General features: G+C 40.5%; 3 protein-coding genes across 4 annotated transcripts; 1 reads left to right on the top strand and 2 right to left on the bottom strand.

Annotated features, from left to right (window-relative positions):
- The first annotated feature begins 321 nt into the window (after window positions 1–321).
- On the top strand, window positions 322–28,628 carry kdm5c (lysine demethylase 5C). 2 transcript variants are annotated; one of them, XM_039671832.2, is made up of 28 exons: window positions 322–975; window positions 2,742–2,892; window positions 3,229–3,306; window positions 3,422–3,544; window positions 3,720–3,890; window positions 6,882–7,016; window positions 9,733–9,789; window positions 11,149–11,269; window positions 11,416–11,651; window positions 12,429–12,587; window positions 12,737–12,856; window positions 14,594–14,752; window positions 14,838–15,019; window positions 15,497–15,659; window positions 18,094–18,213; window positions 18,353–18,547; window positions 19,161–19,342; window positions 19,436–19,560; window positions 20,154–20,386; window positions 20,493–20,878; window positions 20,964–21,102; window positions 21,226–21,405; window positions 22,157–22,279; window positions 22,756–23,520; window positions 23,612–23,663; window positions 23,749–23,948; window positions 27,494–27,649; window positions 27,734–28,628. In XM_039671832.2, the coding sequence occupies exons 2-28, from the start codon at window positions 2,746–2,748 to the stop codon at window positions 27,740–27,742; spliced, it is 4,716 nt and encodes a 1,571-aa protein (XP_039527766.2). In that variant the 5' UTR covers window positions 322–975; window positions 2,742–2,745; the 3' UTR covers window positions 27,743–28,628. The 2 variants fall into 2 exon arrangements, with proteins under 2 accessions (XP_039527766.2, XP_039527767.2); XM_039671833.2 differs by lacking the exon at window positions 9,733–9,789 and having other exon boundaries at window positions 324–975.
- Window positions 28,629–29,787: 1,159 nt separating this feature from the next.
- renbp (renin binding protein) lies at window positions 29,788–37,666 on the bottom strand. Its single transcript, XM_039672719.2, has 11 exons — window positions 37,494–37,666; window positions 36,241–36,349; window positions 35,945–36,020; window positions 35,178–35,253; window positions 33,870–34,048; window positions 33,142–33,366; window positions 32,941–33,022; window positions 32,590–32,765; window positions 30,876–31,007; window positions 30,703–30,790; window positions 29,788–30,326 (listed from the first exon to the last, which is right to left on the bottom strand). The coding sequence occupies exons 2-11, from the start codon at window positions 36,339–36,341 to the stop codon at window positions 30,250–30,252; spliced, it is 1,212 nt and encodes a 403-aa protein (XP_039528653.2). The 5' UTR covers window positions 36,342–36,349; window positions 37,494–37,666; the 3' UTR covers window positions 29,788–30,249.
- Window positions 37,667–42,787: 5,121 nt separating this feature from the next.
- Window positions 42,788–45,513, bottom strand: LOC120479906 (actin-associated protein FAM107A). The gene is made up of 4 exons (XM_039672781.2): window positions 45,281–45,513; window positions 45,085–45,187; window positions 43,461–43,608; window positions 42,788–43,194 (listed from the first exon to the last, which is right to left on the bottom strand). Exons 1-4 carry the CDS (start codon window positions 45,459–45,461, stop codon window positions 43,078–43,080), a joined length of 549 nt encoding a protein of 182 aa, XP_039528715.2. The 5' UTR covers window positions 45,462–45,513; the 3' UTR covers window positions 42,788–43,077.
- Between the last annotated feature and the right edge of the window lie 15,435 nt (window positions 45,514–60,948).

Raw genomic sequence — 60,948 nt, 5'->3', positions numbered from 1 at the left:
GAAAAAAATAGCCTGTGTAGTTTGGGTAATAAAAATAATTTGGATTATGTACTAAAACTTATAGCTATGGCATTATCTATTATGAGAAATCAAGAAAATTCAACCCAACCCACAAACTAAAATGAGTAAATGATGACATAATTTATTTGCGGTTATTTCGAATGTTTTGCCACTAGTTGTCGCTACCCAATTTGTTTTTCGCATACATCGCTTGACCTCTTCTGCGCAAATTTTACTCACTGGAACTACTTCTCCAAGAAAGAGGTGAAATATCACTCCGCGTCACGTAGGCTTGTCTACCTGCATCACTTGTGCAACACACACAACTATTCGCAATTCGATATTATAAAATATATAGTCCACCTTTAAAGTACGTCTGAAACCAGCAGGCATTTGCTATTGCACCCAGGACTATAATTTACGTGCTTCTGCATGAAATCGGACGAGTCCAGGGGACTAGTTTACATGTAACTAGAAGCGTGGAGGGATGAGACCGTGCTTGCATCCAGTCAAGTGCGTGTTTTCCCAACTGAGATCAATGGATCTTGAGAGAGTCGTGCTTAGGTCGTGATGAAACCAAGATGGCGTGTAGTTCAGACAGGATGAACTGTGGATAAGTGCCGAGAATAGAAAACATTGGAAACGTGTATTTTGCGCACGCGTTCGAAGTGGTTATTATAAAGAAAACGTCAACTTACGGGGGACGTTCTGGAGTCAGTAGAAAAGAAGATCTCCGCGATCATCAACCCTCTTAACCGGACGAGAGTGTGTGTATGTGAGTGTATGAGAGTGTGTGTGCTGGGATGGGCTGATCGAGGAGGCCGCAGAGCCACTGCCACCCAGAGACTGACCCTCTGCCGAACAATAGACCCCGTGATCATCATCATACAAGACCCAGAAAGACACAAATAATAAATACACCGGCTCAGGCGACACCGAAGAATAAGAAGAACTCAGACCAAGTGCAAAAAAAATGTAAGACTGTGTTGTTCAGATTCAACCTGCACTGATGGCTAAATTTATATCGATTTAGCGCAAGTGTTTATGTTTTACATGGTGTAAACGATCAAATGGTCCATTTAAATGTCACACATCATTATACCCGCGACCCAAGACAAGTTAAAGTATCATCACCTGGTGTGCGTTTCCACAACTCAGCCATTCCTTGGGGTTGAGTCCTAATGTTTGGCCCTCGTAACGTGCTACTGGATTTATAATCTGTTTAAGTCGTCATGCTTTTGGATGTTTAGAGGTTCGTTTTACCTTTAACGTCAATTGAATCGTTTGTTGGATTAATCGTGGGTCTAATTTACTGACACACGGATGGTGAGGCTTTATTGTTTTGATCATTAGCCGCACAGCTAACTAGCTACTTCTATAAAACTGCTTTCTAAGCAAATCCCAAGTACACATAATTTTCACAGATACGTCTAAAAAGTGTTCATTCACCACATTCTTATAGTCTTCTTACTATTATCAGCGAATTTAAAAGCTTTGCTCGAATCTCACGCGAGTTTAGGCCGGTTAGCAGGCTAAAGCTACAGGAAATTTGGGATTATGACTCTTTCAAACACTGGTGTGCTGTGTATCATAGAAAGCAGTTTTGACCGTTGTATTTGCCATTTTAATCTGTTTTTGTCTAATTCTAATGTTTTTGTTTAGGTAAGCAGCTAACTATGTTTTGAGAGACAGCCACTGCCACCATTATTGTATTTATAACCAACGTTAGGCGTCTGTCACGCCATTGTCAAATACATCTATTTGATTTAAATGGCTAAACTTTATGTAATTTGTGTGGGTCATAATTTGAGCGAGACAGGTGGAGACCCTGTTCTTTTTATTACATGTATTCATGCTATTCATTTATCAAGATTAACCCGTTAAAACGAAAAGTTAATGTAATCGTTTTTAGCTTAGGAAATGAAGTGTGAACCATTAGTCACGTGATCCTTTTTTGTTGTCGTTTTCATAACATGGAAATATACCAGTATAAATAAGGTTTTGTAAGTAGTAGTAAATGATAGGCCTGTGTCATATAAGGCATTTTCCTGTTTTATAAGGCACAGTTTTGGTGATATATGCAGGCTATTTGTGTTTTCCTGGCAAGGCCTAAATGAACAATGTTTCACTCCCTCCCCCATTTTGTCTGGTCTGAGATTAGAAGACAAGGTCAAAACCAGGGGATTTCTGAATTTAGAAATTATATGATGTTTCATTAGAATAGAAATAATATAAGGTGCATTTCCATGCGTGTTTCTTAGAAATTAGGCCTAGTTTCTGTTCTCCAGTTCCTTCGACCAGTGTACTTGTGGAATGACTTTTTCCTTTGTCTACTTCCTGATTACTTCAGTGGATGCATCATCACCCACTTTAGTTTAATAGATGCAAAACCTGTTTCGCCAAGTTTATGTACTTCAATTTTATTTGGATAAATTTGCTTTTGAGCTGGTCGTATATATGGATCTAGCAATGGTGTCAATATGGTGAACTCTGAACCTTCAATTATGCGTGTTAAAAGTTTTCATGGATAATTGTGCTGTTTAAAAACATGAATTGGCATAAACTGCTGAAACGTTTATCACAGTGAATAAAAACAATTTTACTTCAGTGTAACAGCAAGGATGATGTATATGATTGTTTGAAGGCCAATCCGATTGTATTTGCTGTTGATTTAGAAGATATAATGTTTGATTTTAGTGAATTTTGTATATATCCTTTTAACTTGAATTGTTTGTTTTCAGAGCAATGGATGGAGGGGAGGAGTTTATTCCGCCGCCGGAATGTCCAGTGTTTGAACCGTCATGGGAGGAGTTTGCAGATCCACTGGGATATATTGCCAAAATCCGCCCAATAGCAGAAAAGTCTGGAATATGCAAGATTCGCCCACCTCCCGTAATCATCTCATGCTTTTTCGTTTTTCTTCTACTGGTTATTTTTCTACATGCTTAAAGAGATATTTCACCCACAAAACGTAAATTCTGTTGAAGATATGTTGTTCCAAACCTGCAAGAGCTGTATTACAGTATTCTAACAAGATATTTTAACTAAAACAAGTTTTTTGCGTGTAGAATGGAAGTCAACGGTCAACAAAACTGTTTGGGTGCCATCATTCTTCAAAAAATCATATTTTGTGTGCTGTAAAATGTGCTTTTTTGGGTGAACAATCACTTTATGGTCATGCCGGTATTCAAATATTCACGTGTAAACTGACTTTTCTTTGTATTTCAGGACTGGCAGCCACCGTTTGCCGTGGAGGTGGACAGTTTCCATTTCACTCCACGTATTCAGAGGCTCAATGAGCTTGAGGTCAGAGCTGCATCCTGTTGATCTCATCACCCACCTGTCTTACTCCATGAAGCATGACCCACATGTTCTTATGTTGACTAAGCAGTGAAACACATCTGTTTTTTTTTTTTCTCAGGCTGAGACAAGAGTGAAGCTCAATTATCTGGACAGAATTGCCAAGTTCTGGGAGATACAGGGATCCTCCCTGAAGATTCCCAACATAGAACGTCGTATTCTAGATCTGTACAGCTTGTCCAAGGTCAATACTGCAGTCTTTCATGGAATTGATAGAGTTAATGTAATTTAATTGATAATAGGCAAACAAGATGGGCCTAAGTATATCATTGGTCTTTAAAACAGCATTAACTGGAAGGACATGAAGGTTGGCATTGATCTATGTCCATAACTTGTATGCTGTATGTCTTGTGTGGTAGATTGTGACAGAGGAAGGAGGTTTTGAGGCAGTAAGTAAGGAGAGACGCTGGGCACGCGTGGCACAAAAACTTGGTTATCCTCCTGGCAAAAACATTGGCTCTCTCCTGAGGTCCCACTATGAGAGGATCGTCTATCCATTTGAGATGTTCCAGTCCGGAGCCAGTTTACCGGTACAGCGTTTGACCTTTTTTTTTTTTTGGCTGTTTTATGAAAAAATGTGCACATTTTGCATTATGTAAGATGTACAGTACAATAATGTTTCTCTGAAAGTGTTTACATGCACACAGATATTGTAATATTCAGAATTTAATAATGTGAGCGTTACTGTACATTCACGCCGCCGCCGAATTGAGCGTCAAATAATCTCTGTCCGCTCTGTCAAGGACGCTTGTCAAAAAGTAAGGGGAAGCTTGTTGACACTTTGAATGCTCTGACGTTGCAGGGAGAATAGAAGCGTCACAACATGAAATGTAATAAACAGAAAAAACAAGCAATATATTTACAGGGCAAAACCTTTTACAGGGTTCCCATGGGTCCTTGAAAGTTTGTGAATCTAAAAAAAAAAAAAAAAAATCAAGGCCCTGGAAAGTTTTTGGAAATAAACGTATATAGTGGCCTTGAAAGTGCTTGAATTTTTTTTGTGCAAAACATTTTCTGGAAAAAAAAAATCATATTATTCCCTCCGGTTCGCTAATGTGCTATTTCGCCAACACTTCGTGGCCTATGCATACTAGCTTTCTTCATTTATGTTAGTTACGCACATTTACGCGTTGTGTTTCCTGTGCGAGGTTTTTTGTCATAGACAACATATAGGTAGATTCCCTATCGACTGCTACAGCCTATTGGCACGGACGAGCCGTGGGGCCGCCATCTTAACCGGTCATCCGCTCTGCTCAGTCTAATCTGTTTGGCAGGTGATATGATTCATTAAATGTGCTGACAGCTCATATCTCACTGAATACCAAACTGATTTTCACGTGAATTTTTTTTGCTGCAAAGGTCATGGATGTAGCTATGATACAGGACACATGGGATATTTAATTCACAAAATACAAACTTTAGTCAGGTAATATTACTTACTTTTCAAAAGTAATTCCCGAGCGATAGTCCGCCGATTTGAGCAATTCATCAACTCATCTACTGCTGCTATGCAACACAATAGGAATACGTCCGGTTTAAGGTGGCGGCCGCGTTTCTCAGTGCCCAGCAGCCAATTAGTGCATTTAGTGTCTATATGATATCTATGGTTTGTGTTGTACGTTGCCATGACGTTCACGCGCGCACAAAACTACTACGATGGTATCCCAACGTTTATTGGACATCACATGTGTCCCACATTAGGTTCTTGAATTTGAAAGTGTTGGCCTTAGAAAGTCCTTGAAAGTTCCTTGAATATGAAGCTGCCCAAGGTGTGGGAACCATGTTTTATAATGACAGCATTTTTATAACCATTTTGGTCACATTTGGTGAGGAAAAAAAATGATTATTATTGATTATTAATGATAATCATATAGCTATTATTATTTGCATTAGGTTATAAATGTAATTGGTCAAATTGGTGTCACCTTGAGCAAATGAATTGCATTCCTGCTTTAAAACAAGCGTTCGTAAATATTTCAAATAAAAGTTGCACTCATGTCGTCCCTATAAGCGAACAACGTGATTTCATAAATGATAGGAAACCTGTAGGAAACCCAGCAACGGCAATTATTAGCTTCTCTTCCATGTTCTCGGAACTAATGTTTTGGTAGGAATGAAAGTTACATTGTATGTTTCTCCGGAATCAGCCAGCGCGAAGGACGTCTATATTCCGATTGGTTGCTGGCGTTTTGCCGCCACTTGCCACTGAACTGCGTCATAGCTCATTACCATAAAGTTGAGCTTCTTTCAACTTTCTGATTAGCGCCCAAAACGCAACACCGATGGATTTGACGCTCCTTGCAGCTGAGAAAAGCCCGCTTCCGTTGAAAATGAATGACTTACGGACGCTTTGAAACCTCAAGTCGGTGGCAGTGTGAACGTGAATTTTTGGATAAAGGCCTCGTTTGAAACGCTTACTGTAACTGAACATTCATTTATTTCAGCACAAGTTCAAACAAAGGTAATTCTGTTTGCTGAGGGCAGTTGTGAAAAATAAAGCTATCGATAATTTTATTTTTACAGTCATTAAAAGAAAAGAAAAGTTTGAACTTACATTTTGTTATTTGTCTACTGTGAAAAATTACGTACGTAAGAGAATCACAGGAAAAATTGTGCATGTGCAAGTTTCTTTGAAAATGCTTACCTGTAATAAGTGCACATGAATATTCTGTGGTGCAGGTAAATGTCTTTTACAAAATATAAATCCTTAAGGCCCGTTCACAACAAGGATGATGCCTATAGAAATACAGATAAGGATGTAGATCTTTCTACGTTATAAAGGAATTGAGGAGTCTACACTGCCCTACAAAGCAAAAAGGCAGTAACTACGCAGAGTGCAGAGCTGAGAAAAATGACTTTTGCTAGGGCTTTTTGCAGTTACTGTACAAACGACTACCATTTTTCTCTAAAACGACACGCATTTAACATAAGATGTTTTGTCACATAACAAAGGATGCCTTGAATGTCATGAAAATTGTAATAATTAATGCTTTACCAAAACTGCAGTTACTGCCTTTTTGCTTTGTAGGGCAGTACACCACAACTATAACGTTTACGTCACAGAGAAACGGTATCGTTGGAATCACTTGCTGAACAATTCTTTTTCCAATCAGAATCCTTTCTACTTTAAAGAGCTCGCCATAAGCATTTAATGCGGCAGACTACAAAACTGCTGCGCACTTGGAATAAACAACTATGTCATTCGCTGGTGTGGATGGCTGCTAATAAAGTTATTGTTATAGTGACATGTTAAGGCCAAGTATTGTAACCCAATAACAACCCAGTAACTCTTGCTCAAGGGCACCTCAGTCATTTCCTGGCGGTATTAAGCCTCAACCTTTGGGTTACCAGTCTGAGTCTCAAACCATTAAGCCACAACATCCCCCAAAAAGTAGGATATATTTATAGTTCTTGTTCTTGGTGTGAACGGGCCTTTAAGCAGAATATTGAATGTATACATTAAAGACATACAGCCCTTATTATGAGTGCAAGGTTGACACGTATGTGTTCGTCATATCCAGCCATGCAAACCCAAGCCGTTTGACAGTGATGAGATTGACCGGGAATACAAACCACACTCCATTCCTCTACGCCAATCAGTCCCGCCATCCAAGATGAACAGCTATGGGCGACGAGCCAATCGTCTTCAGCCTGAGGTGAGTGATGTTTCTGGATGGCGTACGTTAACTTTCAAACTGAACTCTTGTTTATGTTATGTAATTTTCTTGTTATATAAAATTATCTCTTCATTAGATAATTTTGGCACATAGTATTTGATGATAAATTGAATTTGAAAAAAGCCAGTGCAGTGATTTTAAAAACAAGCATCATTTATGTGTAACCTTAGTTTCCAAATAAACGTTTGCAGGATGATCTTTTAATAAATAGTCAATACAAATCGAGTTACTAGTGTAATCTTTATTTTTAGTAATCTTAACTTGAATACTGATGACTTTAATCTTTTCCTCTTAATGAATGTATAACTGTCCAGGGCTTAATGGATCCATCCAAATGTGCTTTGTCTGTTTTTATGAGATGAATGAGCGCTTTTGGATCAGCACTGACCAAGGCACTTCCCAGCATGCTTTGCTTCCTGTGCTTTAAAAAAAAGCATTGTGTCCATCTTGCCCTCATCCCTCTCTCTCTCTCTTCTTTTTTATCACTTTCTACTTTTCATTTGTCATTACGCTTTGTCTCTTTAAAACCATTGGCCATAATAACCATACATTTTCATCACATATTAATGCAATTCTCATCCCTATAATTTCCATTGATGCAGCATTTTCCCAGCATTTATTTTGCGGGTGTTTGGCTTTTTAATTTGCCTGCCCATTACATTAGCTTGGTCAATGGATTCATAGCATTAGCGATAATACACTTATCCGTAGTATCAGCTGCAGACATCTTCATAGGTTTAGAGTTGAGCGAAAACCTTTTGTGGTTCCCTCACTAATTTCTGATTCACTAAACAATTGTAATTGTTTCATTAGACTACCCCCCGTTCCTTGAATGTCCGCTCCCCTCTTAATATTTTGTCTAAACCAGTTGTTCTGTTGGTTTACGTCCTAGTTCAAACATGAAAAAGAACTAAAACACTCTACCAGGAAAAAGTTGGACACACTTGATTCTTATCACGATCTTAACTTTTGAAGTGAATCTTTTGCTAGAATGTTTCAAATGAGCTTTGTAGACAAAAAAAAAAAAAAAAAAGTTGTGTGTACATAGTATTTAAAAATGTAACTTATTTATTATTTTATAGCATAGTGCAACATAGGTACTTTTTAAATGAATATAAAATCATCCCAGGACACACCTCATAAAATTAGGTGAGAGAATGTCCATAGTGTGCAGGGCTGTCAAAGAAGCCCCAATAGACCCCTTTTCAGTTGGTAAACATGGTGACGTTTTTATGTGGGCGGAGCTTAGGTGGAGGCAGAAAGATCCCTCTGGCCGCTTCACTAACACTAGTTAGCAAGGTTTATTAGCTTGTTTTTTTAACAATGACTGAAGAAAATCAGATTTTATCTTAATGTGTAAGGTCACTCATTGTCCAGGACCGCGATTGTTATTTTCAAAAGTTATTTTTAACGGACCGAACCAGATTGGCCGACCCGTAGCCGTCACACGCTCACTCAATGCATGGACAGGATTAACGTTAAGTTACCTGACTTCTACACCAACCTTATAGAGAAACCGATCGTAAAGAGAAACTGAGGGCATATAAATCTTTAGATGCCTATATGGTCCTGTACAAGACTTGTGTGTACGATTCGCTGTTCTGCCGAGCCTGCGCCGAGACGCCGGCAATGTAAAGAGTGACATTTCGGTGCGATTTTAAAGTCCCCGTGAAATCAAAATTGAACCTATTTACTTTGTTAGCGCATATTACTAGTCTTGTGGTGAACAATTAATCCGTGCAAGTAAAAATATATTAAAAAAATGTTTTACCTTGGTAATCTTTAATCAAAATCTGAAATGTTACTTCCGGTCTGGAACGGTTTCTTTTTCTGATGACGTAGGTTTCACAGCTTGGGTGGGGAAACGCTTAACCACTCCCCTCAAACCGTTAATTTGCTATGAGCGAGAGATGGAGAGGAGGAGGGCTAGAGTAAAACCCTGCCCTCTGTTCAATATTCCGTTTCACTTGGAAATATGTCACAGCACTGGAGAAAAATCGTTTGCAACTTCCGGTTCACGGGGACTTTAATGACTTGAATATTTTCTAGAAATAAAAGTTCCAGATACAGCATATTTGTTTTTCATTGATAATTGCACCAAACAACACAACAAGATGATATTTTATAATAATAAAAGTAATTTAAGCTCCTGTGTTGGTTTGCATTGGCCGCCTCCAGTTTTCACTTTGTTTTGCCTCCAGCTAGCGCCGTGACGTAACTGTGACGTCGGCGCAAAAGGGGTATATACATTATAGTTTTGATTTGTTTCATATATTTGTGCTATTTTCATAGTGAAGACTCTTGGACTTTCTACTGTTATTTAAAAATGTGTCAAATATAGTCATAATAAAGAATGTGTAGGTGTGTCCAAACTTTTCACTGGTATACATGTAATATTTTTCAGGTTATTTTAAATAAATGGTTAATTTTGTTATCCTTTGAACAGTCATGTGCAAACACAACAAAGTAAAATGTTGCAGCTGAACAGTCATGTGAACATTTTCACAGGCTGATTTGAATTTTTGCTTAACATTTTGCCTGAAATCTGAAATTTAAATCACCTCAGACATAAAAAAAAGAAACCCAAATTTGTAATACGTTGTTATCCACAGATTTTCCTGTCGCACATGGTTGTTGTTTTTTCCTTCTGTCTCTCTGGAATCCATTTTGTTTTGGTTGTTGTCTCCCCATGCAGGGTCCAGAGGATCCAACTCACCACCCTCTTACAACTGGCTCTCAGAACATCTCCTCGGTACTGCCTTGCTCTCTCTCTCTCTCCCCCTCTGTTCTTTCCTATCCTCCCTATCCCTCACTTTCTTTCTCCTTTGCTAATGTTTCCTCATGCTCAAAAACCCCTTGTTCGACCTCTTGCTGTCGTTCACTCTTTGAGCTCTTGCTTTTGCTTATCTCTTTGTGCATCCATCCCATCTTCCTCGGTGTTAGTCAGTCATCTTTCACATTTCACTCCGCTTGTCTTGCCACACTTTTAGCAATGCTGGCTTGCTTACATTTCCTCTGGTGGTGGACTGGTTGCCCCTCTTTGGCTGCATATTACTTCTAATCTATGATATGCAATAACCTGTTGTTCTCTTAATGCCTGGTTCATATTGTTCATCTTGCAGCAAATTTAAAATGAGTTGTTTTTTGCTTTAAGATCACACCGGTTTCAGGAACGGAACATAAAGAAACACTGTGATTGACGTGATGGATGTTAATCTGGTCATAACGCTGCTTTTTTTCCATGTGCTTCTGCGTACTTAGCAGTTAGGGCTGGGTGGTGATATAAATATTTGATATATTTTCTGTAATTTTACTGAGTTTTAGAACTTTTAAGCATTTTTTTAGTTAAGGGTTAGGGTTTAGTTTGTTAGCTCTATATGTATGTGAATATTGCCGTTTTTTTATGTTAGTGCTGTTTTGTTTAGGGAAAATCAGTGTGGTAAATGTTTTGTTGATTTATGTAGATTTTGACTTAATTTATTTGTATATTAAACATTTTGAATGTGTTTGGCAACGTGGGCTTTTTGGTGTTCCTTTGACTGAAAGTATTTCAAAATATTGTAGTATTTCTCTTTTTTTTAAATTTAGGGAGATATATTGCAAACCTGAGTAAAGACAGTTTTATTGCCCAGCCCTTTCAGCAGTTGGTCATTTCATAACAGACTTAGCCCTTTAGAAATGCCATTCAGTATTAATTGTTTAAATTAATCGGGTTTTTTTTCCCTCTTCATAGCAATCAAGTCTGGTACAAAACTAACTTTATGCATGTTTGCTTTTGCTTTATCCATATACAGTGCTGTGTCTCAACCATTTTTGCTTTATATCGATAAATCTGTGTTTTTCAGTCAGTTATTTTAATAGGAAAAATATTTTGCCGATCTCTCTGATAATTTACCACAATGAGAAAAGTAGTGGAACGTTAATAGCTTGATAGCATGAACAATCAAGGATCCCTCATGGAAAAAGCTGTGTTTACTGGAAGTCACGTGCTATCCTAAACAAACTATATGTGGCTTTTAGTGATAAATATAGGGTTAAGGAAAACCCTCTGAGATGTTTCGTCACGTCTGTCACTGTAGTTCACTTACAGTCTTTCACTTGCACCCCTTAGCCTGAGCCTACAGAAGAAGACATAGAGAAGAACCCTGAGCTGAAAAAACTACAGATCTATGGGGCTGGACCTAAAATGATGGGCCTGGGTCTTGTAGCTCGAGACAAGACGCGAAAGAAAGGTTTGTGTCTGCAGTTTTGATGCACACACATTTTAGTGATCATCACATACTTATATTAAGGAACTACATTTCAGTTTAGCTATTCCTATATGCTTCTGTTTTTATAAATGACAAGTGCGTATGCAGTAATTAAACCCTTTCTTTAGATGAACTGCCGCAGACGGTAATAGTGCGGGACAGTGTTGCATCTGTGAAGGATGAACCAGCAGAGACGCCGGTCATGAAATCAGATCCAGACATTCCTCCACCACCCCCAAATCTCATCATCAAGGAGGATGTTGATGATGACAAAAGTCACGTTGGCGATTCGAATGACCCCGGCGATGAACCCTGCACTAAGATGACCATGAGACTCCGACGCAACCTCAATAACTCACAGTTTGTACGTTTGAGAGTACTTTTGTGCTTCTGAGACATGAATCAGTGACTATAATCTGTTGGTGACTGGATTGATGGCGGAGTCGGACTGAAAAGCCTAGATCCTATTTAAATTTTGATCTGATTGGATGGTGTTGTGTAGTAGAGCTGATGAAAACATTAACCATGTAAACGCTTGAATCTGACTAATTTCTTCAGGGATTTATAAATAACCTGTATTGTGTATGTTTACATATGTTTTACATCTTCTGAAAGTACAAATGTTTATATTTACATTTTATAAAACGGTTAGTTCGAGTCCTTGATTCTGATTGGTCAAGAGCTGTGCTTTTATTCACGATAAAACACGGCTACGACCGCTTCACCCAACGGTTCTATTGATCACTGCGCAACACTGCGGTTCTATGTTGTTTTTATTTGAGCTTTCATGCATTTTACACATTGGAACGTTGTTGCTGTTCATGGTCAGGGACTATTTTTTTTCTAGCTGAAGGAAGGCTTTTAGTGATTTTACTTCAAGAAAGTTGCACTTATACATTGTTTTTTACTTAAATATTGTGTGGCAACCGTTTTATAAAAGCAATAAGGTACTCGAGGCAAGTGCTGTATCTAGTGTGTGCCAGTATGCATGCATTTGTTTTTGGCGCCAACAGTAGTGATAATTTAGGTAATTTCCAATCTGACCTAGATGTAATTTCAAGATAAACCGACACGTTTGATTTTACTAACTTTAGACTAAAGAATGTGATATTTTGCATGCACTAACTGAAATCTCTGCCAGATGGACTCGTTTGTGTGTCGGATGTGCGGACGCGGGGATGAGGACGAGAAGTTGCTGCTCTGTGATGGGTGCGATGATAATTATCACACGTTCTGCCTGATACCTCCTCTCACAGACCCACCCAAGGGCAACTGGCGCTGTCCCAAATGTATAGCAGAGGTGAGAGAGACCAGATGGAAATAAAACTTGCTTTTATTCTGGTGTTATACTGGATATCTCAGTAGAAAAAATACTACTGAAACTATCTTTTTGCTGTTTATTGTTCTTGGTATAGTAATCAACGTTAAATGTGTGTTTTCTCTGTGTAGGAGTGTAAAAAGCCATCAGAAGCATTTGGTTTCGAGCAGGCCACGCGAGAGTATACGTTACAGAGCTTCGGCGAGATGGCCGACACTTTTAAAGCCGACTACTTCAACATGCCCGTTCATGTGAGTGTTTTTTCCCTCGCATCACTCAATCTTGAGACCACACACTGTAAAAAAAATGTTTTCAAGATTTGTTATCACAACATTTTTTCTTTTGTCAAATCAACTTAAATAATTTATTTAGTTGAGATAACTTATTATTTTGAGTTTCTGATGATTCATTTAATCTCCTTCATTTTATTAACTCACCTTTTCCAGTTCAATCAACTTAAAATTTTAAGGCAACCAGGTTACTTACTTTAAAGGTGCATTGCGCAACTTTTCATATTAAAAATAGCCGTTTTCTAACCCATACATGCTTAAACAATCGCCTGATGGGCTGAATGAGCCCTTCTTTGATCACTGCGATCGCCTCTATAATTCTGTACAGTGAAATATATAAGAGGGATTCGGGCTCGAATCTGAGACTGGGCGTGACGTCATGTGCGTTCACGCTCGCCTGGCTATGTCTGGCAGGTTCGTGGAGCTATTCGCCGCCGTTCTGCGTATCAGAGATGACAACTCGAGCGACACAACTCTAGTCAGCTTACCACAAAAGTAGACGATGGATTCAAAGGGGCTGTTTACACCTGGTCACTTCATGTGTTTTCTGTGATCGGATAGCTATTCGATCGTGAAAAGACAAGGGTGTAAATGCCCTCCGAAATGCATTCGAGACGGATTTGAATCCGATCGCTCTTGAGGACGTGATCTGGGCCGCATTCCAGACGAAACTGGACAAGTGTAAATGCATCTGGTTGTTGAAACCAAGCTATAGGTTATGTCATGTTATTTTAGTCATATATGACGACGCGCATCACCTCAGATGAGCAGCTGAGCTGAGCCCCTTCATCAAGTCAGCGCCGCAATCTATCGCAAATCAAAGTGAAAGTAAGTCGCAGACGCTTAACACTACCATCTTCATTAAAAGTAAAGAAATGAAATGATCTTACCAGGCCTGTTGCCGATCTCTCTTATTGCTGTCTTTGCTGATTTTGAAATTAGCCGATGATTAATAAAATCCAGCTCATATCTGTTGCTTTCGGTGACGTGCACTTCATTTAATCTGTATATGGCGCGTAAAGAGACCGGCTTGTAGCTCATTACAAACCCCAACGCAAACTCCACGTGAGACAGAAAATAAAACTTCAGTCTGTCCAGTGCCATGCGTCGGAATAAGACGAGAGTCAGCATCGGGAAGCTTTCAACAAACGGAGAGATCTCCGGTCGGCTCTAGGGCTCAAACGGGTCCTATACAAAGTGATAACTGAACGTGTTTCCATAATAATTCAATCATAAGTGGCTACAGTAAGCACAGGGAGATAGATGGAAACAAAAACCGAAGTTTTCTACTACCCCCGTTTCCCCCTCTCACACACATAAGTGTGTAATTTACTCGAATGACTTTCCTTTCATATATTTTAAATGACTTGCAGAATTATTACTGTATTGCCTCATTATGACTTTAACAAAAGATGTGTGCCGCACAGTGTGCTCTTTAGGTTATGAACAGCTCGTGCAAACGTACATGTGTGTGTGTGTGTGTGTGTGTTCCTCCATGAACGCGCACAGCTCTGGTTGCAGTTTCGCTTGTCGCCAGAGGGGGCGTAGTTCTGCAAAAACCCAGAGACTTGCGTTTAGCTCCTTTAAGTTAAACCAACAATATTTTTTTTTACAGTGCACAGACACTTAATGCACAAGTATGAGTCATTTCATTGACATTAAGCTGGTCCTTTACTTATCTGTGTGTGTGATTTTTAGATGGTGCCCACTGAGCTGGTCGAAAAGGAGTTTTGGAGGTTGGTTAGCAGTATTGAAGAGGACGTTACTGTAGAATATGGTGCAGATATTCACTCAAAGGAATTTGGTAGTGGTTTTCCCGTTAACAACGGCAAGAGACACTTAACAGATGAGGAAGAGGTTTGTAATTTGTTTTCACCTTTTCATTTTTGAAAGTTTTGGTCAAAAATAGCTAATTAAGCTCTCCATCCTGTTTCTATTGCAGGAATATGCCCGCAGCGGCTGGAATCTGAACGTTATGCCAGTGTTGGAGCAGTCAGTATTGTGCCACATTAATGCAGATATCTCAGGCATGAAGGTGCCATGGCTGTATGTGGGCATGGTTTTCTCCGCTTTCTGTTGGCACATAGAGGACCACTGGAGCTACTCTATCAACTATTTGCACTGGTAATGCACAAAGAGGCTTTATGTTATGTACTATGTAGCATCTTTCAGCTCCTTCAATGGAGCAGCTCTTGTAAATGTACACGATTTCAGCAGTGCATTACATAGATCAAAAGTGACAGCAACATGTATAATGTTTCCAAAGATTTCCATTTCAAATAAATGCTGTTCTTATCTAATTATCAAAGAATCCTGAAAACAAATATCCGCAAAAATTTTCAGCAGCACAACTGTTTTTGACATTGATGATGATAAATGTTTCTTGAGCAACAAACCAGCATATAAGAATAATTTCTAAAGGATCATGTGACACTGAATACTGCTATTTGACAATTACACAATTTTTGATTTGTTTGCTTTTGTCAGCCTTTGCAGTTTGTCACTTAGTATATTTGCAAAGATTTTACTTTTAAAAGTAAAATTTGTTGGGAAAGCACATCTTGTGACCACGTTTGTGTAATGTAAACTTCTCTGTTTTAGGGGTGAGCCCAAAACATGGTATGGTGTGCCATCATCATCTGCTGAGAAGTTAGAGGAGGTGATGAAGAAACTCACACCTGAGCTCTTCGAGTGTCAGCCAGACCTGCTCCACCAGCTGGTCACCATCATGAACCCGAATATACTCATGAGTCACGGAGTGCCGGTTTGTAACACACACTTACGCATACTCATTATCATTAGTGTATTTAAGGTAATGAGTTTGTATTACTAAGGCCCAATCCACACTTCTGCATTTTCGTTTAAAAATGGGGATTTTTTGCTACGTTTGCACCTCCCATCCAGACTAAAACGGAAAAAACGAAGTCCTAAAAGGGAGAAGTTTAGAAACACTGCAGCTCAGTTTTGCGTTTTGAATCTCCGGAGGGCATTTTAGTGAAGACGGGACAAAACGGAGGACTTTAGAAACGCTGACCCAGAGGCTCACGCTCGGCTCCATGATGGTGTCATCAGTCATGACGTGTTCTTCCCTGATTTGTCAGCCAACGTTTACTATTAAATTTTATATATACAGTTGCTACTCAACCAGAATAATACTTTTACTAACGCTGTTCCACTCTGGCGGTAAAATTTGGGGTGTATTTGCTGTCTTTTTAGACTTTGACAAGTTTCTGTTTATTCTCTGTTGCGTAACCTGCTGCCGCGCTGCAGCTCATTCAGAGCGATTGAAAGCTGGTAGCAGATGAATTCAAGTGAAACGTAGTTAAAATAATTCATAATCACTACTTTTTAGCATGTTTATTTAGTCTCCCTTCGCTGCACGCTGAGTCTCGAATTTAAACATTTCAGGGTAAAAACACATCATACAGCTGATAATAATGTAGCCTATATGTTGCTGCGTGTCATTCATACACATGAAAAAAAAATATATATATATATATATATGAAGAGTTCAGATGCAAAAGCCTCTAAGTGCCATTTGAAATTTTCTTCTAAAATGATCATTTTTATCAAGCTTGTATATTTAAGTTCAGTAATTTCACTAAGTGAAATTAAATATACAAGCTTGATAAAAATGGTCATTTTAGAAGAAAATTTCAAATGGCATTTAGAGGCTTTTGCATCTGAACTCTTCATATACATATATATATATATATATATATATATATATATATATATATATATATATATATATATATATATATATAGCCTCTTTCAAAGACAGCATGTTGAATTCACCTTACAATAAAATCCCCCACTGGCAAATCGCACCTTGCTTAGCTTAGGTTACAACCATGTTTGTGACAAATCTTTCTGCTTATATTGAATCCCATGAAGTTTTATTTTTAATTGTTTTTAACAGAACTGCTTTTGAAAATGTAAATTCAGTATCTGTTGGATGAGATTTGTTACTTAGTGTAAAATGGAAATGGATGGTAATTTTAGAAATACCATGTTTATTCAGGATTTGAAATGGTGTCACCGAAATGATTGAAACCCAAGTTCTACCACTCGACCACAACTTCTCTCACTGAGAAATGCCCAGAAGGTCTGTTGTTCAGCAGTCAGTGTGCACACACGCGAGAGAAGCACTCTTCAGTCTTCTCATTCCTCAATAATTTCGCATAACTTCGAAATAGGTCTATTTTAACTTTCGATTCATAAAAAGTTCTGCTCTAAAAGTTTGCTATATTCTATTTAAAATGTAGGCTACTTTTACATAATTCGCTAAATGTCCCTTTGCGCCACCTGGCGGTCATTTCGCGAATGACTTTGAAATGTGACTGGTTTATTTTTGCCACGGTGGATTGGCAGTAATAGGTATTCTGGTCGAGTACCTACTGTATGTTTATATTTATTTATATATATGTATATGCGTGTGTCCTGAAGAGATTTATATTTTATATACAAAAATTTGTGAGTTCTATGTGAATAGTTTTGTTGGTGTTATTGTTTTGTCAAGCTTTGTGTGAATGGGCCTTCAAAACACTGGTCTCAATTTATTGTTTTCAGTCAGGTGACTGACATGGAGACCTGTAGGGCAAAACATCCATAGAACTGCAGAACAAAGCTGTCAATTTTCCATCTGTTACAAGCAACAAATGTTTAGATGCTTCTCGACAGAAGAAAAACAAAAATATTTGAACAAAATGCGAGTTTTGGGCACTTGTGGTCCATATAAAGCATCCGCTGCAGTATTTCAATCTCTAAAATAGCAGGGCATTCTCAAACGCTTAACATGGAAAACACTTAAAGTGCCTTAATGTGCTAAAACTGTGATATTAAAAGATCAAATTCAGTATGCATACTATATACAGGTGAGCTGATGAATGCAACACCCTATATGGTTGACATTTTTCTTTATAATGGTCTTCTATTTAAAAACGCTTAACAAGAAACTGCACATTACGTGTCTAGGTTCGTCTGCTTTCTGTACATAGTGATATAAAAAAACCAAATTCAATATACACCTTGTTAATGCATTCTGTCTTACTACATTTGTACTCCATACAAACCTGGTAAAAATAACTTGTGGGCAAAAGGAAAGCCTTGTTTTGCTCTCCAGGTGGGTTTTCTTATAAGAGTGTGATGTCATGTGAAAACTATTAATTGGCCATAATGAATCTTTTTATTGGCAGGTGGTTCGGACCAATCAGTGTGCTGGGGAGTTCGTCATCACTTTTCCGCGAGCTTATCACAGTGGTTTTAATCAGGGATATAACTTTGCTGAAGCAGTCAACTTCTGCACTGCAGACTGGGTAATGAAATGCATCAGACATAAATACTCCTTGATTTAGATCTTTGAAGAACTACCTTTTAAATATACTTACCAGTTTTAAATGTGTGTATGCCAGTTGTGTGTTACTGAGGGTGTTCCTCTTCCTGTCTCTGTGCTAGCTGCCCACAGGGCGCTCCTGCATCGAGCATTACCGGTGGCTGAGGCGCTACTGTGTGTTCTCTCATGAGGAACTCACCTGCAAGATGGCGGCGTGCCCAGAGAAGCTGGATCTGAACCTGGCTGCCGCCACACACAGGGAAATGTTCATCATTGTTCAAGAGGAAAGAAAACTACGCAAAAGCCTGCTGGAAAGGGTAAGTGGGATGATTTGTTTGCAAAATGAGGGAAAATACCTGGGCAAGGAGAATAAAAAAGATCCAGAGATTTGAATAGAGTTTAAAAATATACAACAGGAAGTAAAGCACAGCAGAGTGATGGAAGTGTACCACTGATCTAAGAGTTTTATATAAACATGATTAAATATATTATTAAAAATACAATAATTAAGTATAAAAGATCATTCAAAATGAAATATTATAATATAATATTAGAATTTGATAAATTGAAGTTAATTAACCATAGTTTGTGTTTAAAGACTATTGAGTTAATGTAGTTAATTTTAACAGGTGTTTTTCCACAGTAAATAGGTAGTTTAATAATAATAAGTTCTGTTTTGTGCTGTTTATGAAATGGTTTCATAATTGTCTGTCTGTCTCCAGTTTATTCTCCTCCTAATGTGTTCTTGTTCATTGTTTATAATTAACCTGCCTAAAATACTAAGTTGGCATCTTGCTTGTTGTGAATCAAACCAATGGTCATGATGCATAAGTATACCTAACAGCTGCTCTTTGGTCAAACACCATCACTCACAAACACGCACAAATAAATGAAGTTGCTGGCTTTTTGTATTGTTGTGTCATCTCTCAGGGCATTAAGGAAGCTGAAAGGGAGGCCTTCGAGTTACTGCCTGATGATGAAAGGCAGTGTGACAAATGTAAAACCACCTGCTTCCTCTCAGCCCTGGCGTGTTCGAACTGCCCGGAGCGTCTTGTCTGCCTCTACCATGCACAGGACCTCTGCTCTTGCCCCAGTGAAAAACTCTACCTCAGGTAAACCAGTACTGTGCCTGTCTGTGAGTTCTTACTAATGACATTCTTGGGGTCCATCGTGTCTTATGTGCTCTCGGCCCCTCCTCTCTATAGGTATCGCTATACTCTGGACGAACTCTTGGCCATGTTGCATCGGCTGAAAGTTCGGGCTGAGTCTTTTGACTCATGGGCCAACCGAGTGAAGGAAGCTCTAGAACAGGAAGAAGGCAACAAAATAGGTAACTGCATTTCCTTTGGCAACTATCTCACTGCATTTGTGAATAGTTCTTATTAGTTCAACTGGGAATGTCAAAGTCCTGCCATCCATTAAACCAGTGGATTTCAACCAGGAACCTGGAGCAAATGCCCAACGGGGCCTCAAGAAGACTTAAAATTATTTAAAATATGCAAAACCAGTATTGAAGCAAGCTAAATCAACTAAAAATCTTTTATTCATCCCCTCAACAACTTTGTTTGTTTGTTTTCTTTGATGAACCGGGGCCTTGAAAAGCCTGGATACATGATTAGAGACTAATTTTAAAAGTAGGATTTCTATACCTGGAAAATCATGTTACTTAGTAAAATCTTAAAACACTATTGTCATGTTGATAATGAATATACAATTTTCTTTGTTTGTAATATCAACTTCTAAATTATTTTAATAGGTAGAAATTGAGTTAAAAAAAGGATAAGGATTAAGTATTAGGATTTTTTTTTTAAATGCAGGTTTAATCTTAGTTTCTGAATAAATAATGAACAACTGGAAAAGTCATGCAAATTCATTTTCTTTAAAAAATAAAACCCAAATGGCATGTTTTTTCTCTCTCTTCAGACATTAAAGAACTGGAGGTTTTGAAAGAAGAGGCAGCTGACAAGAAGTTCCCCAATAATGAGCTGCTCCAGCGCCTCAACACCGTCCTCACAGACATAAGCAAGTGTGAGAGCAGAAGCACAGAGCTCCTCAGCAACAGCCAGAGCAGTAAAATGAGTCTGGAGGAGCTGAGGACGTTGGTGGACACCATGCAGAACCTGCCCTGTGTTATGAAACCGCAGGAGGAAGTGCAGGTGAGGAGGAGAAATAGGGCAAAGATATGTCGGAATAACACATTAGCCTAAAAGGTGTCAGCCGCATGCATTAGCCATCAGTGTAACCATGTCTTGTCTTTTCTAGGCGCTATTGCAGAAGATAGAGGAGTTTGAATCCCGTGCTCAAGCTCTGGTTAACAGTGCTGAGGGCGAGTGGAAGCAGGACTCTCCTCTGCCCCCGGCCGCCGAGATCCAGGCCTTGCTGGAGGAGGGAGCGTCGTTGCCCGTTGTTGCCCCGGCATGTGAGCTCTTGAGCGGGCTTCAGGAGCAGGGTCGCTGGCTGGGAGAGGTCAGGCGAACATTAGGGCCAGAGGGGAGCGAGGTGACTCTAGCTGTGCTGAGGAACTTGATGGAGGCGGGTTGTAACGTACCACAGAGCATATCGGTGGAGACTGCCATGGCTGAACTGCAAGAGCTACTGACTATAGCTGAGCGCTGGGAGGAGAAGGCACAGATCTGTCTGGAGGACAGGTGAGATGGTTCAAGAGAGGGGTGCAATTCGTCACCACACCAATACAGCCTCCATTTTCATCTCTCAATTGTGTCTTGCGAGCAGGCAGAAACACCATCTGTCGACGCTGGAGGCCATCGTGAACGAGGCTCAGCTAATACCAGTGCAGCTGCCCAACATCCTGTCCCTGCAGGCCTGCTTAAGCCGAGCTCGCGCTTGGGTCACGGATCTAGAGGAAATTCAGGTAGGAACTAGTTAACCAGTTCTGATAAACTGGAATTGATGTTGTAAATCAATGGGATTTGGCCATTCAGGGTTGTGACCCAAGTGTGAATGTCTCTTCTGTCTCTAATCTCATGTGGAGAAGAACGGAGAGCACTACCCGTGTCTGGATGACCTGGAGGGTTTGGTGGCCATTGGGCGGGACCTGCCAGTGAAGATGGAGGAGCTGAAGCAGCTGGAGCTGCAGGTGGCCAGCGCTCACTCGTGGAGAGAGAAAGCCAGCAAAACCTTCCTGAAGAAGAACAGCCAGCACAGTCTGCTAGAGGTGAACACACTGATGCTTTCTAAACCACCTGGACCTGATATATTCATGGCAACGCAGTTTGAAATACCTGAGATGTGGTATATTTTTAGCCCCGATGCCACCTTCGTTGCTGGGAATGGCATTTAGATGAATATGTAAATTTGTGCTGCACACTTTCCTCTCAATCCAAAAATAATGTCGTTTTCGTTGTGGATGTAAGAAAGCATCTGATCATAGCTATGTGGATGTGTTTGCTTCAGCACTGCAATTTGGCACTCCAGTCATCACGTCACATTTATTTATAGAGCACTTTATACAAGAGATTGCTTTTAAGCAACAGTATTACATGGAAAAAACATTTTCTGTGTTGCTTTCAATTAGAATTACGACTTCAATTTCTACTATAAAGCTCCAGTGTGGTGATATTTTTACTCACGGGTGTCTGACCTAAACGGACTGAACAGAATAAATGAACTGTTGAAGATATTCACTTCAAAGAAAGTGGAGCCCCAGAGCACCCCTACTTAATCTTCATGGACCAATGGTAGCAGAGTGAACTTTTCCAGAAAGTTTGCTTTGGAAAACTGAAATAAACTTTGATTTTGTTCAAAATGACAACAAGGGAAATTGAAGAACGAACTGGTGTGTATTCAAGGGCCTTAATTCTTCCTTAAAGGGGCCATTGTCTCTGATATCATGTTAGGTTTCTTACATCAAAAATAGTCATTATTTAGTGTTACATGATGACGTTTAACCCCTCACCTCTGTGCAGGTGTTGTGTCCATGTGTTGAGAAGAGCAAGAAGAGGGAGGAGAACTCATTGGGTACAGAAGCAGATTCTGATGTCAATGTATTAGGCCTCACTGCTCAGGACCTTCGAGACCCAGGAGCTATTGTGAGTTACTATTAACTTTTGAGTGTGTTCATACATCAGACGACCAGTTTGTCTGACTCTTGTGTATTGCCAAAATTCTGTTCTGAAACCTAGTGAGCTAGCTACAGAGGTTGTATTTTTTTAAGGCATGAGTACACTTCAGATGCAAAGGCTGTTTTAAAAGTTTCTTGCACACTGAGTCCGAAATTTTCATCATTCCGTGCCTCTGAATTGTCAAAACACCTCTCGATTGCTTGCAACAGTTACAAAAGACTCAGTAAATCGAACCTGATCTGAAATTTATGATGGATGAAATTTCTAGAGGCATTGTGTGAACATGATTGACACAACGTGAGGTCGTATTTATTTTTTAACGTGTGGAAATTTTAGAACCAGCTTTCTAGGTTTTGGAACACAGCCTAGATCATTATACTTTTTCCCAATTGCATTGTAACTTGAGTTTTGCATGTTTATGTGACTTACATTATCAATATCAGGTGATGGCATTCAAAGAGGGGGAGCGTTTGGAGAAAGAGGCCATTCTTCGACTTCAGCAGGTTAATTTAACTAAACCCGGTGTGGAAAAAGGAGCAAGCGGTGACCAGAACGGCATCAATTTGGAAACGAAACAGAGTGACTCTATGGAGACAGATACGCCCCTCGACTCAGACAGTCCTGTACTGCTGAATGGTGGCTCCGCCCCTTCCCTCAACCCTAGCCAATCAGTATGTGTGTGCAATGGTCCGCCGCACCCCTTGCTTCACCGGTGCCATCTGTGCAAAGACTGGTTCCACGGAGGTTGTGTGCCCTTTCCACCCCTGCTGGGCTCCTCCGACACGCATCCTATAAAGCCCCTTTGCTGGTGGGACTGGAACACGCGTTTCCTCTGTCCGCGGTGCCAACGATCACGGCGGCCTCGGCTAGAAACCATTCTAGCCCTGCTGGTGGCGCTGCAGAGGTTACCTGTACGCCTGCCAGAGGGAGAGGCGTTGCAGTGTCTTACAGAGAGAGCCATTAACTGGCAGGGTCGAGCCAAACAGGCACTAGACACTCCAGAAGTACAGAGGGCGCTAGAGAGTATGCAGGAAGTGAAGGAGGAAATGGTCAGTGTAAAAGAGGAAGAACCAGTGGAGAAAAAGAAATGGAACGGGGATGCTGTAATTGTGCTGTCTGACTCTGAGGAAACGGAGGATATTATCGATCTGACGGAGGATGTTAACTCTCCAAAAAAGAGTGAAGAGAAGGCTGCCAATGGCACATCGGTAAGGGGGTGCAGTTGTACAATTCATGAAATCAAACAAATGTTATCATGCAAACATATTTGTAAAACATTTCTTTTTTTTCGTCTTCCAGTCTGGCTGTGAGAATGGAATTGCCAGGAAGTCAAGCACTCATGATGTTACAGGTTTGTTTGTAAACTAGCCTCCCTGATATGAGTGTTTAAGCTGCTTAAATTCAATTTGAACCCATTGGCTTTTCTCTCTTGTCAGGGGTGGAGTCTCTGTCGTCACTAGTGTCGTGTCTTAAAGGGCCGGTGATCGAGCTGAGCACATCCACTAGAGAACAGCTGGAGGAGCTTCAGCTAGAAGGGGACCTGCTTGAGGTCACGCTTGACCAGACACACACCATTTATAGGATCCTACAGGCGGCGTCACAGCCGCCCCATGATGCTCTGCACACACTCATACAGGTGAGGGAAGAGCGTTTCAGATCACTATATTTGTGCTGTGAAGACCTTTTTTGTTTACATATACTGTTCACAAATGTAACCATTATGAGGAATGTCACTTATCGAAATCAAAGTAGCCCTGTACCTGTGTGACTGGTCATAGACTTAAAGGGATACTCAACTTTTTTTGGAAATAGGCTCATTTTACAACTCCCTCAGAGTTAAACAGTTGAGTTTTACCGTTTTTGAATCCATCCAGCCGATTTTCTGATATTTAGAAGAATATCAGTAACGAGACAGTTTCTGGTCCCATTGACTTCCATAGTATATATTTTTTCCTACTACTGACTCAACTGTTTAACTCTGGGGGTGTTGTAAAATGAGCCTATTTCCCAAAAAAAAGTGGAGTATCCCTTTAAACATTGAGAAGTAGCTCCAGCTACAATGTTCTTCCGCAAGAAGCTTGCAGTTCTGTTTAGTAACCGCTAGAGCGCCACACGTTATGGACTGCAGCTTTAAAGGACATCTCTGGCGCAAAATGAACCTTTGCTCTAATAACACATTGGTACCTAGTCAACTGTTCTCTGAGATTTGTTAGTGGTATTAACTAGCTATTTAAAATTTTTCATTGCTCTATGCCCCAAATGCTAGTGTTATACGCTAACGGTTTTTAGAGATAAAACTCTTTACATTCGATTATCATGAAAACGGTCGACTCGGTACCAATGTGTTATTACACCGTAGGTTCATTTTGCACCGGAATTGTCCTTTAAGTCGTAGTTTTTTAACACCAGGCAGCAGCTTTTCTTTTTTCTCCTTTTGTTTTACCTTTTCCCCTTTTTTGTCATATTCCTTACCATTTCATTTTCCTTTCATTTATATACTTTTAATTTCTTTGTCAATTCTTTCTTTTTCCTGTCAATATTTTTTTTCCTTTCCCCTTTTCTTAGCTTTACATTTTATTTCCACTTCCTTTTTCTTTTCCTATTGCTATAATTTTCTTAATCTATATTTTATTTTCCTACCCTTTCATTATAATTTTTTTTATGTTCTTTTCACTTCCTATTCACTTTACTTTCATTTACATTATAAAATGACAGTGATGAGTGCTGTGTTTTACCCCAAGAGATTCTTCAATCTCGGTGAGTGGTAAAAAACAGCTATCGCTCAGCCCCTAATCACACAACTGGCGTTTTAAATCCTCGGGGGAAAAAAACCCAATGCACTTTTGGCCATAAATTACTTTTACAGTGTCAAACTTAATCTGGTAAATTTGAGTTTTCATTTCATTTCGTTTGAAATTTTCATTTAGATAGATAAGGAATCCAGTTGTAGCTGCATTTTTCTGTTTAGAGGTCATGTGACATTTTATGAAGGCTTTGTTTTTGAAAGCGCCGTTGTCCATATTGATAAATATATTTTATTCCAGTTTCCTTGGCATATTTATGCTGGGTTCACACAAAATACAGGGCTAGGGAAACTTTGTTTTTCATTCACTGCGAATCGGCACACTTGGATCACAAGCTATTTGCGTCCATTTTAACAAGAAAAAAAAAAATCTTGTGCGTGAGTTTACATTTGTTTCCTGTATTTATTCCCGCGTAGATTTGGTTGTGAAACGTAGACCAGTCATTGTTTTTAGCGATTTTTCCTATTGAAATCTGTAATCGCTGATGCGTCGTGTAATGTGCACACAACAGCAACTAAATTGTACCCAAGACAGTCGTGTAGTGTTAGAAGAACAGCAATCCGGCGACTTTGATAATCATGGAAGCAACACTATATGTGACCCTGGATCACAAAACCAGTCACAACTGCCAACATTTGTGGCAGTAGCCAACAATACACTGTATGGGTCAAAATTTTAGATTTTTCTTATGCCAAAAAATCATTGGTATATTAAGTAAAGATGTTCCATGAATATATTTATAAAATGTCCAACCGTAAATGTACAAAACATATATTTTTGTGAGTGAATGCAGCAGAATCACAAACATAAATAGACAACATTAAAGGTGATTTTCTCAATGTTTCGATTTTTTTTTTTTTTTTTTTTTTTTTTGCACCCTCAAATTCCAGATGTTCAAATAGTTGTATATCGGACAAATATTGTCCTATCCTAACAAATCATACGTTAATGGAAAGTTTATTTATGCAGCTTTCAGATGAGTTGGATTCATAACTGTAAAGGCCAATTTATACTTCTGCGTCGAGGGTACGCCGTAGTGCGCGGCGTTGGCTACGCACGTAGGCGACGCCGTTATGAGCATTTATACTTCTGCGTTCAGGTCTTGGTTGCTCTGCAGTACTGCTCCGAAACGCTAGTTGGCGGCGGAGGGTTTTAATGTTCCACTGTGTTTAGATTCCTCGCGGCTAGGGTACTACAAGCAATAGCGATTGAAAGAGAGCTGATCATGTTGGAGTTGGAGCTTATTGAGGTGGAAAAACAGTTCACTTTAGTGAAATTACTAAAACTGAAAGGCAGAAATGAGAGAAGACGTCGGAGGAGATGGTACGTGTGGAAATCATAGACAGTGATGGAAATGCGTGAGAAGGTACGTGCGGAAATGCGTAGGAGGAAATGCGATGCTACCAAGCCGACCAATCACCGATCTTGCGGTCCGCGTCGTCGCGACGTGTAGTTACATTTTTGAAGAGGTGCGCGTCAGGCGACGGCGAAGGGTACGCGGTATGGGACGCGTCTGTGCGTATGCTACGCCGTACCTACTGCGCGCACCCTACGCAGAAGTATAAATTGGCCTTAAGTTCACGCCGCTGCCGACTTGAGCGTCAGAGAAACTCTGGCCGCCCTGTCAAGGATGCTGGTCAAAAAGTACGGGGAAGCTTGTTGACACTTTGAACGCTCATTGCAGGGAGAATAGAAGTGTCACAACATGAAAATGTAATAAACACAGCATTTTTATAACCATTTTGGTCACATTTGGTCGGGGGAAAAAATAGTTAGCTATTATTATTGTTATTTGCGGTCAAATCGGTGTCACCGTGAGCAAATGAATTGCATTCCCGCTTTAAAATATTTCAAATAAAAGCTGCGCTCATGTCGTCCCTATAAGCAAACAACGTGATGTCATAAATGATAGGAAACCCAGCAACGGCATTTATTAGCTTCTCTTCCATTTTCTCAGAACTAATGTTTTGCTAGGAACGAAAGTTTACATTGTATGTTTCTCCGGGATCAGCCAGCGCGAAGGACGTCTATATACCGATTGGTTGCTGGCGTTTTGCCGCCACTTGCCACTGAACTGCGCCATAGCTCATTACCATAAATTTGAGCTTCTTTCAACTTTCTGATTGACGGGATGGATTTGACGCTCCCTGCAGCTGAGAAAAGCCAGCTTCCATTGAAAATGAATGACTTCCGGCCACTTTGGAAGCTCAAGTCGGTGGCTGTGTGAACGAACAGTTATTCTAGATATTTGTAAATCTTTTGTTCAAGCTGCTCAATGTGGTTTTCTGTTTGGCTTAATTCAGAAATGTTTCTTCTTTTTGCTGCCATTTTGGGCTCCTCATAATTAGACTTGACTTTTTTTGTGTTTGTTAATCAGATTGAGCTGCAGGAGCAGAGAAGCTCAGGTCGTGGCAACAAGTCAAAGGACACCAAGAGGAAGAGAAAGAGCCAGAAAACTGAAGGCGGGCCTAAATCCACAGAGGCTTCTGAATGCAAGAAGACAAGACCTGTCAGTCACACACCACCCACAGAGGTACCCACTCAAAATCAAACTGCAAGCACACGTGTTATCTGTGAGGGCCATCAGAAACTAAAGGACTTTCTGTTGCTCTTGCAGATCTGGTGATGTTTTCCTGAAGCTGTGTAGGGGCAGATGGCGATTGAGAGGAGAACCACAGAGACAGAAAAACACAGGGCTCAGGCTCATTTCCTCACATAATAAGCTCACATTAATTCTTCTTTTCGACCCATCAAATGGACGCTCCCCATGATACTAACCGCTGCACTTTTTCCTGTTTTTCTTCCCGTTGGCCTCTGTTCACACACCTCATCCTGAACATTTCACTGACGTGGGCTGCAGGTCTCTGTTCTCTTTGAGGAAGGAGAAAATGGGTTTTGCCCTGCAGTTAAGCTGTCTTTACAATATTGATGTACCAAACTGTTCTTAACGCAAATGCCATGTGCTGCATAATACGACTTGTCCAGGTATTCACACACACACAAACACACACACACTTGATGGCCAGGCAGAGGAGGGGCGTGTATCAGAGCACTGGTATCGCTGCCATGACACCTGTATTCTTTTTGTACCGAGTCTCACATTTTGTCAGGGAGACTCGACATTGTGAATAAAACTAGTACAATATTTTGAAAGTGTGATGGAAAAAACAAAGGCATTTACGTTCTGGTGCTACTTTTCCTAAGATAGGTTACTGCATAGTCTTTTCTTTCTTTTCCTCTGAGTTTTACTGTCTTCATTGTCATTTCCTTTCAGTGATACTGTTGTCTCTTAAGCTTCCTGCTCTCTTTCTCTCCACAGAACTGTACAAAATCTCACTTTAACTCCCTTTTTTTCCATCTATTGTTGCTGGGGTTCTAATAATTCTTATTATATTATTATTATTATTGGTATTGCAGACACGCGTTGTCGTGAGTTTGTGTATAAACATTTTCATTTAAATGTTGCCTTTGTTTCTTTTCACTCTTGTTAGAAAATAAAAGTTTAGAATTGTTTTAGGAATCCGTTTAATTACTTATATAATGGTAGCCTCTGGGTCGTTTACATGCCACCGTTTTACACTAAAAACAGAAAACTTTTGTTGCGTTTTGGCTGTTCTTTTACATAAAGTAGTTTTGGGGACCTGGATACGCAAACTTTTGAAAACTATGCCGTTATTGTCTCTAGGTAAACTACAGAAACACCAGAGAATGTCTAATTGAAGAGAATTGGCACTGGCTGGTTACTTCCGGTTTCTGGACCGGCTGCAGTAACACGTCTCTGTCCATGCGGGGGCGCTCGCGGTCGAGTGCGGAATGAATGGGAGTCAATGGGGTTTCACCCCCAGAAATCCACTTTTCTCAGGATGTAATTTTTTGTCAAGTAATTTTAAAGTTGCATTCAAAAGGGAGGACTAAGAAAATACACTCAGCTGAAAATTGCATTTTTAAGTTCACTTATCTGTTCTAAAAATCCGTTCAAAAATGTGATGACGTCACACAATAGCAGAATGCTAATGTTTTCCAGCCAACTACAGCCTAACCTGTAAGAATTTAAAAGGACATAAGTACTCGTTCATTCGAAATTTGGCCTATAATCTACTGTATATTGAACTTGCGGAATCAACAATAAAATCTATGTTGGTTTAACGACAAGCAGGTGAAAGAGACACATTTAGCCGTTTAGCCCCATAGACTCCCATTCATTCTGCTCTCGCCCGCGATCACCTCCAGTGGAATTCTAATGGAACTGCAACCAAGATAATACACAACGGGGCTAATAGGAAGTGCCAAGGCTCTCCGTTAGACGGGCTCTGAGAAACACAAATTTATGAAAACTTAAGTGTTTCTTAAAGTGACATTGCCACCTACTGGCCTGCCATGAATAATATAGTGTTTTGTCATTTTCACAGATCCGTGTGAAAAGGGATCATTTTGACAATGTTGCCTGTACGTGAAAAACGCAAAGGAGACACTTCTGTTTTTAGTGCATTGTCGTCATGTAAATGTACCTGAAGTGGTTTACAATTGTGGGTTGAAGAGTTTCGGAGGTTCAGTGAGCAAGACACCTTACAGCCTTCATCTGTATCAGAGTATTGAGCTTTACATATATTTAGTATCAGCTAAATAATATGATAAAAGTGCTGCACTAAGCCAAAATCAAAGATATAGTCATTTCAGTAAATGTACATTTATTCAGAGCAGTTGGAATGTCTTTACATGGTTTCGCTACTAATGAGTGCAGAATTATAAAAGTGATCAACAAAGGCACTCGTAAGAGCAGCACATGATCATCAGAGAGTAGTAGTTAGAGAACATTGTTTTTTGTATTGTATCAAGAAAACCCTTTAGTGATATACCCAACCTCTGAACATAGTACTGGCCATGGCTAAAAAAATAACTAATCTAATCTTAATTCTAAACATAACTAATCTTAGAAATAATAATTACGGTCCCTTTTTCGCTCACATGTTACGTGAATGGCTAGAAAAAAATAATGGCACATGAAAACTATGAACCTGTAATACAGTTTGACAGGAAGTATTGGTATAATTAAAACTGTAATTATTCATGCAAAGGATGTAATTTACACTTCCTGTCACATCTGGTGATGGAGTGCAAAATATCACTGTAAATTCAAGAATCCTGCTTTTCAAGAAGACCATCCAGAAGCTTCTCACACATGTAGAGACACCGAGGAACATGGAAGAACCCTGTACAGAGATGACAGTAATGTGTCATGGTTCAAAGTTGAAAAATGCATAAACTTGGATGTTTGGAAAGGTCAGAAATATATAAAAACAAACTTTTTTTGAGGATACATCAATTTGAGCAAAAGTTACAGTAAATTTTTAAATAAAAAAGAACACGTTTCTAAATAAATGCAGTTCTTTAGTCAATAGAATCCTGAAAAACATCCACAAAACTGTTTAACAATGATAATAAATGTTTCTTGAGCAGCGACTAGGCATGATTTCAGGATCATCTGACACTGAAGACTGGAGTTAAAATGCTTAAAATTCAGCTTTCACATCACCGGAATGAATTAAATATTCAAATAGAAAACACACTTCAACTGTAGCTACTCACCTTTGAAGGGTCCTCCTTTGAAATCCAGCACAACCTCTCCCTGACGACTCAGATATCCAAACCACTCGCCATGTTTCTCATCAGAAAACTTGAGCAGAGACAACAATGGACACATGTGATACTTTACACCCAATATATATAACTTATTACATCTCTCTGTAATGCGTTCTTACATGTCTGAAGGTGTAGTCGTAGATCAGTTTGAATCGGTCCAGTAACACATTCTCTCTGAGGTGACTGTAAGCCATCAGGTAGGCGATCAGAGCTTCACAGTGAGGCCACCACAGCTTCATATTCCATTCTAACTGTACACACACGACGGGTTTTCATGTTTTATGGAGACATAATGATGTGAGCATGCAAGATGACCTGTAGCAGATCTAGAGAGGTGTTGTTGGCTTACAGCGGACACAGAACCAAACTATTGAAATGCTGAACAGCAAGCTCATTGGCTGCAGAATCAACTGTCTGCGCCACCTACAGTTTCACAACAGCTCTTCCAGATATTTTCCAGATATTCTATAAAATCCCATCCATCATAACATTTAATATCTTGCTGTCCTTAAATTATACATTTGTGCTAAAGGGATACTCCACTTTTTTTGGAAATAGGCTCATTTTACAACTCCCTCAGAGTTAAACTGTTGAGTTTTACCATTTTCGAATCCATTCAGCCGTTGTTCTTATATTTAGAAGAATATCAGTAACCAGACAGTTTCTGGTCTCATTGACTTCCATAGTATATTTTTTTTCCCTACTATGGAAGTCAATGGGACCAGAAACTGTCTGGTTACTGATATTCTTCTAAATATCTGAAAATCGGCTGAATGGATTAAACGGTAAAACTCGAGGGCCAGTTGTTCAATGGTAAGCTGATCGGATTTTGATTATCGGATTGGATCAGATCTTGAAAATGGGTTGTTCAAAAGGGAAAGAAGGAATCTGAAATCAGATTAGATCAGGGAATCCAATCCTAGTTTTAATCTGGATCAAACCTTCAGTTTGTGTTGTTCAAAACTTGCCAGTGGGATTTGGATAACTTTGATCCAAAAAATCAGGATTATCCTGATCCTGGTAGGATTTCAAGGTGGATTTCAGGAAGAAAATGTAGTAAAACTTTAAAATTGGTCCAATAATACATTTGTATCATTTAGTGTATACTTTTATTTATATTTTGCACTTGACTTGTGTAACCGTTGTAACAGTGATAAAGTATACATAGGCTAACAATTAAGCTATTCAGTATAGTAAAGTACTGTAAAAAAAAAAATTATCTTGTCCCCATTTGTTTTGTCTCGAAATAAGAAACACTTACAGCAGGGGTGCCCAATCCTGCTCCTGGCGATCGACTGTCCTGCACAGTTCATCTCAAACCCTAATCAAACACACCTGAAGTAGCCAATTAAGGTCTTTAGGATCACATTCAGGTGTGTTTGATTGGGGTTGGAGATGAACTGTGCAGGACAGTCGATCGCCAGGAGCAGGATTGGGCACCCCTGACTTACAGTAACCCCATGTTGGCTCTACTACCTGTTCTTTAAACAGCTGGTAGCCCACATTGTGATATGTTGTCCCATTTAGAGCACTGGTAATCCGGATTTGGTAATCTTGAAAACTGTGTATCTGGATCAGGGTGATCCAATCCAATTTTGCTTTGAAAAACCGGCATAAAAGTAAGACCGATTACCTGATCCTGGATAGGAAAAAATGGGATTTCCAAATCCGGATCATTTTGATCCAGATTAAATGTTTTGAACAACCCGCCCCAACTGTTTAACTCTGGGGGAGTGGTAAAATGAGCCTATTTCCAAACGAAAGTGGAGTATCCCTTTAAAGTTAACCCTGCTTTCCCATATATCTGACACCAAATCATAGGTATAATTTAACCTGAGTCGGACAATGACCGTCTACATCCAGGAAATAGAAAAGACCGCCATTTTGTTTGTCCCATCCGGTGTGGAACGGGATCTCCATGAACTTATCGACCGCCGTCTTCTGCAGTTGCACGTCTCCTTTAGTCTGCGCATACTGCAGCAGGAACCAGCCGGCCTCCAGAGCGTGCCCTAGAAAGAGACGTCACACAGGAAGTAACCCAGACTGCAACAGTGTCGGCCCAGATCCGGGCCACATCTGGTACATGTGGATTCCAGATGTAGGCCAGATCTGTGTTGCTGTCTGGGAATAGATGTTGAATTTATATGGAAGACTGTGACTTTAAGTTTTGAAACGATCACTTACCAGGGTTCTGCAACCGCCCTTGACATCCAGGAAGTTCCTTTCCATCCAATGTGACACTTTCCAAAATGGCTTTTCCATCTCTCTGAGATGAAAGAATTTAGTGTAAGTATCATCATTTTGATGTTTCCATCACCTCAAAGTTTACGTTCACATCCTAAGCTTAGTTCCACATCACCAAAGCTTGTATACAGGTTAGCTCACCTGTATGTGCTGTAATATCCGTTCCACACACCACCCGCTGAGGTCTTTGTACTTTTCCACAACATCAGTTCTACCCTCTGTCAGCTGATCTACCAGGCACAGGAGCATCATGGGAACTGCCATACTGTTCACAGGCAAATCACCAGGAAGCTGAGGACGACCAAGACCTGACGGATCCTTCTGAACCCAGAATACCAACTGATCCATCATGCTCTCAGCATCTGCCTGGTGAGAACAAGGACAGAAGGTACCCTGACATCAACCATTACAAATACAAAATAAGCTAAAAATATGAAGTTATTAGAATCAGGTGAGAAAACAAACACATGTGCTAAAAAGTCATTCAAAACTATTAACTTTTTACTAACAATATATAAGTACAACCATAGCCACTTCAATACATACGTTTAAAGGGATACTCCACTTTTTTTTGGAAATAGGCTCATTTTACAACTCCCCCAGAGTTAAACAGTTGGGTTTTACCATTTTCAAATCCATTCAGACGATTTTCTGATATTTAGAAGACTATCAGTAACCAGACAGTTTCTGGTCTCATTGACTTCCATAGTAGGAAAAAATTTTTACTATGGAAGTCAATGAGACCAGAAACTTTCTGGTTACTGATAGTCTTCTAAATATATATAAAAAAATGGCTGAATACATTCGAAAATGGTAAAACTTAACTGTTTAACACTGGGGGAGTGGTAAAATGAGCCTAATAGTTTTACCTGCATCTCTTTGTCTTTTGTAATCCTGGACAGCTCGTCCATGGCCATCACATAAAAACACTCGCTGAATATCGTCCTTTGAACCTTCACCGCTCGACCATCTCTCGTCAGGCAGAACGCACATTTCCCCGGGCCGCTGGAGGCCGGAACTCGAGCAAACTTCTGCAGAAATGCAGCTCCTGAAATTCAATGTGTATGTGTGTATATCAGGATTAAAGCTGTAATGAAGTGTGGGAGCTAATTTTGTGATGCATAAAAAAAGAAAAGAAATTACACTAAAATGTACATTAAAACAACAATACATATACAAGTTTATACATATTAATCTTTGAACTGGCTCATTTGTGTACATTCTGATTCTATTTTGTCTTTCGGACTATTGTATGTGTAAACGTGTTAATGTGAAATAGGTTTTTCAGGCCAGTACTTAACAAAAAAGTTATGATCTCTCTTATTTTATTGACATTTTGCAGTTAAAATGCACAAAAACGCACACCTTACACAGGGTTCCTGCACACTTTTTAAAGAAAAATTTAAGGCTTTTTAAGACCTGAAGAAATCAAAATTAATACCATACATTAGGGGTGTGCAATATTGACAAAAATATATATCTCGATGTTTTCAACATTTTGTTGGTAACAAGCAAATTTGAACATGCAAATCCACAAAGATAGAATAGGCTAATAAAAACAATACGTACGCAAATAAGATATTTCTAATTTGGAAAACATTGAGATATGACTAAATCGAAGTGTCATCTAAAATTTAAGACCTTTCATAAGTAAAAATAAGACTTTTTATGGCCTTATATTTAAAAAATCTAATTTAAGACTTTTTAAGGATCCGTGGGAACCCTGCTTACAGAAAAAGTTTGGGTTGTAAGTTTTTTTTTTTTTATGTTTTTGAAAGAAGTTTTTTATTGCTCAGCAAGGCTGCATTTATTTGCTAAAAAAAACCCTGTAAATTAGTAATATTGTGAACTTTTCTAAACTTTTAAATGTAATTTGTTTCTGTGATGGTAAAGCTGAATTTTCAGCATTAATGTCACATGATCCTTCATAAATCATTCTAATTTTCTGCTCAAGAAACATTTATTATTATTATTATTAATGTTGAACACAGTTGTGTTTTCTTAATGTGGAAACAGTGATGCATTTCCTGGATTCTTTGATGAATAGATGCAACAATATGTCACTTTTGATCACTTTAATATAGTATATATATATATATATATTTTTTTTTTTTACTGACCCCAAACTTTTGAATGGTAGTGTGTTTATTGATAGCTAGTGTAACTGAATCACAAACCTGATTTAGCAGCCTCAAGAATCTCAGGCTTGTGAAATCTTTCCATTGTACGATACAGCCTGCTGTACATCCATACCTGATGGATACATTACACACATCAGACATTGGAAAAACAATTAAACACGATTCTCATTTAATCAGCTAGGACCAGTTGTTCAAAATGTTTCATTTGGATCAGAATGATCTGGATTTGGAAATCCCATGCTTTGCTATCCAGGATAAGGCAGTCTATTTTTACTTTTGTGGCGGTTTTTAAAAGCTAAATTGGATTGGATCAACCTGATCCAGATACACACTATTTCAGATTACCTGGATAACTAGAGCTCTATAGAGCCCGAAGCAGATGGGGGGAAAAATGTTTTTGCGTAGCATTCACCTAAGAAACTTTGCATTCACTCGCAAATAACTTTTTACTGGTTCATTTCTTATGATTGTGCCAATTTATTTTACAAACAGTGATAAAAACCCACTTTAAATTAAATAATTGCACAAAACCTTTTTTTTTTTATAATCCTTTTTAGTATCAAAAGGTTCCCAATCTTACTAAAACGTTTTGAACAACACAAACTGATGATTTGATTCAGATCAAAACCAATATTGAATTCTGTAATCTAACCTGATTTCAGAATCCTTCTTTTGAAGAACCTATATTCAAAATTTGATCCAATATGATAATATCCAATCAGATTACTTTTGAACAACTGGGCCCTACTGATTATTATAGAAATAAATTGATATTTAAACATGAGAAACATGTTTGCTCTGACCTGTCTCCCCTGTAACCACACGTATTTCAGCTCATCATAGACCTTCCCATCTTTTCCAAGGCAGTTAAAAAATCCACTAAAGTCAATATAATGAAACAAACATTTAACAAGGGCATAATATTTAATTCACGTGTTAAACTATAATTAACTTTAACATTTATAGCAAAGTAAGAACCTATATGCCATTACCTACATCATTGTGACTCAAATCGACCATTTAAAAAATCTTATGAATTTGTTTTGAATTATATGGCAAATGCTGCTGAAGCCATGCATGCAAATGTGAATATTTTTACCCATGTTCTTTGTCATGGGAAAATTTCAGCCAGAAATCCACAACTCTGTCCAGTTCGGTCCGGATTCTCTCTCGATACTGTTCCAGCGGTGCTGCCATCATTGCAAGTCCTTAAAGCAAGTGACAGTTTAGGGTCATGCACAATGGTTGTTTATAGTACGACTATAAAAGATAGTTTTGACGTGTAGCCATCAAAGCGATCCTGGGATGTTTAAAACTGACCCTTGCTCTATGTCAATAAATCAATGCTTGTATCTTTATCAGTCAGCTACTCATTTCCATATGATAAACTGTTTGCATTATCAATAATTCACCAATGCAAATATGAATTCAGTTTAACTCAATCAGTGTGATATTTTTTAAAAACATTTTTACTTATGAATACCAAGCATAAAATGCTTCTATCTGACAAAATCTGTTCGCCAATCACAAAAATAGGAGGCGGCTCTCTGCCAACCTCGACCAATGGTGTGGCCTAACTTTGGGTATCCACAAAAAAATATTAAGCAGCACAACTGTTTACAACATTGATAATAATGATAAATGTTTCTTGAGCAGCAAATCATATTAGAATGATTTCTGAGGTATCACGTGACACTGAAGACTGGAGTTATGATGCAGTTTTGGCATCACAAAAACTATATATTATTGAAAATTGTAATAATTTCACAATACTAGTTTTTTTTTCATCAAATAAATGCAGCCTTGGTGAGTATAGGAGACTTAATTCAAAAACATAAAACAAATATTTATTAATGAACTAATTATTCCAAACTTTTGACAATCTGTTGACAACCATATTCATTTAAAAATTTATTTATTTAGCTATTCCGTTTGGCGCCTGTACTGGCACATAATTTGCATTTCAAAGTAATACTGTTTTTACTCTTGCATTTAACGTTACATGGCAACCATTCGAAGGGGAACTCCGTGGAGTTTGAGCAGAGTAACGTTAAGCAAACGGAACTAAAGAGAACCGCTGACAGTTCAGGCCATTGATTAAACAGAAGCTTGTGATTAGTGCATGCATATCATCTGCCTCAGTGCGCAGAAGGAAACAGTGTGGCGACTCTCTACTATGTTGATTTGCAGAACTGTTTGGTTAGATCTGTGATATCTGATGGTGACTTAACGTTATATTGCCTGCTTCTGTCTGGAACAACACAACTTTACGAGAAAAACAGATCGTGTCTAAACTCGCCTCTTGACGTTTCCCTGCATGCAAAAAGAAAAAAAAACTACAAAATGACTCACCACTTTTGCCAGATGAAGAAGAAAATCCACCTTCTGTATTTGACTGTTTTTAAAACTCTTCTTTTTTTAGTGGCACTGAAAATAAAAGCGGTTAAACCGAATCTTCCTTAATTTTGCAGAGGCAGTAAAAAAGGCACATCATATGACCAACATCTAGACAGCTGGTCCTGTTTATTCCGCTCTACTAAGATCATTGGCCAGCTCCTTTTCTGCTCATCCAATCACAGGCCATGAGAACGGGCAGGGTGAGGCACGTGCAAGCAAAACACACACAGGATTTTCCCTACTAGTACTTGAAGTAGATGGAGCTTTATTGCAGGATTCGTTATATCAATTAAAGCCATGTTAAGTAAATACAATATGAATAGGTCGTACTGGTTTGATTTTAGAATACTGACATTTACAACTTTCAAACCCAATACAAAAACAATTACCACGGCAATTTGCCACGTTATTTTTTAAGTAGCCTACCAAAAAAATAGATGTGAAAACGTCGTTAGAACTTGTGTCACGGTAGATGAGTGTTATTTCAGTACTCTGTGATATTAAGGGTTTCTGTAAAGCTTTTGTTCGTAATATGAAGGAGTACTCAAGGAGGCTCTGGGTGCACGCTGAATTCGTTTATTATGAAGATTGATTAAATCAAATCACACAGGCAAAGTGTTCACTCGTGTCGTGCTGGATGCATACTGAACTCTCCAGAGCTATCATATGACTGACATGCGAGATGGCCAATAAGAACACAGGATACCATATCCATAGCATACGATAGGTTCTTAGCAGAATGTAAGAATACTACATCCCCCTTTTTCTGAAATAAACAATATAAGGAAAAGTATTGCATATCACCTTAACTTAAAAGAACATTCAGCTTTCAAATGGTTAAATGCACGAACTAAGCACCAATAGATTATTCTACTGAAGAGTTAGCATAATGTGTTCACATATGAATGCATTGTCACATATAGAAAACACAACCGTTTGAACATAGTGAACAATTTTTTTTTTTTTAAGGGCAGCGATCCGCCTACACCCTTGTACAATCACAGATCCAGAATGACTCTGGGCTTTATCTGGCGTCCATATCTGGTTCTGTAAGGAATGGGCAGATCACCAGTGCGGTCAGGTGTGTGTTTACCATGGTGTGGTGCACTGTTAATGTGTGTTTCACACAGCTCAGCACCATCATGCCCTGAGAATATGTCCGAACTGTCCTGGGGTTCCTTTGTGTCCAGGAGGTGGCGTCTGTTTCGTCGATATTCCCGTCCATCAGGAGTACGCACATGGTATGACCTCTCAGTGTCAGCTGTTCTGACAATAACGGCTGGTTTCCAGTATCCTTGCTCCCGTACTCTAACTGGCTGTCCTTCCTTGAGCTGAGATAAGGGTCTAGCCGATCTGTCGTAATAGCTTTTCTGATTCTGTTGTTTGTGCAACCTCCTTGCTCTGACATCCTTCCTGCTGACGACTTTGGGCATGAGCTGCTGGTGGGTATTCGGTAAGGTCGACCGCAATCGGCGACTCATCAACAGCTGGGCTGGGGACTTGAAACCATCAACCGGGCTGTTGCGACACTCCAGGAGACTGAGGTGTGGATCACTTTTGTCAGCTTTAGCCTTTTCTAGCAGCATCTTTGCAGTTTGCACAGATTTCTCTGCTAGCCCATTGCTCTGGGGGTAGTACGGGCTTGTGGTGGTATGCTTAAATTCCCACGTTCTTGCAAATGTTGCAAACTCACCCGAGCTGTACTGGGGGCCGTTGTCTGAGATGACAGTCTCCGGAATGCCATGACGGGCAAAAGCGGCTTTTAGTTTGTCTATTACTGCAGTTGAAGTTGTGCTGCCGAGCTTGTCCAGCTCAAAAAATCTGCTGTAGTAGTCTACAGTCACAAGAAAATCCTCATTGTTCCAGGTGAACAAATCGGTAGCCACAACTTGCCATGGCCTATCAGGGACTTTGTGACTGATCATGGGCTCTTTGGTGTTGGAGGGGCGGTGCGTGAGACAGATTGAGCATTTCTTAACTATGTTCTCTATTTCCTTTCCCATCCCAGGCCAAAACATGACGTCACGGGCCCTCTGCTTGGTCTTCTCGATGCCTAAGTGACTGGCGTGTACACGTGACAGCATGTTAGAGCGAAGGCTTGTGGGAATGACAATCTTTTCACCTTTGAAGATTATACCATGCAGGCACGAAAGCTCGTCACGGTGATTCCAGAATTCTGACACACTCACGGGACACTTTCTCTTTTCCTCAGGCCATCCTCTTAGAATCACTCCTTTCAGTGTCTGGAACTGTGGGTCCTTTTCACTTTGACTTCTAATTTCCTCCAATTTTGAGTCACTGACGGGAAGACTGCTGTAAACTGTGTGCACTTGAATATCCATACCTTCACTTAGGCTTGTGTCCTGGTCAGACAGCGACTTTCTGGATAATGTGTCTGCAACAGGGATATCCTTGCCTGGTCGATGTACGATGGTGAAATTATATTTTTGGAGCTGGAGGATCATCCTCTGTAGCCTTGGGGGAACTGATGCCAGGGGTTTCCGCATTATGGACTCAAGGGGTTTGTGGTCACTCTCAACAATGATTTGACGGCCATAAATGTATTGATGGAAGCGCTTGCAGCCAAATAGTATGGCAAAGAGCTCTTTCTCAATTTGAGCGTAATTGACTTCGCATTCAGAGAGCGACTTTGATGCGTACGCGACAGGTCTTCCATCCTGTAGCAGAACTGCCCCGAGCCCGTACTTTGAAGCGTCAACTTGTAACCTTATCTCCTTTAGAGGATCGAAATAGGCCAAGACTGGGCCTGGTGCGCATGTGAGGAGCTCTTTTATCTTCTCGAAGGCTTTGTCATGCTGGGCATCCCAAACAAACTCACTTGACTCCTTTAGGAGCTGTCGCAGCGGTGCGTTGATTTCAGAAAGGCCAGGTGCAAATTTGGAGAGGTAGTTAATCATACCTAGCACTGTCTCGAGTTCTCCCTTGTCGTTAGGTGGCTCCATATCTCTCACGGCAGCAATTTTGGCAGGGTCAGGCTTCACTCCCTCAGCAGTGAGGAGATGACCAAAATAGCTCACCTCTGTAGCACAGATGAGACTCTTTTCTGGATTGAGTCTGACTCCTCTCTCTCTGGAACGCTGCAGCATTCCATGGAGATGTTCATCATGTTCAGCTTTCGTATTCCCATAGATGAGAATATCGTCAACAATGGCCATGACCCCATTCAGACCTTCATACGTTTCATCAATTTTCCGCTGGAACTCGTCTTGGGCTGAAATAAGTCCGAAGGGAAGGCGTCGGAAACGGTAACGCCCAAAAGGTGTGTTGAAGGTGGTCAGCCTTGAAGATTCTTCAGTGAGCTTTATGGCCCAATAACCCGATCTAGCATCCAGGACACTAAAATATCGGGCACCAGCTAACCTGGATGTTATATCCTCGAGAGTAGGTAATGGGTAATGAGGTCGCTTGATGGCCTTGTTAAGGTCCCTTGGGTCCAGACACACCCTCAGCTGACCTGTGCGGGGTTTCTCAGCCACAACCATAGAGTTAACCCATTCAGTAGGCTCGACGACTTTAATGATGACATCCTGTCTTTCCATGCTCTCAAGCTCCTCTTTAAGACGACTGCGTAGTGCGAGAGGAACGCGTCTGGGTGGGTGGACTACTGGAGTTGCGTGCGGATCTAAGTGTATGGTACACTCACCAGGGAAAAGTCCAATCCCTTTGAAAACATCTGCAAACTCCTTCAAGATTGGCACTTCCATCTGTGCTTCTGTAACAGATAGTACTAATTTAATGAGCCCAAAGTCAATGCATCCTTTTAGACCTATGACCGGGGGTGCGTTTGTGTCGACTACATAAAAAGTCATTGTCATCTCAATGTCTTTGTGCTTGCATTTCAGTTCACATTTGCCTTTTACCGCCAGGCGTTCACCACCATAGCCAACCAAGGGGCGAGATGTCGGCTGCAGAGTGCACTGAGTGTTGAGCTTGTCATATTCGTACAGGGAAATGACGTTGGCAGATGATCCAGTGTCTAGTTTGAACTTTACTTCGAGTTGTCTTGGACCTATTTTTAAGTACACAAAAGCTTGCTCTGTCTCTGAACTCGATCTGCCCTGTGTCACTGAGTCGATAAACAGCTCTTCATACTCATCAACTTCGTCTGAGTGTTCTGTGCTTATTGCATGGACAGTTTTCTCACAGCTGGAACGACAGACTTTTGCGAAGTGATTAAATTTACCACATATTTTGCACACTTTTCCTTTTGCAGGACAATGAGATCGATCAGTGTGAGGTTTGTTTCCACAGTAGCCGCATCTTTTGTGGTGCACTGGGGTAGTATTTCTAGGTTGCAAACTCTCGCTGTATTTCTTTGTGTGTTTATCGTTACGCTGCTTTGGAACTGCGCCTTTTGATGTATGGCGGGAGATTGCGTGCACTTCGTGTTCACGTGAAGCACTCATGCTGCTTGAAATCGTCTTTAACTGTGCCTGCGCCACTTCATGAGATCTGGCGACATCAATCGCCTTTTCGAGCGTTAACTCGGAGCCCACATTCAAAAGTTTCTCTCTCACTTTCGGTGAATGTATCCCGAACACAATGCGATCGCGGATCATTTCATCACTGTTTGCATAATTACAGTCCTTGACAAGCAAACGCAGGTCTGTCACAAACTGTTCAAATGGCTCTTGGCTTCCTTGCATTTTTTCATGGAATTTATAACGTGCGAATATCACGTTCGATTTGGGCTCGACGTATGCCGCGAAGCGGTCGTAATATGACTTTAAAATCTTTGCGTCATCTGCAGACAGTGACCATGTATTAAAAATATCACGGCCCTTTTCACCGACCCACAGGAGAAAGTAACTACATTTCTCACTCTCACCCTTTGCCTTCAGTGGTCCGCTGAACATCAGCTCCGCGTGCTGTTGAAACTTGCGCCATGCATCAGGCAGGTTAGTTGCTTCCCAGTTCATCGTGGGCATTGGAACTCCAGCGATGTCCATCCTTGTTCGATCCGTTTACTCTGACACCATGTAAAGCTTTTGTTCGTAATATGAAGGAGTACTCAAGGAGGCTCTGGGTGCACGCTGAATTCGTTTATTATGAAGATTGATTAAATCAAATCACACAGGCAAAGTGTTCACTCGTGTCGTGCTGGATGCATACTGAACTCTCCAGAGCTATCATATGACTGACATGCGAGATGGCCAATAAGAACACAGGATACCATATCCATAGCATACGATAGGTTCTTAGCAGAATGTAAGAATACTACAGTTTCTACCAAAAAATTCCCACCACTCTCAGCAAAATATTACAGTTTGTGAATCACTGTTTGAAGTATAGTTTGTTTTACAGAACTAGGGCTTATCAATAACCTTAGTAGTTAGTAATAATGGTATTTAGAAGGAACTAAGACTGTACCATTGGTAGGCTAGTTTTTTTGTTGTTGTTTTTTTACATTATTAAATTATGTAGTCAACTATCAGACTAAAAATGTATGAAAAAAGGTTAACAAGATCATAATGGATACAACAAAATGAAGCCAAGTGAAGTATGTGTTTAGTCAGATTCAGGAGTGAATGTTCTTCTGTAGAGCTGTGTGGACTCTCTTCAGGTTCTGTCTCACTCGCACAAACTCCAACAACTGAATCTCCTCATGTAACTTCTCCTCGTCTTCCTTCTCCTTCTGAGATGTAACGAATCAGAAAACACAGACACAAAATAAAACGGATGAAATTCCCACTCAGTAATTACAGTTAGTGTTACTACAATGAACTTGTTGTAAACGAAATAACATTACATCATATGGACGTACACAGTAGAAATAATAAAATAGAGCCTTTATTTTGGTGTAAAGTGTGGTTTACCATAGTCAGTTTTGTAAGGCGAACCTATATAGTAATAAGTGTGTAAAGTGATGTGTGTTTGTTTGTACTGGAGGAGGCTGCTGACCATCATCTCCTGGTGTTTCTGCTGGCGCTGGAGAAGCACCTGCTCTAGAGGACTCCTGCTCTGCTCTCCCTCCTCCCTCTGGCTCTTCTCTCTCTTCCTCCTCTCCAGAACCGCCTGAAGCTCCGGCTTACAGCCCACCACCAGCCCTCTGTCCCGCCCAAAGAGACAAAACACAAACAGGTATAAAAGTAAAATTTTACCAGTGTTATTTTAGAAATATGTATATACTATTACAGTTTTCCTTAAAGGGATAGTTCACCCCAAAAATAAATAAAAAATAATCTTTTACTCACCCTCGACTCAAGTTGTTCTAAACCTGTATGAATGTGGGTAACCGAACAGTTAACCATTAGCCATTTATTTTTTTCATACTATGGTAATGTTATGGTGAACTGTTCGGTTACAAAGATTCTTCAAAATATTATATTTTGTGTTCAGCAGAACAATAAATTCATATAGGTTTGGTACAACTTGAGTTGAGGGTGAGTCAATTATGACAAAATGTTTATTTTTGGGTGAACTAACACTTTTAATATTTTGCATAAGCTTTTATTTTTATATTTTCAGTTTTCATTTAATTTTAGTTAAGATACATTTGTTATGCGTTTAATAATCTATATTAGCACCATAAGCACCATATATATGACAAAGTAGGTGAAATATTTGCATTTATGCATTTAGCATATACATATATAAAAATACAACAAAAAAAGAACAACTGTGGAAATAATTATGAAAAAAAAAAATCTTTCTTCTTTGTATCATAACATTATACAATTTGGAGGCCATCCCACAAATCATTTTAAATTAGAAAATAAATTATAAAAAATAATATTGCAATGTTTCTGAAATTCTCTTGCAAAGATTTTGAGTTCCCAGAGAAACTCGCAAAACTTTGACATTCCTGAGAAACTATTTTGTTTGCATATTATCATTTCCAATTATTTCCATAACAAAAAGAAAAATATCAAAGTTTTGAGTGCAAACACAAATTTTATTAGAAAATGTCAAAGGTTTGCAAGCAAAAGACAAGTTTCTCTGGGAACTTCTCTGGGAAACCATTGAAATATAATTTTTTCTCCCATCTAATTTTCCCCCATCACCACGACATAGAAAGACATGAGACAGGAGGCAAAAATTATGTATCAAGCTTTGTGTTTGCCTGAAAAAGAACTGAAATATAGTTGTACTTTTCAACCCATAATTATTCCCATCACCAGTTTAGCAAGCAAATGTAAAGTTTCTTGTAGGAACTCAAAAAAAGCGCATCATCACCATTGACATCATGAGATTTGAAAGTAATATGTGAGCTCATATTTCTCAGCAGTAGCAGCCAAAGTGACTAAAGTTGAGTTTTTCAGTAGTCTCTAAAGGACTTGGCAGTAGTGATAGGAAGGCCTATCATTACAGTATCTGACACAGTGTGTCCTGAGCACAGGCTGCTGATAATACCAGAGGTGTACGATTGCAGCCTGTGCGTCCACACATGACTGCCTGACACAAAAGACCAGAGAGAGAGAGAGCGAGGCATCATCAATATTTCACTAACCCACTTAAAAAAATCTCCATGAACAGAGATAAATATCCCTGTGTCTGATTTGGAGCGCTTGTATTGTGATCTTACTTTTTGTGGGCCAGTAACAGCTCTTTGTGAAGCTCCTGGTGGCTCCTCGAGGCTTTCACCGGGTTGTTTAGGTTCCAGGGGCCCTCGGCAATATCACATTTATCTGCATTTTCTCAGACACAAAAGTTATTTCTGCAAGATTCTACAAGACACACTTCTCATGTCACTGTCTGTCAAAAACAGCAGAGTAACGCACCTCGATTATGGCCATGATGATGCAAAGAAGTACAATTAACTGTGTCTGTGGGCGTCTTTGCTCTGGACTGTGCTGGTCTGCTGGAGTTGTGGTTGTGTCCTGCGGCGCAGTTAGATAAGGCATTTTTGAGTTCTTGTTCGGACGGTCTTGTCGGGAGTGTTTGCGCAGTGGCCGATCTCATTGCACACGCAGGTATCAAGAAGGGCCCTCAGCCAAAGCTCCTGCTGCATGCTGGGAAACTGTGCGTTGGGGTCGTCAACGAAAGCAAAGAGAGTAACAAGAGGGGAGAGATTGAGTTTCACCTAAGTGGGGATCTATAATTTACTCGCTGGTCAAATGCCTGCCCCTGTTAAAATGATTTATTTGTCATTTCAAGCAAAATCACACGAACAGATTGCTGGCTGGCAGAGGAGGGCATGCATCAAATTTTCATACAACTAAAATGATGGATAGGAAGAAGATATATTAGAGAGCATAAAGACATGCTATTCTAAATTACTAAACATCTCTAGGAGTGGACACACAACAATGTTGCATTTATACATTAAAATAATCATAATCACTTTAATTTCGACTTACAGAGTGACATCTGAACAAATGACACATAATACATGCACACATTTTTCTAGGCATATTTTCCAAGGTTTGACATTGTGGAACGCAGACTGTGCTATTAAGAAAATGGAAAGCGTAGTACTGAACTCACCGAAAGTGTGTCACCGCTCCATGAGCGAGGTGTCCTCTGAGCTGCAGTGAGTATGAGAGATCTATTTACTACACAACGGAGCTGACACCTGAGAAAGGACACACTTCATCTCCCCGTCCATCTATGTGAGAGAGGCGCAATTCACTTGCACGCCGCTTGGGGGCAGCAAGTGTACGACAAATCTACGTACTACCAATCCTTCTGCCATCATTTCTTTCTCCTTACAAATATTTTTACTCATAAAGTAAAGAGTAGGCTACTTTGGGAAAATCAAATCAAAATGGCATTTTTATTAAATCCATTATTTTATTAAATCCATTATTTATTTTATTTTTATTAAATTGCATTATTATTTATCCAAAATTGTATTCCATTCAGATTACATCACAGGAAAAGTCCAATATTCAAAAAGGACATAGTTGGGTTTGAGCCTCTCAAACTGACAGAGGACAAAATTTAACACAACCTTTTCCAGGGTACATTAAGTAACAACTCTCTCTAGACAAAACATATTTTCGTTCATATTTTACGAATTTATAAGAGGTGGCCAGCACCATGAAAACAAAGAAGGGGAAACATCACCATACAAAATTTCACAACAATAACAACACAAACCCTGAAATAAAAACAATACATTTAACTAAATGTAGAGCCATGGAATGGATAAATTATAGTTAATGCAAAAGAATCATATTAAACAAACATCACATTTTCCTATGTCCCCTCTAATACATCAGAGTTGGTACGGTTTCATTTCCTTTAGAATTCCCATAAAACAGATCAACTTCCTGTTTGAATCTCTTTGTCACCAGGCTGGGCCACACCACAACACAACAGGTACTAAACATTTGAAGTCATTTTAATTACAAAATGGACAGTTTAAGCTATGTTTTTATAGATCACATTTTAGCCAAATATGAATTTTAGCTGGTTTTAATGTTTTAATCTTAAGTCTAATAACTAAGCCCGTGCACTGACTCAGTACAATGACAAATAAAGATCTTAAACCAAACCACAGTAATGTCCTTTTATTTATAAATCAAATGGAAATGCGAATAGATAAAACTTGTGTGGCTTAAATATTGGCCATCACAAATTTATTTATCAACAACATCTAAACAATAAGAAATCTCAAAACAAAAGCAACACATAATAACTCACCTCCCCAGAAAACCACAAGCATCTGTTCATTGCGTCTGCCACGTGACCAATTTACTAATTAACTAAAAAATGATTAAGACTTGGAAGGTACACAGACAAATTAAGGAAGTAATTATTTTGTTCCCTTTGAATTATTTTTGACTGCATTACAATGATTTCTTAATTCAGAATATGATAAAGACTGCTGCATGTGTTTGAGGAATTTGGCTGTTAATCATAAGTATTTAAAGCCCTAAATTAATGAAATGACTCGCAAAAAGAGATCGAAAAAGCGAGTCAGTAAAATTATCCAAACTTCCCTATCACAGTGTGCCATCAAGTCTGTGATGTCAGTCTTGTTTAGGCCAATAACTGAAAAGGTTCGCTCAGCATGGTATTTAATTGTGGCAGGTTCAATCTGGACAACCTTTGATAATTTGGGGAATTTTAAAATGCCACTTGCTCAATTTGCTAAAACATAATTTGTACCATGAGCCTATTTTTATTGAGCAATTAGCTAGCCCACGTAACACACGTGTCAGAAAACGTTTGCAAATATAGTTAAAGTCTGTAGGCTAATCTCAGCACACAGACTGATAAGGCAAGGCTATGTCACTAGTGACAAGGCACACCATTTTATTATCTGCTTAGGACAGGGCCTGAGGAAGCCGACCGTCTTCACCACCTTCAGCCTTCCGTGCGCGCAACGCTATCTGGCGACATATCCTTTTTCAAAAAGCCTTTTTCTATCTAAAAGAGCAAGCTAGCTGTCTTTGTAAAGATCAGATGAGGTAAAAAAAAACCACGCAGCCCATGAACCTGTTCCTGCCTTGCCGACCACGTGACCAGCCGCCTGCATGAGCCACTACACAGTGCACAGCTCAGCCCAGACAGCCTTCACAGCGATGGGATGGCCGCCTCAGATCGCGTTCGGCCAACCAGATCACATTGAAGCCCGAGCACGCAAAGCCCTCCTAGCAGAAGCATGAGGGAAAAGAACCACCGTCGGACCACCGTCAAAGCTTTTCTCCCTGTCAGTGCCCCTAACACAGCCTACTGCAGTGGTTCATTCAGCAGCCAATGAGCCGGTAACACGACCCGCTCGCCTGCACACAACCACCATGTTCACGCGACCCATAGAAATCTCATAAAGAGCATAATGTCTGGTTATCCGCCTCATGCCGATGGTGTTTTAAGTGTAGAAAAAGTGCCCAGAAAAAGTACCCACGGCTCAGTTCGACACGGCCCAGTCCAACTGGTACCAGCGGGGAGTGATTATGGGAACTGTCTCATACCAAAAGGTCATCTCGACAAACGGATCCAACTCGGGTTGGGGCGCTCTCTTCAAGGACAGACCGGTCTTTGGCCTGTGGTCAGACCAGGAGAAACTCCTCCATATAAACTGTCTGGAAATTATAGCAGTTGAGAACGTACTGAAGCGTTTCCTCCCGTTCATACAGGACCACCACGTTCTAGTCCGTTCGGACAATATGTCTGTAGTGTTCTACGTGAACCATTAGGGCGGTGTCAGACCCAGAAACCTCTGCAATTTGGTCTCAGCACCATCTGTGCTTGCTGAAAGCTGTGCATGTGCCATGTGCCCAGACAAACTGTCCAGGGACAATGTTCCCCCAGGGGAATGGTCCTTGCACCCCCAAACAGTCCAGTTGCTATGGCGCCTTTTTTGGCAAAGCTGAAGTCGACCACTTTGCTCCCTGTCCAAAGTTCTAGTTCAAAGAACGAGGACGCGCTGGCCCAAACCTTGCCCAGCCGCCCACTATATGCTTTCCCTCTGGTCTCTCTGTTGCCACAGGTTATCAAGAGAATCAGGGAAACGCACCACTCAGTGCTCCTCATAGCTCCGCTTTGAGAGAACCAGACTTGGTTCCTGGAGCTGCTGTCACAGACAGCCCCATGGCCAATTCCCATGAGGGCAGATCTCCTCTCTCAGGCTTGTGGCTCGATCTGGCATCCCCATCCAGAGCGCTGGTCTCTGCATGTATGGTTGATCGATGGATACCCGTTGCCCTGCCAGACTGCAGTAATGAATTTACTTAATTTCATTTAATGAATTTCAGTAATACCCTGCAGTAATGAACATAATCATGCAGTCTAGAGCTCCTTCTACTAGAAGGCTCTACGTGTCTAAATTCTTCAAATGATGCGCTGACAAAAACCTGGACCCACGAATGTGTGGGTTGCTTAGTTTCCTCCAAGAGCTGCTGGATGAGGGAAGGTCCCCTTCCACGCTTAAAGTCTATGTAGCAGCCGTTGCAGCTTTCTCAGAATTGACGCACGGCCAGTCAATAGGAAGGAAAGAGCTTGTCATCCACTTCCTTAGAGGAGCAAGGAGGATGAATACCCTGTGCCCCTGTCAGTTCCTATGTGGGACCTTTCTTTGGTTCTCAAGTTCCTGAAAGCATACCCCTTCGAACCTTTAGACTCTGTAGATATAAAATACCTATCATTCAAAACTGTTTTTTTTTTCTGATCGCACTGTCATCAGTCAAACGTGTGGGGGACATACACTTGCTGTCTGTCAGCACTGCGTGTTTTGAGGTCGGACCAAATGACTCAAAAGTCACCCTCAAACCTACACATGGATATGTTCCTAAAGTGATTGATAGCCAATTTCCTTATTGGCTCTGCCAACATCCGATAGTGAGAGCGATGTTAATCTCCTCTGCCCGGTCAGGGTGATGAGGGTTTACATTACGCGCTCTGCCCCTTTCAGGTGCTCTAAGCAGCTTTTCGTTTCATTCGGAGGGCGCACCAAAGGTCTCGCCGCCTCGAAACAGAGCCTATCTAGATGGATAGTGGACACTATTGCAGTTGCTTATGCGTCAAAAGGTTTGCAATGCCCTTTGGGCGTCAGGGCTCATTCCACCTCTTCGTGGGCATGGTCCAGTGGAATTTCTATTCGTGACATATGTGTGGCGGTGGTCTTGGCCTCCCCGTCCACCTTTGTCAGGTTTTATAACATGGAAGTTCCTGCCCTGCATGTTAAACTGCTCAGTTTAAGTGAGATCTCAGTTCTGTCCAGGTATTATCGTGCGCGGACTACTCATATGATTTAGCTCTTCTGGTTGAGCTACACTGTATCAGGTTATGTGCTATATGCTTATACATTGACCGGTGTCGCCAATCTGTATTCCCTGTGAGTGCTTATGTACATCCGCTTATTCACGCTTATTTGGGATCCCCGGGCTTCTCTGGGACTCATGAAGTGGATGTTGGCGCACACAGCGTTGGCAAAGGGTTCCTGTAGCATAAGCTAAACTTACGCAATATAAGAGAACCTCTGGTAAGAGAATAAATTGGTTACCTAAGGTAACCTCGGTTCTCTGGTTTTCATCGACTGATTTTCATCGACTGAATCTCTGGTTTTCATCGACTGAAGCGAAATAGTGCTTGTGGCGTGAGCACACAACGCATTCTCACCCCAAGGCGTCACCTTTGACCAGGCTTCAATATTTGATGTTTTACAGCCCATTCTCACCCCCAAGGCGTCACTTAACTGACGCCTTGGGAAGCATTTGGACATGCTTCAATATCTGACGCTTTAGGCGCCCTTTAGCGTCAGTTAGATGATGCCCTAGGATTGCGTGTACCCTACCCCCACCCCACACCTAAACCTAACCGCGTCCTCTAACTGACGCTTTCCTTTAGCGTCAATTAGATGACGCCGTAGGATCGCGTCATGTAAGTGACGCTAAAGGGCGCCTAAAACGACAAATATTGAAGCAGGGTCAAAGGTGACGCCTTGGGGTGAGAATGCGTTGTGTTTTAGGCGCCCTTTAGCGTCACTTACATGACGCGATCCTACGGCGCCATCTAACTGACGCTAAAGGAAAGCGTCATTTAGACGACGCGGTTAGGTTTAGGTCTGAGGTGGGGGTAGGGTACACGCGATCCTAGGGCGTCATCTAACTGACGCTAAAGGGCACCTAAAGCATCAGATATTGAAGCATGGTCAAATGCTTCCCAAGGCGTCAGTTAGATGACGCCTTGGGGGTGAGAATGGGCTGGAGCACAGGAGGTTACGCAATACTCATTCCCTCATCTAGAGAGAACCTCTGGTAAGAGAATAAATTGGTTACCTAAGGTAACCTCAGATCTCTCTAGACGAGGGAGCGAGTATTGCGTAACCTCCTGTGCGCACGCCACAAGCACTTTTTTCGCTTCAGTTGATGAAAACCAGAGATTCAGATTCCGCTTATATAGGCTAAGCCACACCCATTCTGGTGGGCTAGGACGCGTTGAGGGCGTCGGGCTCACTAGTAGGCTGCTGCACTGCGTTGACAATTGATACAAAATTAAGGATAATTTTTGGCTTCAATATCTCGAGAAGATACATTTTTCCAGTAGCATAAGCTAAAGATACGCAATACTCATCTAGAGAGAACTGAGGTCACGTTAGGTAATCAATTCGTTTTCAGCGAATCAACAATCAGAGAATACTGCCGTGAGAACGCTGTAGGCAGATGTTACAGCTGTGGGTCTTAGACTCATTAATACCCTGTGGTCTAGTCATCTACAGAAAATTAACAGATTGAGAGGGGAGAAAAAGGGATTTTGGCATGACATTACTAGCGTGTCACGCCAGATTTGTGAGAGTTAACAACCCAGCTAATAAAAGCTGTTTTATTTTGCATGGAGCAGGTCGACCTCATGGGCGTTGGTTTAAACCATGAACAGCCAAATGCAGGTTTTATCGTAGCCTACATGGATGCGATGAGAGTACTCACTGGTTTAAAGGTAGGGTAGGCAATAGCAAGCTAGCTTTGAAAGTATTCAGAGCGTCTACAAAGCCACTAGCACATCGCAGATTGCAAAGCATCACAAGACATTACATTATATAACATTACAATAACAATGAATGTAAACAACTTAAGATAGAAATGCAGATAACACTTTACAATAAGGTTCATTAGTTAACATTAGTTAACTACATTAGTTAACATGTACAATATGTGAACAATACTTCTTCAGCATTTATTAATCTTAGTTAATATTAATTCCAACATTTACTAATACGTTATTAAAATCAAAGGTTGTATTAGTTAACATTAGTTAATGGACTGTGAACTAACATGAACGCACAATGAACAGCTGTATTTGTATTAACTAACATTAACAAAGATTAATAAACACTGTAACTAATGTATTGCTCATCGTTAGTTCATGTTCGTTAATGCATTTACTAATGTTAACTAATGAACCTTATTGTAAAGTGTTACCAAAATGCATAAATCCTAGTCTGAGGATGTGAAGGGGCATACCCGGCGCTATGGGCGGGCCTTAGGGGGCCGGGCCCGCCTACCGAGCGCCTGTGCCCCCCTCTCCATGCAATTTGCAATTAATACATTTTAAAAAGAAATTTATTTTAAAAATAAAAATAATGTATTGAATAACTCATGCGGAGATTCCACTCCCAAAAACGTCGACTTCAGCTGTATTAAGAACATGAGTGGGCCAGTTATTTTTATTACTCTTCTTAAGTTGCACCAGCCCTGACACAATGCTAAATCATAAAACAGATATGTACAATAACATTACGATATCCTTTAATCGATTTAAATAGTTATTGATTTAGGTTTATGTGGTCGTTCAATTACGCGTTTATATTTTAGTTTATATTAAACGTGAATGTAAATAATGATCCAGGGGTAGAACTTTTGCCAAGCGTGCCAGAGATTCTGGGTTCTAATCCGTTCTAATAACATTTTTTTTTCCAACAAAACTGATTATGTTTATCAGTGGTTGTATATCAGGCACAGACAAAACATCTTCAGAACATTTTGTGTTTTAATTTCACCGTAATGAATAGAGTCTCTCCACAACGGATTGCGTGTCCGAGTGAAGACTGTGCGCAAGCCAGAAAAAAAAAACACATTAGCCTATCCGCGCCAGCGGCAACGAGCATTAATTTGAACAGTTGATTTTAAAAACACATTTCAGCGCTAGATCGTCTCTTATTTAAAAAACGAACGAAACGAATGCTCTGCTAGTTAACTGAAGATGTTTTGTTTATTTGTATTGGTACATTCGTGCCGGAATGTTTCAAAAGTGGTGGTTACAATATCGACGGTGGGGACATATCCCACCCGCAAATTACGCCTGGTACTTGAAATCGGCGTAATAGTTGGTTTTTGTCCTATAGAAAAATGTATTGGATGTCATAATTAGGCCCCCCCTGCAATATTAAATGCCCGTCCATTGGTTTGTTTCTGCAGCCGGCTCTGCTCATGGCCCTCTATCAGAATCCAGAGTTTTGGGAAGATTGGAGAAACTTAATTTTTCGCCCCCCAAAAAAAAAACGTAAGGGGTACCACTGTCGTTTTTTTTTTTTTCAGGCTGAATTTTTGAGTTTTGATATCTCAGCTCTGGAAGGGGCTAGAGCCTCCATTTTTGCACTCAGGTCTAAGTCTCATGGCCCTCTATCAGAATCCAGAGTTTTGAGAAGATTGGAGAAACTTAATTTTTCGCCCCCCAAAAAAACGTAAGGGGTACCACTGTCGTTTTTTTTTTTCGGGCCGAATTTTTGAGTTTCGATATCTCAGCTCTGGAAGGGGCTAGAAACTCCATTTTTGCACTCAGGTCTAAGTCTCATGGCCCTCTATCAGAATCCAGAGTTTTGGGGAGATTGGAGAAACTTAATTTTTCGCCCCCAAAAAAAAAATCATCGTTTTTTTTTCGGGCCGAATTTTTGAGTTTCGATATCTCAGCTCTGGAAGGGGCTAGAGCCTCCATTTTTGCACTCAGGTCTAAGTCTCATGGCCCTCTATCAGAATCCAGAGTTTTGGGAAGATTGGAGAAACTTAATTTTTCGCCCCAAAAAAAACAAAAACATAAGGGGTACCACTGTCGTTTTTTTTTTCGGGCCGAATTTTTGAGTTTCGATATCTCAGCTCTGGAAGGGGCAAGAGCCTCCATTTTTGCACTCAAGTCTAAGTCTCATGGCCCTCTATCAGAATCCAGAGTTGTGGGAAGATTGGAGAAACTTAATTTTTCGCCCCCCCAAAAAAAACGTAAGGGGTACGTACCACTGTCGTTTTTTTTTTCGGGCTGAATTTTTAAGTTTCGATATCTCAGCTCTGGAAGGGGCTAGAGCCTCCATTTTTGCACTCAGGTCTAAGTCTCATTGCCCTCTATCAGAATCCAGAGTTTTGGGAAGATTGGAGAAACTCAATTTTTCGCCCAAAAAAAAAAACGTAAGGGGTACCACTGTCGTTTTTTTTTTCGGGCCGAATTTTTGAGTTTCGATAGCTCAGCTCTGGAAGGGGCTAGAGCCTCCATTTTTGCACTCAGGTCTAAGTCTCATGGCCCTCTATCAGAATCCAGAGTTTTGGGAAGATTGGAGAAACTTAATTTTTCGCCCCAAAAAAAACCCGTAAGGGGTACCACTGTGGTTTTTTTTTCAGGCCGAATTTTTGAGTTTCGATATCTCAGCTCTGGAAGGGGCTAGAGCCTCCATTTTTGCACTCAGGTCTAAGTCTCATGGCCCTCTATCAGAATCCAGAGTTTTGGGAAGATTGGAGAAACTTAATTTTTCGCCCAAAAAAAAAAAACGTAAGGGGTACCACTGTCGTTTTTTTTTTCGGGCCGAATTTTTGAGTTTCGATATCTCAGCTCTGGAAGGGGCTAGAGCCTCCATTTTTGCACTCAGGTCTAAGTATCATGGCCCTCTATCAGAATCCAGAGTTTTGGGAAGATTGGAGAAACTTAATTTTTCGCCCCCCAAAAAAAACGTAAGGGGTACCACTGTCGTTTTTTTTTTCAGGCCGAATTTTTGAGTTTCGATTTCTCAGCTCTGGAAGGGGCTAGAGCCTCCATTTTTGCACTCAGGTCTAAGTCTCATGGCCCTCTATCAGAATCCAGAGTTTTGGGAAGATTGGAGAAACTTAATTTTTCGCCCCCCCAAAAAAAACGTAAGGGGTACCACTGTCGTTTTTTTTTTTCGGGGCGAATTTTTGAGTTTCGATATCTCAGCTCTGGAAGGGGCTAGAGCCTCCATTTTTGCACTCAGGTCTAAGTCTCATGGCCCTCTATCAGAATCCAGAGTTTTGGGAAGATTGGAGAAACTTAATTTTTCGCCCCCCCCCCCCCAAAAAAAAACGTAAGGGGTACCACTGTCGTTTTTTTTTTCGGGCCGAATTTTTGAGTTTCGATATCTCAGCTCTGGAAGGGGCTAGAGCCTCCATTTTTGCACTCAGGTCTAAGTCTCATGGCCCTCTATCAGAATCCAGAGTTTTGGGAAGATTGGAGAAACTTAATTTTTCGCCCAAAAAAAAAAACGTAAGGGGTACCACTGTCGTTTTTTTTTTCGGGCCGAATTTTTGAGTTTCGATATCTCAGCTCTGGAAGGGGCTAGAGCCTCCATTTTTGCACTCAGGTCTATGTCGCATGGCCCTCTATCAGAATCCAGAGTTTTGGGAAGATTGGAGAAACGTAATTTTTCGCCCAAAAAAAAAACGTAAGGGGTACCACTGTCGTTTTTTTTTTCGGGCCGAATTTTTGAGTTTCGATATCTCAGCTCTGGAAGGGGCTAGAGCCTCCATTTTTGCACTCAGGTCTAAGTCTCATGGCCCTCTATCAGAATCCAGAGTTTTGGGAAGATTGGAGAAACTTAATTTTTCGCCCAAAAAAAAAAACGTAAGGGGTACCACTGTCGTTTTTTTTTTCGGGCCGAATTTTTGAGTTTCGATATCTCAGCTCTGGAAGGGGCTAGAGCCTCCATTTTTGCACTCAGGTCTAAGTCTCATGGCCCTCTATCAGAATCCAGAGTTTTGGGAAGATTGGAGAAACTTAATTTTTCGCCCAAAAAAAAAAACGTAAGGGGTACCACTGTCGTTTTTTTTTCGGGCCGAATTTTTGAGTTTTGATATCTCAGCTCTGGAAGGGGCTAGAGCCTCCATTTTTGCACTCAGGTCTAAGTCTCATGGCCCTCTATCAGAATCCAGAGTTTTGGGAAGATTGGAGAAACTTAATTTTTCGCCCCCCAAAAAAAACCGTAAGGGGTACCACTGTCGTTTTTTTTTTTCGGGCCGAATTTTTGAGTTTCGATATCTCAGCTCTGGAAGGGGCTAGAGCCTCCATTTTTGCACTCAGGTCTAAGTCTCATGGCCCTCTATCAGAATCCAGAGTTTTGGGAAGATTGGAGAAACTTAATTTTTCGCCCAAAAAAAAAAACGTAAGGGGTACCACTGTCGTTTTTTTTTCGGGCCGAATTTTTGAGTTTCGATATCTCAGCTCTGGAAGGGGCTAGAGCCTCCATTTTTGCACTCAGGTCTAAGTCTCATGGCCCTCTATCAGAATCCAGAGTTTTGGGAAGATTGGAGAAACTTAATTTTTCGCCCAAAAAAAAAAAACGTAAGGGGTACCACTGTCGTTTTTTTTTTCAGGCCGAATTTTTGAGTTTTGATATCTCAGCTCTGGAAGGGGCTAGAGCCTCCATTTTTGCACTCAGGTCTAAGTCTCATGGCCCTCTATTAGAATCCAGAGTTTTGGGAAGATTGGAGAAACGTAATTTTTCGCCCAAAAAAAAAAACGTAAGGGGTACCACTGTCGTTTTTTTTTCGGGCCGAATTTTTGAGTTTCGATATCTCAGCTCTGGAAGGGGCTAGAGCCTCCATTTTTGCACTCAGGTCTAAGTCTCATGGCCCTCTATCAGAATCCAGAGTTTTGGGAAGATTGGAGAAACTTAATTTTTCGCCCAAAAAAAAAAACGTAAGGGGTACCACTGTCGTTTTTTTTTCGGGCCGAATTTTTGAGTTTCGATATCTCAGCTCTGGAAGGGGCTAGAGCCTCCATTTTTGCACTCAGGTCTAAGTCTCATGGCCCTCTATCAGAATCCAGAGTTTTGGGAAGATTGGAGAAACTTAATTTTTCGCCCCCCAAAAAAAAACGTAAGGGGTACCACTGTCGTTTTTTTTTTCGGGCCGAATTTTTGAGTTTCGATATCTCAGCTCTGGAAGGGGCTAGAGCCTCCATTTTTGCACTCAGGTCTAAGTCGCATGGCCCTCTATCAGAATCCAGAGTTTTGGGAAGATTGGAGAAACGTAATTTTTCGCCCAAAAAAAAAAAACGTAAGGGGTACCACTGTCGTTTTTTTTTTCGGGCCGAATTTTTGAGTTTCGATATCTCAGCTCTGGAAGGGGCTAGAGCCTCCATTTTTGCACTCAGGTCTAAGTCTCATGGCCCTCTATCAGAATCCAGAGTTTTGGGAAGATTGGAGAAACTTAATTTTTCGCCCAAAAAAAAAAACGTAAGGGGTACCACTGTCGTTTTTTTTTTCGGGCCGAATTTTTGAGTTTCGATATCTCAGCTCTGGAAGGGGCTAGAGCCTCCATTTTTGCACTCAGGTCTAAGTCTCATGGCCCTCTATCAGAATCCAGAGTTTTGGGAAGATTGGAGAAACTTAATTTTTCGCCCAAAAAAAAAAAACGTAAGGGGTACCACTGTCGTTTTTTTTTCGGGCCGAATTTTTGAGTTTTGATATCTCAGCTCTGGAAGGGGCTAGAGCCTCCATTTTTGCACTCAGGTCTAAGTCTCATGGCCCTCTATCAGAATCCAGAGTTTTGGGAAGATTGGAGAAACTTAATTTTTCGCCCCCCAAAAAAAACCGCAAGGGGTACCACTGTCGTTTTTTTTTTTCTGGCCGAATTTTTGAGTTTCGATATCTCAGCTCTGGAAGGGGCTAGAGCCTCCATTTTTGCACTCAGGTCTAAGTCTCATGGCCCTCTATCAGAATCCAGAGTTTTGGGAAGATTGGAGAAACTTAATTTTTCGCCCCCCCCGCAAAAAAACGTAAGGGGTACCACTGTCGTTTTTTTTTCGGGCCGAATTTTTGAGTTTCGATATCTCAGCTCTGGAAGGGGCTAGAGCCTCCATTTTTGCACTCAGGTCTAAGTCTCATGGCCCTCTATCAGAATCCAGAGTTTTGGGAAGATTGGAGAAACTTAATTTTTCGCCCAAAAAAAAAAACGTAAGGGGTACCACTGTCGTTTTTTTTTCGGGCCGAATTTTTGAGTTTCGATATCTCAGCTCTGGAAGGGGCTAGAGCCTCCATTTTTGCACTCAGGTCTAAGTCTCATGGCCCTCTATCAGAATCCAGAGTTTTGGGAAGATTGGAGAAACTTAATTTTTCGCCCAAAAAAAAAAACGTAAGGGGTACCACTGTCGTTTTTTTTTCGGGCAGAATTTTTGTGTTTCGATATCTCAGCTCTGGAAGGGGCTAGAGCCTCCATTTTTGCACTCAGGTCTAAGTCTCATGGCCCTCTATCAGAATCCAGAGTTTTGGGAAGATTGGAGAAACTTAATTTTTCGCCCCCCAAAAAAAAACGTAAGGGGTACCACTGTCGTTTTTTTTTTCGGGCCGAATTTTTGAGTTTCGATATCTCAGCTCTGGAAGGGGCTAGAGCCTCCATTTTTGCACTCAGGTCTAAGTCTCATGGCCCTCTATCAGAATCCAGAGTTTTGGGAAGATTGGAGAAACTTAATTTTTCGCCCAAAAAAAAAAACCTAAGGGGTACCACTGTGGTTTTTTTTTTCTGGCCGAATTTTTGAGTTTCGATATCTCAGCTCTGAAAGGGGCTAGAGCCTCCATTTTTGCACTCAGGTCTACGTCTCATGGCCCTCTATCAGAATCCAGAGTTTTGGGAAGATTGGAGAAACTTAATTTTTCGCTGCAAAAAAAAAACGTAAGGGGTACCACTGTTGTTTTTTTTTCGGGCCGAATTTTTGAGTTTCGATATCTCAGCTCTGGAAGGGGCTAGAGCCTCCATTTTTGCACTCAGGTCTAAGTCTCATGGCCCTCTATTAGAATCCAGAGTTTTGGGAAGATTGGAGAAACTTAATTTTTCGCCCCCCCCCCAAAAAAAACGTAAGGGGTACCACTGTCGTTTTTTTTTCGGGCCGAATTTTTGAGTTTCGATATCTCAGCTCTGGAAGGGGCTAGAGCCTCCATTTTTGCACTCAGGTCTAAGTCTCATGGCCCTCTATCAGAATCCAGAGTTTTGGGAAGATTGGAGAAACTTAATTTTTCGCCCAAAAAAAAAACGTAAGGGGTACCACTGTCGTTTTTTTTTTTGGGCCGAATTTTTGAGTTTTGATATCTCAGCTCTGGAAGGGGCTAGAGCCTCCATTTTTGCACTCAGGTCTAAGTCTCATGGCCCTCTATCAGAATCCAGAGTTTTTTGGGAAGATTGGAGAAACTTAATTTTTCGCCCCCCCCAAAAAAAAACGTAAGAGGTACCACTGTCGTTTTTTTTTCGGGCCGAATTTTTGAGTTTCGATATCTCAGCTCTGGAAGGGGCTAGAGCCTCCATTTTTGCACTCAGGTCTAAGTCTCATGGCCCTCTATCAGAATCCAGAGTTTTGGGAAGATTGGAGAAACTTAATTTTTCGCTCCAAAAAAAAAAAACCGTAAGGGGTACCACTGTCGTTTTTTTTTTCGGGCCGAATTTTTGAGTTTCGATATCTCAGCTCTGGAAGGGGCTAGAGCCTCCATTTTTGCACTCAGGTCTAAGTCTCATGGCCCTCTATCAGAAGCCAGAGTTTTGGGAAGATTGGAGAAACTCAATTTTTCGCCCAAAAAAAAAAAACCTAAGGGGTACCACTGTCGTTTTTTTTTCGGGCCGAATTTTTGAGTTTCGATATCTCAGCTCTGGAAGGGGCTAGAGCCTCCATTTTTGCACTCAGGTCTAAGTCTCATGGCCCTCTATCAGAATCCAGAGTTTTGGGAAGATTGGAGAAACTTAATTTTTCGCCCCAAAAAAAAATACGTAAGGGGTACCACTGTCGTTTTTTTTTCGGGCCGAATTTTTGAGTTTCGATATCTCAGCTCTGGAAGGGGCTAGAGCCTCCATTTTTGCACTCAGGTCTAAGTCTCATGGCCCTCTATCAGAATCCAGAGTTTTGGGAAGATTGGAGAAACTTAATTTTTCGCCCCAAAAAAAAAACGTAAGGGGTACCACTGTCGTTTTTTTTTTCGGGCCGAATTTTTGAGTTTCGATATCTCAGCTCTGGAAGGGGCTAGAGCCTCCATTTTTGCACTCAGGTCTAAGTCTCATGGCCCTCTATCAGAATCCAGAGTTTTGGGAAGATTGGAGAAACTTCATTTTTCGCCCCAAAAAAACAAAACGTAAGGGGTACCACTGTCGTTTTTTTTTCGGGCCGAATTTTTGAGTTTCGATATCTCAGCTCTGGAAGGGGCTAGAGCCTCCATTTTTGCACTCAGGTCTAAGTCTCATGGCCCTCTATCAGAATCCAGAGTTTTGGGAAGATTGGAGAAACTTAATTTTTCGCCCAAAAAAAAAAACGTAAGGGGTACCACTGTCGTTTTTTTTTTTCGGGCCGAATTTTTGAATTTCGATATCTCAGCTCTGGAAGGGGCTAGAGCCTCCATTTTTGCACTCAGGTCTAAGTCTCATGGCCCTCTATCAGAATCCAGAGTTTTGGGAAGATTGGAGAAACTTAATTTTTCGCCCCCCCAAAAAAAACGTAAGGGGTACCACTGTCGTTTTTTTTTTCGGGCCGAATTTTTGAGTTTCGATATCTCAGCTCTGGAAGGGGCTAGAGCCTCCATTTTTGCACTCAGGTCTAAGTCTCATGGCCCTCTATCAGAATCCAGAGTTTTGGGAAGATTGGAGAAACTTAATTTTTCGCCCCAAAAAAAAAAAAACGTAAGGGGTACCACTGTCGTTTTTTTTTTTCGGGCCGAATTTTTGAGTTTCGCTATCTCAGCTCTGGAAGGGGCTAGAGCCTCCATTTTTGCACTCAGGTCTAAGTCTCATGGCCCTCTATCAGAATCCAGAGTTTT

This window comes from Pimephales promelas, chromosome 14 (assembly GCF_988280905.1).
Source record: "Pimephales promelas chromosome 14, fPimPro1.hap1.1, whole genome shotgun sequence".
Lineage (NCBI taxonomy): Eukaryota > Metazoa > Chordata > Actinopteri > Cypriniformes > Leuciscidae > Pimephales > Pimephales promelas.
Note: the sequence above shows the minus strand (reverse complement) of the source record. Positions and strands in the feature narration are given on the sequence as shown.

What these genes read in the sequence shown, in the direction of transcription:
- renbp (XM_039672719.2), bottom strand. Translation starts at nt 36,341, where the DNA reads ATGATGGCAGCACCGCTGGAACAGTATCGAGAGAGAATCCGGACCGAA. An exon ending in CAAAAGACAAAGAGATGCAG is followed by an intron (nt 33,367 to 33,869) that starts GTAAAACTATTA and finishes TGTTCTCACCAG; the next exon opens with GCAGATGCTGAGAGCATGAT. An exon ending in ACGGTCATTGTCCGACTCAG is followed by an intron (nt 31,008 to 32,589) that starts GTTAAATTATAC and finishes GTGTGTGTACAG; the next exon opens with TTAGAATGGAATATGAAGCT.
- kdm5c (XM_039671832.2), top strand. Translation starts at nt 2,746, where the DNA reads ATGGATGGAGGGGAGGAGTTTATTCCGCCGCCGGAATGTCCAGTGTTT. An exon ending in ACTTAACAGATGAGGAAGAG is followed by an intron (nt 14,753 to 14,837) that starts GTTTGTAATTTG and finishes TTTCTATTGCAG; the next exon opens with GAATATGCCCGCAGCGGCTG. An exon ending in TTCGAGACCCAGGAGCTATT is followed by an intron (nt 22,280 to 22,755) that starts GTGAGTTACTAT and finishes TATCAATATCAG; the next exon opens with GTGATGGCATTCAAAGAGGG.
- LOC120479906 (XM_039672781.2), bottom strand. Translation starts at nt 45,461, where the DNA reads ATGAGATCGGCCACTGCGCAAACACTCCCGACAAGACCGTCCGAACAA. An exon ending in TCATCATGGCCATAATCGAG is followed by an intron (nt 45,188 to 45,280) that starts GTGCGTTACTCT and finishes GAGAAAATGCAG; the next exon opens with ATAAATGTGATATTGCCGAG. An exon ending in CTGTTACTGGCCCACAAAAA is followed by an intron (nt 43,609 to 45,084) that starts GTAAGATCACAA and finishes TGGGCGGGACAG; the next exon opens with AGGGCTGGTGGTGGGCTGTA.